General features: G+C 35.5%; 6 protein-coding genes and 1 long non-coding RNA gene across 9 annotated transcripts; 5 read left to right on the plus strand and 2 right to left on the minus strand.

Moving 5' to 3' along the window:
• Positions 1-10,469: 10,469 nt before the first annotated feature.
• Positions 10,470-13,372, minus strand: LOC147566049 (uncharacterized). 2 transcript variants are annotated; one of them, XR_015237388.1, is made up of 4 exons: positions 12,290-13,372; positions 11,947-12,213; positions 10,894-11,370; positions 10,470-10,728 (listed from the first exon to the last, which is right to left on the minus strand). It is a non-coding gene; the product is annotated as an uncharacterized LOC147566049 (long non-coding RNA). The 2 variants fall into 2 exon arrangements; XR_015237387.1 differs by having other exon boundaries at positions 10,472-10,728; positions 11,947-13,372.
• Positions 13,373-15,157: 1,785 nt separating this feature from the next.
• Positions 15,158-16,847, plus strand: LOC147566050 (cysteine protease XCP1-like). Its single transcript, XM_086652528.1, has 4 exons — positions 15,158-15,730; positions 15,837-16,072; positions 16,194-16,334; positions 16,442-16,847. Exons 1-4 carry the CDS (start codon positions 15,256-15,258, stop codon positions 16,655-16,657), a joined length of 1,068 nt encoding a protein of 355 aa, XP_086508654.1. The 5' UTR covers positions 15,158-15,255; the 3' UTR covers positions 16,658-16,847.
• A 1,033-nt stretch (positions 16,848-17,880) lies between these two features.
• Positions 17,881-23,352, plus strand: LOC147566051 (uncharacterized). Its single transcript, XM_086652529.1, has 16 exons — positions 17,881-18,046; positions 18,551-18,721; positions 19,050-19,133; positions 19,242-19,313; positions 19,405-19,476; positions 19,572-19,808; positions 20,438-20,548; positions 20,630-20,746; positions 21,043-21,132; positions 21,273-21,341; positions 21,494-21,600; positions 21,730-21,813; positions 21,937-22,033; positions 22,113-22,232; positions 22,431-22,615; positions 22,754-23,352. Exons 2-16 carry the CDS (start codon positions 18,608-18,610, stop codon positions 23,046-23,048), a joined length of 1,854 nt encoding a protein of 617 aa, XP_086508655.1. The 5' UTR covers positions 17,881-18,046; positions 18,551-18,607; the 3' UTR covers positions 23,049-23,352.
• A 3,267-nt stretch (positions 23,353-26,619) lies between these two features.
• On the plus strand, positions 26,620-30,944 carry WDR55 (transducin family protein / WD-40 repeat family protein). Its single transcript, XM_086652535.1, has 15 exons — positions 26,620-26,839; positions 26,935-26,967; positions 27,104-27,171; positions 27,271-27,358; positions 27,446-27,518; positions 27,693-27,799; positions 28,606-28,648; positions 28,756-28,812; positions 29,170-29,246; positions 29,417-29,465; positions 29,570-29,616; positions 29,770-29,843; positions 30,009-30,064; positions 30,425-30,551; positions 30,695-30,944. The coding sequence occupies exons 1-15, from the start codon at positions 26,745-26,747 to the stop codon at positions 30,754-30,756; spliced, it is 1,056 nt and encodes a 351-aa protein (XP_086508661.1). The 5' UTR covers positions 26,620-26,744; the 3' UTR covers positions 30,757-30,944.
• Positions 30,945-31,786: 842 nt separating this feature from the next.
• On the plus strand, positions 31,787-35,784 carry LOC147566053 (3-hydroxy-3-methylglutaryl-coenzyme A reductase-like). Of its 2 annotated transcripts, none has more exons than XM_086652536.1 (6): positions 31,787-31,980; positions 32,026-32,791; positions 32,893-33,034; positions 33,421-33,602; positions 34,227-34,573; positions 35,213-35,784. In XM_086652536.1, the coding sequence occupies exons 2-6, from the start codon at positions 32,410-32,412 to the stop codon at positions 35,456-35,458; spliced, it is 1,299 nt and encodes a 432-aa protein (XP_086508662.1). In that variant the 5' UTR covers positions 31,787-31,980; positions 32,026-32,409; the 3' UTR covers positions 35,459-35,784. The 2 variants fall into 2 exon arrangements, with proteins under 2 accessions (XP_086508662.1, XP_086508663.1); XM_086652537.1 differs by having other exon boundaries at positions 31,936-31,980; positions 32,022-32,791.
• A 19,910-nt stretch (positions 35,785-55,694) lies between these two features.
• On the plus strand, positions 55,695-57,462 carry LOC147566054 (AT-hook motif nuclear-localized protein 27-like). The gene is made up of 2 exons (XM_086652539.1): positions 55,695-55,924; positions 56,039-57,462. The coding sequence occupies exon 2, from the start codon at positions 56,164-56,166 to the stop codon at positions 57,055-57,057; it is 894 nt and encodes a 297-aa protein (XP_086508665.1). The 5' UTR covers positions 55,695-55,924; positions 56,039-56,163; the 3' UTR covers positions 57,058-57,462.
• Positions 57,463-61,398: 3,936 nt separating this feature from the next.
• On the minus strand, positions 61,399-63,849 carry LOC147566055 (thioredoxin reductase NTRB-like). Its single transcript, XM_086668148.1, has 2 exons — positions 62,529-63,849; positions 61,399-61,744 (listed from the first exon to the last, which is right to left on the minus strand). Exons 1-2 carry the CDS (start codon positions 63,637-63,639, stop codon positions 61,674-61,676), a joined length of 1,182 nt encoding a protein of 393 aa, XP_086524274.1. The 5' UTR covers positions 63,640-63,849; the 3' UTR covers positions 61,399-61,673.
• Between the last annotated feature and the right edge of the window lie 7,410 nt (positions 63,850-71,259).

Here is a 71,259-nt window from a genome sequence, read left to right on the forward strand (position 1 = left end):
TGAGAATCAAAAACATAATTAATTATAAATTAAAAGCCAAAAAGAAATTAAACCTTTTACTTATTCATCATTAGTTGGGATTTTTTTTTACTTGCAGGACTGTTATAATCATTATAACCATTTTAGGTGGTAAAAGAATACCTTACCTAAAGTGATTAGACTCTCTATCTCTCACCCTCTTTTGCCTAATAGATTTCGGGTAATTCTCTATTTAGACTGTCTAGAAAAGGATCAATTCATTTGACTTCAAATTCTTTTGAACTATTTAGACTACTGTCTACAAAGGTAATTCTCTATTCTTCTCAAAATATGCAAAGTAAAAATATTTCTAGAACTCTGTCTCTATTGTTTTGTTTTCAAGCATTTATTGTAAATTAGATGTAACATACCTAATATTTTAACAAAGAATAAAAAAACAAAATAAGTCCCTCATATTAGGAATTATAGAGCGGAAAATCTTATTGTTACATATATTCGGCTATTCTTTCCTCTGTTTTGCACTGATAAGTAGTTTGTTTCTATTACATAATTTAACTTTGACAGGTTATTTCCATATTTTCTTTATATCTTTAAAGTCTATAGAAAGAAAAACATAAAGAAAACCATTACAAATTTTAGTTGATTGATTTAATCACTGATCTTAATTTTCATTATGACAATGTACTAATCACATCCACTTTTAATAATTCATGTCTTTTCTAGGGGAGTCATATATATCTAACTTTATTGAAAGAGGATATAATGCTTAGAGCATCCCATGGGTTTATTAAAAAGAACACTAAAAAGAAATCTTCATCAATTTTTTTTTTCTAAAGTAATTAGTTTTTTTTGTTGTGAAGTTATTAGTTATAAAGGAAAATTCGAAAAACCTGACCAAACCATCATTGTCCATTTCTCTATATGGCATTTTATCATTTTTAAATTTTATTTTTAAATTAAAATCAGATTATATAATATAATAATAGATTTAGTTACATTGTTTTATTAGTTTACATATGTACTAATAAAAAACTAATATAAATTTAATTGGTACACGGTCGAATTTAAAAATAATTTTTAGGGTTATTTTCTTAGAGCCCCCTACCTTGTGATTAGTTTCTCGCGTAGCCTCCTACTTTATCAATAATTTTTAAGGTTATTTCCCTAGAGGCCCCCTGCTTTGTGTATGTCACTCTCTCCTCCATCTCATCACTTCTCTCTGTCAGGTCAACTCTCTCGCCACATCATCATCTTCTCTGATAGGGTTACCGACTAGTCAAACATTCTGGCCACCGGTTGGCGACCTTGAAGGTCTGTTCGAACAGATCTGGTGAACCAGATCTTCGCCGAAGGGTTTTTCTTCGTCGGAGTGTTTAGAGAGAGAAGAAAGATATATTTTTTTAAGTATGAAGGTCGCCGGCCGGTCGGCAGAATTTTTGACCGGCCGACGACCCTATTGGAGAAGATGATGATGTGGCAGAGAGAGGTGATGAGATGGAGGAGGGAGAGTAACAGACACTTAAGGATAACGAAAAAAGAGGCCTTCTCGACATTATTAATAAAGTAGGGGGCTACGCGGGAAGCTGGTCACAAAGTAGAGAGCCTAAGGAAAATAATCCTAATTTTTAAAAGAAATGAACAAACATTGAAATAAAAAGATGAAAAGGACTAAATAATAATTTAAAAAGAAAGGGACTCACCATCTCACCACTTTGGTGGGATGAACATTGACATGTCATATTCGGCGAGTCACTGTTCACGGGGCTGGAAATGTTTAGTGTTTTTCAGTCTCGTTGGAGCTGTCGGAACTGGAAAACACCAAAATTTAGTGTTTTGTAGTGTTGTTCTTCTAATTATGGAGTTCCAGACTTGCTCTCCGGAGTGGAGGACTCTGGCTCAATGGACGAATTGATGCTCTTAGATAATTGAATATACCACATGAATATTTGGTTTTTTTTTTTTGTTGAACAACATGAATATTTGGTTAGAGATTATTCATGTTTGCATGATATTAAAATAATAATTATTTCCAACAAAAAAAAATAATTACTTGAAGGATAAAAAGGAAATTTTGATTTTTTTTTTTCCACCAAGAGTACATTTGAGAAGAAAAAACTTTTTTTTTGTTATAGCGAAGGAATACCATGTACTAATGAATTTCTATTGATACAACAATCTTATAAGAAATACTAGTGGTTTTGAGTGGCGGGAATGAGTTTTGTAAGGATCCGGTGTGAAATATCGACAGGGTCTTGAGAAATAATATGAAAAAAGTTAAAACACATAGTGTACCAAAGTACAAAACAATTTGATCATAACATCTTAAACGTTGTCTTACAAAAAAATATTATACAAGAATTTGTGCAGGAACGTAATATTTGCGTGACTAATTTACTCTTATTTATTGGAAATCTTATAATGCAATTATGTTTCGAAAAGACGATTTTGTACTAGACTCAGGGGCGGACTTACCGTGCCCCCACAAACCCCAATTGAAAATATGTCCACAGTCTGAAATTAAAGAGGTCCAGTTAGTTCAAGATTAAAATGTCTGCTTCATAGGTCGGAGGTGGAACCTGCCCTCACTAATTGTTTGAGAAATTTTTTTGGGTCTTTTAAAGACGCCCTGTAAGTGTTAAAGGCGCTGCCAATTTGAAGGAAAATTTGTGAGAGAAGAAGTCGCCTAATACACTCATAAAGGGAGCCTTTAAAACTTCCCATTTATTTTTGCTAAATGTTGGCTCCTTTCTTTTGTCTTTTATTTCCTTTTGGCCCATATAGGTTTGATCAATTTCTCTTTTGACTCTTTCCTCTTAAATATAAATTTGAGTTTGACCTCTTTTTGCTAGGACTCCATCAGTTGAGCTATTTATTTTGTCCCCCTATTACTTTGTGCTCTCTTTATCATTTATGTTCATATTTTCGTGACGACATTTTTTCTAAAATCAATCTTCTTTCTGTTCTTCTATCTTTTCAGCTCCCGACGATGTCATCTCCTAATTTTTTTTTAAAAGACGTAAACTATGAGGATTCTTTTTCCATATAAAATGTCTCTCATTGTTTTTAGCTAAATCTAATTACTTATTTTTATGTAAATCAAATATGTAAAATACTAATTACATACACTGAAATGACAATTTAAACAACTACAAGTTAGACGTAAGTGAGTTGGTTGAGAGTGTAACATAATTATACAGGTCCGGCCTTGAGTTTGCTGAGGCCCGAAACGGACTTAGTAAATGTGGCCCCGATTTTTCTAGTCTAGAAGTATAATTTTTCGATACTCCTTGCGCTTTTCTTCGGAAAGTGTTTATCAGTTTGCCAAAAAAGAATATATCAATATGTAATGTTGCAAAGATTTTGAACATAATAAAGTTTGTGAAATCTCACACATATTATGCAAGATTTAACCACATGTTAAATTGTCAAGTTCAAAAAAAGTTACATGAATTTGCACAATGAGTTGATACCTCAAAAGTATATTAACTCAATCTTGAAAACCTTTGTAAAGGGCTTATCCTTGAGATTTTTCCGAGTATCTTCTTGAGTTCCCTAGAATAAGTGGGATGGAAAGGGAAGCATAGATGCTTGAAAATGAAGGTGGAGAAGTGAGGAAGTGAGCGTGAGAGTGCGATGAAGGATAGAGGTATGAACTATGAAGAGAGGTGGCGGTGAGAAAATGTGTTTGTGTCTGACTCATTGGTAGATGACCAAGATGCACTTCACGCTGACAATCAACTTTTAGATGCAAAGATGACTAGACTAGAGAGAAATGATGACAAAAATAATTTGGAAGAATGTAAATAGATTTGGGGTAAATTTAACTTGGAAACATAAACATGAGGACCAAATTTTATAGTTGACCACAATTAAGACCAAAATCTAAAGATGGTTATAACACTAAGGGCAATTTTTGAATTAAACATTTCTAATATCAAAGTGGCTTGCAGGTGACCCACAAATGAAATGGCGGGCACGTAAGAAAGTTTGGATTCAAAGGGGATTGGAATTGGACGTGATCCTTTCCATGTGTTTGTGACCTGGGTTAATTCATTTTCTTTATAGGCACCTTAGGGTAAGAAACCAAATGTGGCCTCTAAAATTGGGTGGCCCAGGGTCAGCGCCTTAGAATTATAAGTTATCAACGTAATTTGTCAATCACTAGGTATAACCCGTGCCTCCGGCACGGCTAAACTTGTTTGATACATTATTCAATTTGCAAGTACTAAGGTCTGACACACTCGTATGTTGCATTTGTTTATTTCTATACTACTCCACTTCTTATGAATAAAATCATTAATCATATTATGCAAAGAATAAAATAACAGTTTGAGTACTTTCATTAAGAAAATCCAATACAAACTCCTTAGTAATTGACAATTGAGAAAGTATAAATGTTAACAAAATACAAACAGAACAACAAATTCCTCCGACTCCTTTGGACTGACCTTGGAGTTTGGATACGATGGTTGTCCAGTTGAATAAATAATAATCCTAGAAATAAATCATGTACTTGTGGAAAGTAAGAGAAACGAAGATGGCAACAAATAACTCTAGTTCAATAATGGGCGAACAGTTTCTGCTATAAAAGAGGGTAAAAAGTAAACGAAGATTCACCGAGATACTACGAAATAATATAAATTTTAGGAAAATTTAACATCATATGCCCAAATGTTGCAACAACCAGCATTAACACCGGTGTTTTTTTTATACATTTAACGGGTTTATTTAAAAAGCAGATAATGGATGCGGAGAAACCAATTGTGGTTATCAACGATGGATTGCTATTTAAAGGTGATATGAATAAGGATAAGCAAATTTAACAACATATGCCACAAACATTATTAGTTAATTAACATTAAGATCATCCATCAAATAATATCATCTAATGAACTGCACAAAGGGACTAACGAAATTAAACTGAAAAATAAAATAAATAAGAAACAAAATTGCAAAACTATAGTTGCACTACTAAATAAAGCCTACCTATCTGCCTCATCAGATAGAATCCACGACAACTTTCTGTGCACAAATGATGTTCCTATAAGATAGACAAATATCAAAAGGAAACCTGATTTTGAGTAAGATCCATAATTCCCAAAACTGACAAATAAACAAATATGTACGGTCCCAACAAACTATAACCACGAAAAACTTACAAACTATCAATACTTCGGATTCTTTTCAGCAGTTATGACTTTGGTCATGTTATCTCCGAACGAATCTGACACCCTTTTATCAAGAACTCTAAATGTATCTTCGAGTGAACTGAGATGAGTTGAACCCAACATACAATATCTCTTTCATCACTGTACTCGAGATCAGTTGGACCTCTGCCTATTGTCATTTGTATAGTACAATATCTTTGGTTCATAATCTTCGTCGAGTACAATATTCATACATTTGTTTAACCTCCCTTTTTTTCGTTTGATCGGTTCTCAACACCTAACCGGGAACGGGTGCAATAACTTCTCAATGGTTTCATAAATGTGAGCGTAACTCTCGCGTGGTAGAAGCACCAACGCTATTGAAAAGAGTTTTTTACCTGCAAATACCTAATACAATGTCATCTTCTCAAGAGGTTGAACATCAACTTTAATTATTTAAAGTTTTAATCTTAAAAGTTTTAATATTTAAAGTTTTAATATTTAAAGTTCTTATTTTAAAAGTTTTAATACTTAAAGTTTTAATCTTAAAAGTTTTAAAATTTAAAGTTTTAAAATTTAAAGTTTTAATCTTAAAAGTTTTAATATTTAAATTTTTAATATTTAAAGTTTTAATCTTAAAGTTTTAATATTAAAATTTATAATCTTAAAAGTATGTAACATGTACTAAAATATTTAAGACAACTTACTCTTCTTTCTTATACATATAATTTAATTCATGTACAATAAATAATGATACTGAAATAATTTATTTCTAACTATCTTGTAACGAAAATGTTTTACTATCTAAATCACTTTTAAATATATAAGATATTCTAACACGGAAATAATTTGTTCTAACTATCTTATTACTACACCGCTTTGTTGGTGATTAGAAATTCCATATAGGGGGTTACCCTGCTTCCATCTTCTTCTATGTAACAACAACTTCTTTATCTCCAATGGAAGTATGATGGGAGAAGACGTCCACATATCTCCGCCCACATATCTCCACCCACATATCTCCACCCGGACCACCCACATGGCTCAGATCTTGTGATGAGAAAGAAAAAACTTGACGCCTTGGAAAGGTAACCCTGTTAGGGTTTTGCTTGATAAAAAGCTTTTTCTAAAACTCCAAAAAAGAACTGAACGAGGGAATGCATGTTTCTTTTGTTTTTCAAGGAAGAATTTGGTTAATATTTAAAGTTTTAATTTTAAAGTTTTAATATTAAATTTTTAATATTTAAAGTTTTAATATTTAAAATTTTAATTTCAAAGTTTTAATATTAAATTTTTTAATCTTAAAAGTATGTAACATTCGTTTTAATATTTAAAGTTTTTAAGTAAATGTACGTTTTGTTTTAATTATTTAAAGTTTTAATCTCTCACTAAAACTCTCCCACTCTCTCTCACTAAAACTCTGACATGTCTCTCTCTCTCACAATATTCATCAATCCCTACTTTTCTTTATAGAAAAAAAAGCACTTTTGGGGATCTCACAGTAGAAGGTTTTTATCTCTAGCTGGTTTAAGAGTTGGTGAAAGAATAACCCCTAGAGTTTTAATAAGTAACATGTACTAAAATATTTAAGACAACTTACTCTTCTTTCTCATACATATAATTTAATTCATGTACAATAAATAATGATACAGAAATAATTTGTTTCTAACTACTTTGTAACGAAAATGTTTTACTATCTAAATCACTTTTAAATACTAATTATAAGATATTCTAACACGGAAATAATTTGTTTCTAACTATTTTATTACTACACCGCCGTGATGCTATGCCCGACACATCTCTCGGGCGTGATGCTATGCCCGACACATCTCCCGGCTGGCTGATGTGTCGGTCATAGATTTAGAGAGAGAAAGTTAGAAATTTTCTCTCTCTGGATCTACGGCCGACACATCAGTTGGCCGCGATTCAGCCGGGAGATGTGTCGAGCATAGCATCTTTTTCCATATACTACTGTAGTTAATTAGTACTAATGTCAGCAGCAATTTAATACATCTCTCCTCTTTCAGTCTTACTTCTTGACCCAAAAAACAACAAACCCTCTGGCGAAAACATTATGATATGATGGAGAATCATATCACTTGGGATGTTCACTCGGGTGAAAAATAAACCTTTGGAAGGATAATTGGATCCCAGGTATAACTCAACAGATGCAAAATACGAATAACTCCACCCTAACAGAGGTGTCTCAACTCATTAGAAATAATAGATGGGATATTTCTATCCTCAACCAGACTTCCAATGAATCCACTTGTAATCTCATCAAAGTTATCCCTGTTCAAAATGACGGTTCAGATAAAATGAAATGGAATCTCACCCCCTATCGGGTGACCACTCAGTTCGGTCTATGTATCAGCATCTTAGTTCTAGCTCCCAACCCAATCCTCCCCAAGATCTCAACTGGAAGTTCATTTGGTTCATACCCACAATCTCGCGTATTCAGATGTTCATATGAAAAATTTGTTCTAACGCTCTCTCGGTTAGGAATCAGATAGGTAAATATATAGGGAATATATTTAATTGTCCAAACTGTAATGAAATAGAAACTGTTGAACATGCACTGTTACACTGTCCTCTTGCTAAAAATATATGGTTCTACTTTAATATCATATCGAGTAATATCACATCCTTATCTGAGTGGATTCTATCGTGGCAAAACCAGTATCAAATTAGTTGTACTGCTGATAACATTCATTTTGTCACTATACTAGGGTATAGGCGCCCGTGCCTTAGGGCACAGACAGTTCTATCGATCACATTCAACGAAATCATTGAAGAAATCAAGTTGAACATCAACTTATCATGACCATATTCCTTGAACATTAAGAAAGAGCATATAAGTTGAAATTTAGTAAAAGTAAATGTGGTACATGAATCATGATTCAAGTGTAGGTTAATTAAGAAAATGAAAAACAAACACAATTTATTTTTTCTTGCTTCACTTTTTTAATATCCAATTAAGAGCGGGTGGTTGTTTCTTTTTGTAACACTTCTAAACTTGCATTTGCCGTAGAAGCAACAAACAACAAACAAATATGGAGATAAAAAGACATATTGAGATCATAGTACTAAAATGAATAACTTCTCATTTTCTTTTCCCAACTTCTTCAGGACTTCAACAACATTGAATAATCAAAACAATAACTTTTCTTATATGTCATCCCGGTGGAAGACCAACAAAAAAGAGATAAAAAAGAGATTAACAATACCAAAATGAATCTATTTGTCTTTCTATTAGAAATATAATATAATTTGGTGAAAAAACACAAATTGCATACATACAAAGCTAACACAAAAGTATGAAACAAAAAGATAGGTGTATTCTGAACTTCTCTGCTACTATCGCAAAATAATTAGAGTAACCAGGTCCATAAATAAGAAGTAACAAAATAAAGACCATAAAGGTAAACTGACATAGAGAAACATATCATTTTACTGTTCTTCTTCCTCTATCACTCCACTCAATTGTGGTCCTCGTATCATCAACTTCAACTTCCCTTCTGTGACATATGGTTCACTACATGAAACATGAATGTGTACGAAAACATAAGTCTATAAGCCCGAAAATATGAAAGTACAATAATTTTTTAGCCATGACGGGTTATAAAAATTAAAGTCATTTCTAATTTTTTTTTTTAGTAGTTCTCTTCCTCCTAATTGCGCAAGGAACCACATGATTCTTGGACAATCTCTAAAATTTCAACCTTTACAAACAAATAAGATCATCAAACATAGACTATAGAAAGCTACTCCGGAAACCTTAACCCTAAAATCACTTCTAATTTTTAAGAATTTCATGATAACAAACAACATCTAAACGAACCTTAACATTCTCCGTGACAAAATGATAACAACACAACTAAAATAGAACTTGTTAAACTACTCAAGAAATTTATTGAATTGACATAATATTATTGAATTTCAAGAAGATTTAGGTTGTCGTTTCTTTCCTTATGTTAAAGTCATCGTAGCACTAATTTATATGATAATTTATTCTAAACTTAATAATGTATCAATCGTGCTCGGATTAGATGATTTAGGTTGTAACATAATTTCATTTAAACTTTAAATTCACCAATGAAATCACTTAATAATATTACATGAACGATAATTTAGGACAATGAATTGACATAATTTAGGGTTGGTTATTACTTTAACATGACTTTGACAATAAGACACAATGAAATCTCTACTTTATCATACTAATGATCATATTTACTAAGTTTAGTATAAATTCAATAATGTTGTTTAGGATATATTATTTGTTTTAAGGAATTTCATCAAACAGTTGGGCTGCAACCTAAATTATCTCTACCATTCTCAAATATACTCATCAATTTACACATCAAAATGGTTAGAATCAAAGCAATTATTGAGTACCCACTATAAATCTGAGAATCCCAAAGGAATCCTTGAGAGAAAAAGTGAAGAGTTAAGCTAAAACCCTAAAGTCAACTCCTTATTGTCGACTTGAAACAACATTGTCACCATAAATACTTACGATTTGAGAGAGAAATTGAGGTTAAAGATAGAAACTTCTTATTGTCGATTAAGAGAAAGAAAAAGTTGATCAGTGGAGGAAGAAATAAGAGTTTTGGGATATTTCTTTTGGGTTGATCTAATCTGGACGGTCGATTACTTTCAACAGTCCAGATTAGAGGGACGCCTAGGGACGGAAGTGAAAACTCTGAAATGTTTTAGACTTACAGTAAAATTGTCAAAGAGTACCAGTTTTACTGGACGTGCCTTTTGGAAGGTCGGCTAAAAGATCAAATTTTTTAAAAAAAGATTATATTGTAAAATTGGTTAAAAATCATTTTTTTAATGAAAGATTATATTGTAAATTTTGGGAAGGGTGTCTAAACAATATCGATAATTAAATAAGGGGGTTTGTCCCAGTCAGCTTTTCCCTTCTGTTTTATTATATAGACTAGATTATGACCCGTGCCTCCGGCACGGTTGAATTCCTAAAGCACTTAAGGAGATCACAATTTTTAGAATCAACACATTTTACATCTTGTACTGTTTTGTCCTATTTTTGTTCTCATATCATGAAATGACTGGTTACATAGAGTCCTAGATGCTCTTGTTTTTTCTTTTTGTTGAAATTCCTAGATGTTTTTTTTTTTTGTTGAAGTTCCTAGATGTTCTTGTTAGGGAAAAAAACTAAAATTGTGATATTTTATTTTAATTAACAATTCTGGTCAAGAAAAATGAAACTCCAAGTATCACAAACAAAGTAATATCTCATTGACCAGAAGGACCACTATTTAGCAAATGAGTTACTCACGGGGGGCTAACCCATTTAAAGAGTTGAATAATGTACATAAGAACCTAAATACATAAAACGTATCATTCCCTCACCAAAAAAAACAAATACAAAGTTTAGAACCGACCTCCATTGACCCATGGTACTCGTATATGAAAGTTCGGAAATTTTTAAAATGTTTGAGCTTCAAGATACACAATAAAGATTAAAAAAACCAAGTCTGCATACATTGTGAACTTGCGTAGCATGTAGATCTTCGTACTATGCTTTAAAATTGGTTGCACCCATTATATGTCCAATAATCAGCAAAAATACCTGAACAATGTCAATAAGTTTAGGGAAAACAAACTTCAGTATCCAATCATCACAAAACAAGTAAAGCATAAGCAAAAAAATTAGGACTTCATCAAATTTGAAGAAATCTGGAGATGATTAAGAAGTTATATTTCATCAAATTAAAACGATGAGAGTGCAACTAACCTCTAGCACATCACACAAATGACTGAATATACATTTTAAACACAGCCCCGACTTAGGATACATAGAACTGTTTTCATCCGAAAGTGGCTGAAGTCCAAAACCAATATACCGCTTATAAGCACTCGCCTTTCTTGCTAGTACATATCTAATGGCAACACAAAATCTTCTTTCTATATTTTTAGATGAAGTTTTCTCAAGATCGAGGACAACTTTATAACTCCCCCACACTAATATTCTAATACGCGGAGCAAGGAGTACTTGATTCTGCGCCCCTGCGGTAAAGAATACCTCAATATCCAAGATTCATCTTGACCCAGATTTGCTGCATAACATGAATAAAATGCTCAAGCAAGGTTACACAACCCCTTCCCCACGAGAAAATTGGTATTCTAGTCCAAGAATTAAACTTTCATCTGTGACGTTCAATCAAATTTTCTCACCAATTTCCGATTACTTGAAGCAATACTTACTTTATTCCTGGCAAAGATATCAATTGGAACCTCACAGACTTATCAACAGTTATGAAATTTATTTAATTTCAATTGCTAAAAACAGAAATTCATGACTGAAATATTTAAGAGAAACATTTTGATATTCAGATAGACAAAGAGAGGTGCTTCAAAAGCATTGCCGAAAGTACACTTGGCGCTGTTTGAGCAATAATGATGTCTATTTGCATAAGTGGCCTACAGGATCTTGGGAGCCATTTGTTCTAATAAATATACATTAATGGGAACCCAAGTTCTTTTCTCACAGAGTGTTTCTTCTTCTCGAGTCAAAACAAACAAATTAGAGAAACCAATTGTTTGCTCATCACAGAAAATGGGCCAAAGAAGTTTCGATACAACTAAGGTCTGAAAGGATGTAGTTACAGCAGGAATGTCTTAACAAAACCGAGTTTCAATATTATCTACCATTGAATCTGACACTGACCTACTGCAGCTACATTAGTTCCCGTTAAATAGCCAAACCTATATAAATTTTCACAGCTCCAGCATACTTTTAAAGAAATGTTACAGTACTCCTAAAAATTGATGTAGAGTAAATATTTACCTTCTTCTGCACAGTCTTGTCTTTGAGAAATTGTAAGTAAATTTTTCTTCATAACCTGAAGAATTGATGCCCCAAAGAGGCAAAATCAAATCATCTAACTCTATGAAATCACTTTTTAGTAGATCATCCATTAGAAGCCCCCATTAGATTATTAAACATGCACATCATTCACCATCAAATACTTGCTGGTTTATAGCAACATCATCTGCTTGATGAGTCGTCTCGACCATTATATCTTTGTCAGCAATAACGTCGAACCAAACAACCCTTACTCATGGAACCACAACAGTAGTGTTAAACAAAATCAAACAATTTAGATTAGGAAAAGAAGAGTGACAAATACCTCACAACAATTAATCTCCTGAAATTAATAGCAAATGTTTGCTCATCGCCTTGATTGAAATCTCCCATTGAAGAAATTTGTCCCAAATAGAGAGAGCGGGAAATGTAACACTATCTTTTTTAAGAAGATTGTAACGAAATGAGTGAAATTTAAGCGTCCAAGGAATTGGGGAATTGAAGAAAGTTACAGAAGGAATTGAAGAATCCTTTTCTGATGGAGAGAGGAAAATATGGATGATAGCATAATTGGTATGATTTGAAGACCAAGATTTAATGTGACCCAAATCGATGGTCAGATTTGTATGGTTTATATGTTTCATCCTACGCGTAATGAGAGTTAAAATATTGGAAGAAGTCCTAAAGAAAATACAAGCCACTTGTTTAGCCAAAATTTTCTTCATTTGGACATACCAGTTATAGTATTAATACTTAAATTTGAGACAGAGACATTTCATCAAACACTTTCTGTGAATCTCCATCATTTAAATACTTAATTTTCAGACAGAGACATTTCATCAAACACTTATCAGCATATGAACTCTACTTTGAGCAAAACCACTAAAATCAACCAAACCTCAAATTGGGTATTTGTTTCTTTTCTATTCTGTGTATTTTGGAACCCCTATTAATGGTAACGATAAATTTTCGAGCATGGGTAATCAACCAAAGAAAGAACCCAAATGATACTTGAAGAAAAAACAAAAAACCCTAAACATTTCATGTAACAGGAAGCACATACATATTTCAGTATATACCAAATGATCATTTCAGTAAATTACTTAAAGAAAGAAGGAATGAGTTCTCCAAAAAATAGAAACACAATCATATTGGAGAAGAATTACTTGAGAAGAAGAAAATGCTAACCTTTCCGAACGAAAGAACCAAAATGATACTTGAAGAAATGAGTCCTCCACACTTCCACCTCAGGCTTAGTATTACCGAACCAATGAAGCAAAAGTTTTCTAAACATGAGAAGTCGTTGTTTTTATGGAGCGAAAGGAGATGTGTCAGTTCAGCAGATGTGTCCGTTGAGCAGATATGTCCACTCAATCGAGATGTGTCCGTTGAGCAAAAGGAAGGCAGTTATAGGCGTCCGACTACGAGGACCCACCTAATTATATACTGATCCAAAGGTCTGTACCAAGGCTGAGGTGGGACGGACTGATGTATCTATCTAGAGGTTTGTCTCAGTCAGCACCCATCCACCTAAAAAGTTGATATTTGTTTTTTTTCTTTATTGGTTATTATAACTAAAAAGTGTCATACAAAGAAGTTTTTCTGGGCATGCCATTGACTAGACTGCTACAGTGGACAATCACGATGATTTAATTGAAAATTCAGTAATATGAGTTTTGAGAAATATTCTTATAACAAAATAACTACGAGATTACAATAGATATGACAAAAAAAAAAAATTAGTTTTTGCAGATATACATATAAAAAATAAAGAAAATATATTTCGGGTAAAAAATAATAAATTTATGAGTTATCGAAAAGATTTGCATGGACAACAATTTTCTCTATAAACTCTTCCAGTGACTAAAACTGCTTTTGAACACCAACTAAAATCGTTTAGGATAATGTGGAATGACTTTATCAAATTTTAGATTTATTAAATTAGTCAAAACTCAAATTTCGCGATGAAGCTGATACTGATAGGTATATCGCCCATCCCTTGATTTTTTTTTTTTTCTTACGAGGGATGTCTGTACATGGTAGGCTCAATAGTCTTGATTTAAAAGACCTGCCAAAGAATGACCCAAGTTAATCAAGTAACGAGACTAAATAGTCACCTTAGAAACTTGCCTAAAAAGCTAAAAGTATATATTGGGCTCTCGCCCAAACAGCTTGGAGTTTCCATAGATATCTTGTAAGACGTGATACAAAATAATGGTTGGTTAAGGTCGCCATTTGAAGTTTGAACTAATTTGTAATATGCTGAAAGCAAGTCTCAACAAACTGCCAACACAACTGGTAGCCCAGTTGGTAAGTGCATTTACTCCACAATACGAAGGTCGTTTCGATCTCATGAAAGTGCAAATCTTTAGACCAGTAATAATTCGACAATTATCGTGATCAATGTATCAATGCCTTTGTGATGACCATTGTAGTCAATCTTAAAAAAAAGACTTCCTCCTAACTTGAACGCATCAATTTGATTTTGTTATACACTTTCACCCGTATGAATAGTTTCTTAGGGTTACTAACAAGAGACCTCCACAATAAGGGGGACCGGTGCTGTCGCACTTGTGAACTCCCTCTCCCCTGGTTTTTTTTGGATTGAGTGAAAGAAATCATTAGTGAGAACATTTTTCAGAGAGAAAAAGATAAACTACTTTCTATGTTAGTCATTACAAAACATTTATACATCATCACAATGGTGATAAGCACGTGCAATAACCAGTTAACCACCTAAGTTAAACTAATAATTAAAGTGGCCTATAACCCAACAACATAGAAACGATTGGTGTGTATTTACGAATTGTTAGTCACAATTGAGTGTTCTATTGGAGATGTTGACTAACTTTCGAGTACGAATAATAAGATTGTTATGTTGAGATCTCATGAGAACACCAAACTAACAAGTAGACCTCATGATTAGACAGTATAGGACATTGGTTGTAGAGGTCTGGTGTTAATATATAGTTTGATTATGAAACTGTATTTTATTAGGTTATATCTCAGTGCACACACAGACACACTCATTTTCACACTATAACATGCTTGAAGGCAAAGATTCTAATTAAATCAAGACTTTAAGACTAGTTTTCTAATTCTAAGAAACAAAATAACATTTCAAACATACTTCACTTTAAAGTAACAATGTCACAGACTAGTACATAAACTATATATAACTACATATACAAGTGTATGACCTAAACTATAAATAGGTACCCATATCACCTCTAATTTTCATTCATCTCATCAAATCTTAACCATTTTGAATCAAGAAAAACTAATCCAAGTATGGTAACTTCTTCATTCTCAAAGCTCTCATTCCTTCTCCTCCTCTTCTCTTCATCACTACTTGTATCTTTTAGCCTTGCCCGTGAATTCTCAATCGTGGGTTACGCATCCGAAGATCTCAAATCTATCGAAAGACTAATCGATCTTTTCGAATCATGGATGTCAAAACATGGCAAGATTTACAAAACTATTGAAGAGAAACTTGAGAGGTTTGAAGTATTTAGAGAGAACTTAAAACATATAGATGAAACTAATAAGAAGGTATCTAGCTATTGGCTTGGACTAAACCAATTTGCAGATATGAGTCATGAAGAATTCAAGCAGAACTATCTTGGGCTCAAAGTTGAGAGAAATAGAGATTCTTCGTCTTCTTCTGATAAGGATTTAAGCTATGAAGATATCGTCGATTTGCCAAAGTCTGTTGATTGGAGAAAGAAAGGTGCTGTTAGTCATGTCAAGGATCAAGGACAATGTGGTAAGTATATACTCAAAATCTACAAATTTCTCGGCATATTCGTATAAGATATTCTTTTACATGTATAAATGAGTGTGGTGACAAATAATATACATAAAATTTGCAGGAAGTTGTTGGGCATTTTCAACCGTAGCAGCAGTAGAGGGAATTAATCAAATTGTTACAGGAAATCTAACTTCATTGTCAGAACAAGAACTTATTGATTGTAATACTGGTTCGAACAATGGTTGTAATGGAGGTCTAATGGATTATGCATTTCAATACATCATGTCTAATGGTGGCCTTCATAAAGAGGATGACTACCCATATCTCATGGAGGAAGGCACTTGTGAGCAGAAGAAGGTAGTTTCCAATCACTTCACTTAGATCGGCTTGGGCATAGTTTCAGAGTACATGATGGGCCTTGTGGCGATAAACCCGACTGTGTCTTACTAATGTTGCTGGCTTTTGATTCTTTTTTCAGGGTGACATGGAGGTGGTAACAATTGATGGTTACAAAGACGTGCCTCAGAACAACGAGCAAAGCTTGTTGAAGGCACTCTCACAACAACCTCTTAGTGTTGCCATCGAGGCTTCGGGTAGAGACTTTCAGTTTTACAGTGGGGTAAGCTAACAAATAGTTCTGAAACAAATATTAACATGGAACAATTCAATGAGGTCTATTTCTAATAGACTATCGACTAATTGGTTTTTATGCTTGAAATTTTGCAGGGGGTTTTCGATGGGCATTGTGGGACCGAATTAGATCACGGAGTAACAGCCGTTGGATATGGATCGACAAAGGGCTCAGATTACATCATAGTGAAGAACTCATGGGGACCAAAATGGGGAGAAAAGGGATTCATAAGGATGAAAAGAAACACTGGAAAACCAGCTGGACTTTGTGGCATTAACCAAATGGCTTCTTATCCTACTAAAAAGAAGTGATTCTAACTTCTCTTGAACTACTAGTACTGGATGATCCAAAAAGTTATGTACTCTCATTTTCTTTTTCTTGTTGAATAAATGTAAGGTTAAACAAATATTTGGCTCACTGTAACGAATTCCGGTAAAGTGAGATAGAAGAAATGAAAGTTTAAGTTGTGTTTTATAATTAATGGAACTTAGCGTTCTTGAATACTTTTTTTATGAACTAAGAGTCTAACAACATGGGGTTTACGGAATATGAATTCGATTGAGTTACACACATCTCCAAATGGTGAATAAAAAATTGTCGACAGTATAGAGGAGGTTAGATTGGTATAAAACTAAAAACTGACATTTATCAGCGTCTGAATGATCTCTATTCATATTGTTCAAACATTTGTTGCCATCTAAAACGAAAATAACGGGAAATTGGATACTAAAAATGACAAATATTTACATCCAATAATTATTTTAGATGTATTCTGGTCAAATGAGAAGTAACGTAACTGTTTGTTGATTGTGTCTGATACTCCAAAGGTGTTAATATCAATTACAGAAAATTTAGGGGGTAAACTCTATTAACTATATATCAGAGTCCTGAGTGCTAGAGCCTTGTACATATTCACTGGAACAAAATCATCACCACCTCTTCAATAGAAACCCTACAAAACCCTAAATAAACTTCATTTCGTCTTCCTGTCTCTTCTCATTCGCTCTTACATTCCAGCCGATGGCTTCGAAGGTTTGGATTAACACCTAGAAAAGTCCTCATCCTTTCTTATGGAGTAATTATTTCTTCGACTATTTTTCTTTTTTGTTTTAGTTAATCCTTTACCATAATATTCGTTTTATATATAACTAGTTATTGATTCTAAGGGGTTTTACCCTATGTTGCCAAAGGCGTGGCTCACGCGCGCCTAGGCGCGCGTATCGACCGGTTCACAGGAGTCGCCTTTTTTTTTGGAGGTGAATTCTCCTTGTTTCCTTGGGCGGTGGCGAGGCGAGCGCCTTAAATCGTCTAGGGAATCGAGAAGCGGTCCAACTGGAAGAGGGTGTCTACAGAGAAAATTTGTAATTGTTTAGGCGCGCGTATTGACCGGTTCACAAAGGAGTCGCCTTTTTTTGGAGGCTAATTCTCCTTGTTTCCATGGGCGATGGCGAGGCGAGGCGAGGCGAGCGCCTTAAATCGTCTAGGGAATCGAGAAGCGGTCCAACTGGAAGAGGGTGTCTACAGAGAAAATTTGTAATTGTTTAGGCCCAAAAAGTCCAAGCCCACTCAACATAAATCATTTTCTCTCTCTTCTTCCCTTAAAACCCTAAATCGACCAAATCATCTTTTTCTTCATATTTTTGACCGAGAAGAAACACTCTTCTTCTTCCTCAGCAGTCATCTTCCTCTTCAGCTCAACTGTATGTCTACTTCTTCTCTCCAATTCTTCTTCAATTTATTCTTCTTCTTCTTCTTAACTAAGTAACTATTTTCCAGCAACCATACATACTCTGTTTTTTCTTCTCGTTTGTTTATGAAATATGAATTGGTTTGCACTTATTTTTAGCAACCCTTGAATTGTTTATGAATGGATAGATGTGTTTACTTGATTGTAGGTTATAACTCGTTACAGATTATGAGTTTCGTCGCCATGGAGAGTCAAACAAAGGCAGCAGCCTGCTGCCTTTGTATGAGGCGCTTGCCTTGGCGAGGCGACAGGGTCTGTCTCCTCGCCTCAAACAACATAGGTCTTACCCACCGCGGGAATCATTGTTTTTTCTTTTTTTGTCAAATTTAGTAGATTTGATCTTGAAAGGTTCTTACTTGCTTGGATTGAATTGGATCATTGAGTTCTATGTTACTGATTTATTAGTGAATTATGAGACTTCTAACTGGTTGATTTTTAATGGTAATTTTTCATGTAGGTGAGAAGGATATTTCAGTTTGAGCTGAGGGTCTAACTAGTTGAAATTAGAACCAGTATGGGAATGGAACTAGCAAATGATATGGATGATAATCTTGAAATGTCTGAGGTTGATTTGAGTGATTCTGAATTGGTATCTCATATTCGTGATGCCCTAAGAGCTGTTTATGAGGTAAGAATCATGTTCATATTATTAGAATAGTCAGTAGATGTTAGATAACTTTATGATTCTGTTTGGCTAGATATGGGTACCTTAGGTATGAAATGAAGTGTAATAGGAACCAATACTGCCCCGTTTGGGGCCGGCGAAGACAGCGTTGTAAAGATGAATGTTTGATTTTCTCCGTTTCAATTGTCAATCTTCTTTGGCAAAGAGAGTGAATTTTCGTGTTTGAATCAAAAATTTTAATGGTTGTTAATAAATTTAACCTTATTATTGTGGTGTTCTATTTGCACTACATTTTACAGAGACTAAAATCTTTGTGAATTCTGTGAATTAGGGTGATACAGAAAGTTATGACCAGCTGGTAATGGTTATTGGCCGTAATGACCGCCTTTCTGCTGACGATGTAGCAATGCTTGTGGTACACTTTCAACTTTATATGTTACTGTAACTATGACCGTGCTTCAACTTATGTAATTTAATCATATTTTCTATATCATTAATTTTCACGTTTGTGTTTGTCCTGCAGACGAGCTTGAAGGCATTGGCTGGTGTAGTTGCCTATATTGATAGTTCTCACCACATGGCTCTTGTTTCATCTGTAAGTTTGTGAGCAATTTATCCTGTTTCATGAACATATAACATGGTAGCATTTGCTTCGGAAATTGTTCTCATTAACAGGTGATCTTCAGATTTTCAGGATGAGTATGTGGAACTACACCCCAGATGTCATGGACGCATTGGTGAACCTAATAATACGTTTGGTATTAACTTTTGATGGCAACATTCTCATGTTCTATTTTTGTTTGATTAGTTGAGTTGTTTGGATTGACCATGACTGCTTTTCTGTATCATGTAGGCTGCTTCAAATTCAAAACTCGTCGACTCGTCTTTGGAAATGCTCATTAGTAATTTCATTCCTCCCGTATCCTTCCTACCTCTGTTGAATCAGCCTCGTGGCATCACAAGAAAGGAACAAGTGCTTGATCGGGTGCATGCAGCACTGAAAAGTATAGCCGAGTTAGTGCCTCTCACACCCTTGAGGTTATCGCCAATAATACTTCAAATGATGCCTCACATTAAGCAAAAAGAAGCTGTGAGTTTTTGTATCTATCAGTCTTTTTATGGGTTTTTTTGTCTGCCCATCTTGTTCATTTCTGTCTGCAAAGACTTGCACACTTACTTAGGAGTGATATAGGAGTTGCTGTCTAGAGGCACATGCAAACATGGCATAAATTTCAAGTAGATAACTTTCCCTTTCTCATCATTCAATGTTTTTAACAAGGAGTATGCAAGTCGACTCAATTTTATGATTGCAAGCCACCAGTTCGTACTTGGCCTTTACATTTTACTTGACTAGTTTGCAGATTGATTCTTTATATTCAGTATTCTTATTATCATTAGGATTCGTGGTTTTGATTGTTATGATAATTATTATACAGTTGGTTAGACTAGTTGGTATATGTGAGAGAGGAGTGTCAAGTCCTAATTTTCAAAAAAAAAAGTGTCAAGTCCTGACTCCTGATCATATATTATTTATTGACTCTGTAAGTGTAAATGTTAGTGTAAGATACAAAAAGTACTCAATTTGAACTTTTTAATTGGGATTAGTGTAAAGATTTAGTCCAAGTTATATCACTATTCAAAGCATGTAGCAAAATAGTACAAATGCTTCTCTATATTCATTGATGAAAACTATATCGAGGATCTTCTTTTCTGTTTTAGGCGAACGTGATATACGTGGAGAACATGTTAAAGCTTGAGAGCAGTCCACTTGGAGAATTCGTTGGAAGCACAATGCTACTAGCAGTGATGGATAGGCTTATACAATTAGATGTAAGTACTTTGTTATATCATTATACAAGATAAATGATGAATCCTTATAGTTATTTGAAAACTCACTTTTACATCTTCCAGGTTGAGATATCATGGGATGATATATTGCAGCAGACCTCTACGAAGGGAATTTTTGAGATGGAACTAGAAGATGTGGAAGAATTTGATGACTACACAGAGAGAGATGGTAGTGCTGAGGTACATTTTATCTTCACTTTGAATCGTTGAGTAATTGATTCTGATAAGCTGGCATTAATGCATCATGCTCGAGTACAGTATTTGCCACTTGGTAATTTGGTACTCATGAGTTTTGTGAGGGTTAAGGAGTATGTTAGGTTGTCTTTTTACCTAGGTGTTAACTGGAAGAATGGATGGGGAAGTTAATCTTTTAGTGTACTCTTCCCAAATATTATGTGCTTTATACGGTTAGTTCTTTGAGATTGTAACTTTTTAATTATAAACTAAAGACAAACTGGTGTCGTTATCGTGGGTAGGGAAATGTTGTTGCTCAGAAATTGGATAGCTTGATGGTACTCTTATGCGAGCATCTTAAATCATGTGCCGATAGTGGTCGTCTGATGAAGGTATGTGTTCCTTTCATTTCTTAAACGTATTGAACTAGCATAGACACCTGAGAAAAACCTTACTTTTTTCACCACTATATTCAGCATGTGGCATTAATTATGCTTTACTTCTCTGATCCCTCTTTTTCTCCTACGATTAGGTGTTTGAGACGCTTTTCCAATCCTTCCGGGTGTCTGTTTTAAATTCCTACAAGTCCAAGTTTGCCCAGGTAACTCTTTTCTATTTTTGTGTTTGCTTCGGTTTAATGTTGATGCATCTTTTTAATTTTTGTTTTTGCGATGTTTGATATGTTTGGCATAAGAACATCATACTGTTTGTTCATCTTCTTTAATTGTAAATGCGTTCTCTTCGTCATCGCAGTTTGTGGTCTTCTATGCCTGCTCCTTGAATCCCGAATATTGTGGCGTAGGATTTGCAATTAAGCTTGCCGATATATTTCTTATTACGTCCAGCCCACCAATTGATAGGTAAACCCATGAAGGTTTTTAATTTGATTGTTAATTTAATTGACTTATTTCCTAATTGTCAAAGTCCGGAGTATATTAAATAGTTACTTGTGCAAATAACTAAGTTTCATTCATGTTTCCTTGTCACAGAATGAGTGCGGTTTCTTATCTAGCTAGTTATTTGTCTCGAGCAAAATTCTTGGAGACTTCTGTCATTGCTACCACATTGAAAAGGTTATTTCTCTTGCTTAATTTTAAGCCTCAAGATCTATTGTTACTTTTATGTAATGTTGGAATAAACTGAATTTCCTGAATTCTTTCCTTTTTCCTGTGTTTCTTTTATGTCCTCTCCCTTAGACTGGTAGATTGGTGTCTTGAGTACTGTCAATTACGTGATGGTGAAGAGAGAACAATAAATCCTCAGGCCCATAGGATATTTTATTCTGCGTGCCAGGTAAATTGTTACGCTCTATTATCAAGAGTGATATATTTTATTCTGTGTGCCAGGAAGATTTTCATATTTGATGTAACAGGCCATAATGTACGTTCTCTGCTTCCGTATGAAAGCAATGTTGGAAGTTCCTCAACTTAAATCTCAAATTCTCCAATTTTCCCTCCAGAAAATCTTCCAGCACTCTCTCGATCCATTGAAGGTGAAACCCCAATATCTTGATTAGTTTTGTACCATATTCTGTCAGATAAAAATTTACTAAGAAGAAATTCGAATGTTGTCATTATAATTGATGTTATTCGTTACGTTTTCATGGTATTCGTGCTCTTAATATCGCAAGTGTTCTTCTTTTTGCAAATCTTGATGCATACCGTTGTTACCTTTTCTTTATGCATAACAGGTTTGTTTGCCTTCCATTGTGGACGAATTCCTGAGGCAGGCTGAAGCTGCTTCTCTATTTTCTGCGGCAGACCATTTCATTTTCAACAATTTGCTCGAAACAGACTTGTCAAAGGCCTACGGTGGAATTGAGAGACTCGATATGTTCTTCCCCTTTGACCCACTTATGTTGAAAAAATCTGACAGGTTCACTTTGTTACCCGAACACCCAACTTCGAAGAACTTCCTATTCTTAAATCTTGTCTATATTCTGTTCTTTTCCATGAACATAATGTAGGATTATATTGTGTGCTCAATTTGATCATGTCTTTGCTGTCATTGTAGATATATTCGACCAAACTTTATTTACTGGGCAATGGTGAGAACAACTTATGATAACGACAGCAGCGATGAAGATGGAGATGAGCAATTTGAGAATGGGTCTGACAATGGATTTTCAGATGACGATACCATGGGAAGGAGCTATAATGATAATATTGATATTGACGAATTTGAGAACTCGTTGAACAAAATGTCCATTACACCAAAATTTTCTTTGAAATATATGGATGCGAGTAATTTCAAAATGCCAAGAATGCCAGCAAGAATCAGACCTTCAACAAGTCCAGAATCACTTTGATAAGTTTATCATAATTTATTTATTTTTACTTTTCTGGTCAGATATAGAAGTGTGAAAAAACTTTTCATTTCTCCTATGAAAAAAGAAAGAAGAAAAGAAAAGTAAAATTTCATCCAGTTTTGGAGCAAGTAATGGCATCAAATCCTTGAAAGGTTTTGAGCTGTTGTTGTATTAGTGTGTTGTAATTGCTTTGTTTTTGGCGAAGTAACTATTATTTGCACAACTCCCATAACTTGTAAAAATGGTGGATTCTTATTAGTTTATAGTTCTTTTTTTTTTTTGAACTAGTTTATAGTTCTTATTATATCCTTTTCCTCAAGCTGAGGTGCAAATATGTACCTGGAAAATTGATAATTCTGGTTTTCTCCTGTGGGTATGGAAACTTGAGATCCCAAGTTGCTTATATGGTGCCTTCTCAAAGCGTTCACATAATGAGTAATTTATTTGTTTAATTTGAGAACTTTAGTGTTCTTAGTTTTCTAATCAATTTAGACCAAAAAAATAAGACTTCTTAAATTGAGACATTTTTTGATAGTTCAAAATTTATGCCTTGGGTGTAAAACAAAAAGATTCGTTTAAAATTGAAATCAAGCAAAACAATTACATCTCATATTACCATTATTTTAGATTTAAGATTTATCTATAATAAATCATGCAAAACATTAGTGTTTATTATTGTTTAACTGTTCTAAATGGTTGATTCAAGTAGATTTTAATTCCATTTGAGTTCGTTTTCACCCTACATCTGTGTTCTTTCATTATCATCTCACATGTCTAATCGACAAACTCCTCTTGCCATTCCCATAACATGGGAAAAGGCACCCCTCCGGGGCGAGATAAAAGAGAGATGCAACCAAGCATAGACGAGGGAGAAAGAACAGAGGTTTATTAACACCATGTTATTCGTTAAGGTATTTTTACTAGAGCTTCAAAGTCCGGATCTTCAAAGATCTCAAAAGTTCTGAACCATTCTTATTAAACATGAAGGGTCAGGATCTTTCAGGTGGTAAACCATTTTATGTTTCTGGACATTAAAAATCCTAGTTCATTAAGTTGTGGACCATTCTTATTAAAAATTTGAAGTTCTAGATTTTTTTTTGTTAGAAATGTAAAAATCTATTTTTCTAAATACAAGACAAGATAAAAAAAATTATTTTCTTTATTCTCTCTCACTCCTAAAAAATGAGACGAGATAGAAAAATATCAAATCTTGTTTATCTCTCTCATTATTCTTACGCAAACGCGAGATGCTATAGAAAAAAATGAAATATTCTTTGCGTTTTGTCAATAAAACGTGATAATAATTACTAAAATTCAACGATAGAAAAAAGACAAATGTTTGACATAACTATAAGACTCTGTCGTTCCACATCCTTTCAACAATACTATCTCTCCAATCACCAGCTTGTTGTCTTTGTTATTCTTGAGTTTGGATATCTTCATCATAATCTTCACTCGGGGTACACTCATTGGTTTCATCTTCATCTGGAGCAAATTCGTCTAAACTGCATTCTCTTCGAATAAAGTTGTGGAATCCTGCACATGCTAAAACTAATTGCGCTTGTAATTTAAATGGAAAGGAAGGAGCAGTTTTGAAAAGTTTGAATTTCGCTTTAAATATACCGAATATTCTTTCCATCGCGGTTCTTACAGAAGAATGATGATTATTAAGTAATTCTACTTTAGTTTCTGGACATCGAGTACTCCCAAACTCTCTTAAATGATACCGAACTCCTCGATATGGTGTCAAAAATTGCAGACGATTAGGATATCCAACATCTGCCAAATAAAATTTACCTACAACAGAAAATATTTAGATGTCAAATATACCTTCATATATCATCAAAATATATTAAAATGAATTTTGATAAGAAAAACATTTATCTTACCACGCGGCACTTTAAATCCACCGTTTTCGTCTAAAGCATCTTTTAGTACTCTTGCATCATTTGCTGATCCTTCTCATCCACTACAAACATATATAAATTGCAGATCAAAGGTGCATGCCGCTAAAATATTTTGTGATATAATTCCTTTTCTATTACGATATGCAATTGAATTTTTTATTGGTACCATAGCCGGAATATATGTACCATCAATCGCTCCCAGACAATCCTATGTTTCAAACATAACATTAGTTATAAAGTTAAATTAAAAGTAAAATATAAAATTTAATGTCTAGTTCATAAATCTCTTCACCTTCTTCCTGGTTCTTTTTTGTTAATTAAGAGATAATCTCGACCGAAAAATTAGAAAAAGCGGTTTGGTCTAGCCATTAAAGAAATTTTCATCAGCAGAAATAGTTCTTGAAGCCTCCAGAACTTTTGAAACAAAAGTAATTCAAAATCATCATCAAGATTGTCATCGTCGTTTTTGTTGTTTGAGCTTTGATATGGAAGATTTGTTTTATATGTTCAAATACCTTCATGATCAGTAAAATTAAGTTTTTGAAATCCAAATTCTTATCTTTGATAGCTAAATTCATCACTTCCATTAACAACGATTTCTACAAATCTAAGTGATGAATAAGAGTTAATTCCTATCTAGCCCCCTACTTTGTGACCAGCTTCCTTCATGACCCCCTATTTTCTGTAAATTTAAATTTAGCCCCTTATTTTCATGTAAATGTCATCAGTACCCCTCAAATTAATATATTTTTAAAATAAATTTAATTAGTAAATATCTCTCTCCACCTCACATCCCTCTCCACCACACATGTCTCTCCACCTCACCTCTTTCTACTCCGACGAAGGTCGTCGAGCGGAAAATTTTCCGAACGACGACCTTCAACATAAAAAAAAAGAATTTAAACTCTCCTTTTTATCTCTCTAAAAAAAATCCTCCCTTTTCTCTTTAAATATTCCGACGAAGGGGGTTCCCCTCCGTCGGAAAAACCAGACCTTGAAGGTCTGGTTTCGAAGTGAAACCAGACCGGGATCTGGTTTAAACAACCAGATCTCGGTTAGGTTTTTCCGACGATGGGGGAACCCCCTTCGCCAGAATATTTAGAGAGAGAAGGGAGGATTTTTTTTTTTAGAGAAAGAAAGAGGAGAGTTTAAAATTTTTTTTATGTTGAAGGTCGCCGCCGACCGGAAAATAGGAGTCAAATTTGAATTTACTGAAAGTAGGGGCCCATAAAGGAAGCTGGTCACAAAGTAAGGGGCCAAATAGGAATTAACTCGATGAATAACTACTAAAGTTATAGCAATGTTTGGAAATAGATGATATCTCTTGCATCTTCAATTTTCTCTCTCTAAAGCCCACTTTCTCTCCTTAAAATGTTATAGAGGAGAAGATGAAGAAGGGAAAGTGAACGGAAAGGTTTAAATTCTTTTTTTAAAATTTTGGAAATGACAAAAAGAAAATCTGAAAATAATTTAGAAAGATTTAATGTGGCATCTTGAAAAGTCGTGCAAAGGGTAATTTTGGATAATTTTTTTGACTTTAAGGGTAAAGTGACGGTAGCGGCGAAAAGGAGGCATCTGGGTATTTCGATAAACCAGGGGGCTATTCGGGAAGCTGGTTATAAACTAGGGGACCATTTTGGAAATAAAGAGAACAAAAAAATTGCCTGCTTGAGAGTACCTGTAGGCTGTAGAGTAGAATTGGGCGCTTATAAACCCTAAATTCGTCTTCAATAATCTCCCTCCTTTTTTTTTTTGCTACTCGGCTAGGGTTTTAGAACAAAAAGTTCTAATGGAGGTACTTTTGGGGAAACTTCCTTTTGATCTTGCTTTTCACCCTTCTGAACCTCTTGTTTCTGTTGGCCTTATTACTGGACACCTTCACCTGTAAGTTTTCAATCACCATTTTCTTCTTCTCCTTTTTGTAAATTCTTCTTTTCAATTTGAAATTTCAATAACCATTGCGAATTGATATGAAACAGATATCGATATGCTGTTGATACGCAACCTCAAAGGTACCACCTTTTTCTCCTAACTTCCATTGATTTACTTCTAATTGAAAAGTTTGTCTAATTAGCCTTAGATTTTGATATTCCAAGTTTGATTTGTTAACTCTATTTATGTAACTGGGTTTATATTTATATGATATAGGTTGTTAGAAATCAATGCCCACAATGGAGAATCCTGTAGAGCAACTCGATTCATCAACGAGGGTCGTGGTAATGCCATTTTGACGTGTTCTCCCAATTGTTATGTTAATCCTTTTGATAAACCTCGGAGCTTCTTTAACTAAAGAATTTTATCTTTTTTGTTGATAGCAATTTTGACGGGTTCTCCCGATTGTTCAATTCTTGCTACCGATGTGGAGACGGGGAATAGCATTGTTCGTTTTAATGATGCTCACGAGTAAGTTTTCATCCACACTTGGTGTTATTAATTGTGTATTCATGTTATTTAAAAGTCGGAACGAATATATCGGTGGGTGTAATGTAGGGCTGCTGTGAATCGGTTGGTCAATTTGACAGAAACAACAATTGCTTCAGGAGATGATGATGGCTGTATTAAGGTCTCTTGCCTCAATTTCCCTCCGTTTTATTATCAAATTTCAACACTTTTTATACGAATCAATCATAAAGAACAAATGCCAATTCTGTTTTCTGGAATGCAAAATTTGAGCAGGAGCTTGAGTTATGCCAATCTTTATATTTTGAGTTTTGACAGTGTTCACATACTTTTATAGGTCTGGGATACACGCCAACAATCTTGCTGCAACACCTTCACTGGTCCTGAAGAGTATATTACAGATATGACTTTTGCTGCTGATGATATGAAACTCTTGGCGACAAGGTACATCATGCTTATTCGCCTAATAATTATTTGGTGTTTGTTATATCGAAATTTAGTACTCTGTTTAATAGGGGAATCAGAAGAGAATGAAAATAATCCTTGTTGTTAATCCAATAGTTTAGAAATAATATGTATACTTAAATAAGTAACGTGAATATTTTAGGGCCGTGGTTTAATGAGCTCTAGCTCATACAATGAAGTATTAGCTTGAGCTCGTTGGTGTTCACCCTCGTTAATATTGACAGACATACTTTTTTGTGGAGGCATGTTCTTTTAGGTGAAATTGTAATGACAATTTATTTAATTACCTAGGTAGCACATTGCTTATTGTTTTTCTAGTCTTTCTATCCAGCTCTATATTATTCAACTTGAATAGATCCTAAGGAAATACAACGGTTTTGAGGTCAAGCTCATACTTTACCATAATCAGGAAAAATTTGTAGTTCACTACTTTTTTGTCTCTTAAATAGCTCCTGAAGTTCTGAATTAATGGGCTAGGAGCCCAGGAGTTACTGCTTTTTTGTTCAACATTCTTGCTTTTCTTGGGAGGATGTTCTTTTAGGTTCACGTCGCATTTGAAAATTGAAAACGAATCAATTTTGTATCAAAAAGATAAAAGAAAATGATGGATAAATAGAATTAAATCTTACTATTGATAATAGTAAGAACAAAAATAAAGAACAACACTTGGTCCAGAAAAGTTACCTTATTTTCTTTTGCTTTTAATTATGATGATTTTTTTCTGTCTCCATCCTTTTCAAATGCTTGAGATACAACTCTAATATGTGTTCTTTTTCTTTGTTAAGTGGAGATGGGACTCTTTCTGTTTGCAGTCTCCGAAGAAATAAGGCAAGTTTGTTGTTGCTTTGAGGCAATTCAGACAGGATCATCTCTCTTTCTTCTTATTCATTTTTGGCAGAATTCAAATTCTCATTCGATTTGTTCTGTTATGATAGGTCTTAAGTCGGTCTGAGTTTTCTGAAGATGAACCACTGTCTTGTGTCATAATGAAGGTAACTTCTACCTCTACACTTTCAAGCGTTAATTCCTATCCATTTATGCTGCTTATGTTATATGTAGTGTAATATGAGACACGTTATGTTTGGAGTCAGTTGTGGTTGTACAACAACATCGGCTTGGCGTTTCCCCACCCACCATGAAACACTAATCTTCTTTGACAATGTCAACTCAAATAGGCGCACAAGAGATGTTGACCCTGAAGTTACTAATATCTTGACTAAAGTAGCAAGTAGCCCAAACTTTCTTGAAAATATTGCAAGGTTTAGGAGAGAGATGTCAGATTAAGATTACTTCCTTTAATCCATTCTACATCCAATCTATCTCCATTAACTAGTTTTCTTGTGAATCAGAACGGTAGAAAGGTTGTCTGTGGAACACAGAGTGGAGTCTTACTATTATACTCTTGGGGGCATTTTAAAGATTGTAGGTATGTTGATGTTACTGTTAATAGTTGGAAAATATCTCAGGTTATTTATGTATTAATGGGAATGACAATAATGCTAGGTTTTGTCTGTTTCTTGCACATCATTACAAGAATCTTCTTAAGTTGTTGTATTTTATTTTTTATAACATTTTCTTTGCTTGAACAATCTCCAGTGACCGTTTTACTGGTCTTCAATCGAACTCCGTTGATGCGTTACTCAAGGTGGATAACTTCATGCACTAATTTATTTCTGTGGGTTTAGAATCCAATATTTATGATAGAGTTTTAGACCGAAATATAGCTAATATTTGTATTCATTATACCAGCTTGACGAAGATAGAGTTATTACTGGGTCAGAAAATGGTCTCATCAGGTAAAAAATGAATACTTTTGCTAGGTCAAAATTTTAGATTACCCGTATATACTACAAGCAGGAAGATATTGTGGTTCAAACAAAAAACATGGTTCTATCTAAATTGTACTAATCAGTCTCCTTTTCTCTAATGTCATTCTAATAAATGTACAGCTTGGTAGGGATTTTACCCAACAGAGTCATTCAGCCAATTGCTGAACATTCAGAATATCCCGTTGAGCGCCTTGGTATGTGTTGAGTTCCATTTTTTCGTCTATTATTTATTTTACCCCGCCTTGAGAAATGACTGATTTTTGTGCTATATAAAGTCTAAACATTTGTCCAACTATATCAGTATTAGTCGTGTTTCAAAACAAGCGTTACTAATGCTAACCTTTTGTTTACTTTTATAGCATTTTCTCATGATAGAAAATATCTGGGCAGTATTTCCCATGATCAAACATTGAAGGTACGATATCTTTAATATTTAAAACCTCTGGAACTTAGACATTTGTATTGCACTTCATGAGGGTATTCAACACGTCATCCTTTACATCCCTTAATTTAGATTTTAAAATTTTTAGAAGTGCCAAATTTAAACGATACCGTACAAGAATTAAGTGACTGTTTCTTCTGAAGGTATAATCTAATGCAGAATGAACCCTTTATGGACATGCTTCGGCTGTCACAGATCTCTTTTTAGTCGCTTTTACACTTTTTTTTGGTGCAAACTACTCCTCTATGTGTGTATATTGAAAAGATTGTATGAAATTGGCAATTTAGACAGCTTCAAGAATGGTTAGTCAATTATCATGTCTTTTCTGTGTAGTTATGGGATTTGGATGAGCTATTGGATGGTGTTGGAAACGTCACAAATAATCGAGCGGCGGCAGCAGCAAACAGTGATGATACTGATGAGGAAATGGATTTGGATGACATGAAACCCCCATCTTCAGGTGTGTTAAATTCTTCTCTTTTTTTCAAGGAAATACCTACACACTTCTATCCCTGCTGTATCAAGCCTGTCACCTATTAGCCTTGTCCATTGGTCTTATATCCGATACATTAAAGTTATGTATCTCTATGCCTATTTTTGTAGGAACCCAAAGGAGAGGACAGACGAACAACCACGCTTCAAGCAATTTCTTTGCGGACTTATAAGTTAGAAAAGAATTATAGTGCCATCTCGATTTTGTTACGATTTTAATCTAAATACATACCGCGGGTATATAATATTATTTAGTATTCAACTACTTTGAAATTGTTATCTGTTGGCGTGAACTGTGACTTGGTTATATATAGTGAGTTTGTTTCTTGGTGAACGCTCAGTATAAGCTTTAGTTTCATAATTATCTTTTTTAAAAGTATGATCTAAAAGGTGGCTGATTTGTGGATTCATTTGAGTCTGACTATTCAGATTCAGATAGTGAAGAAACACCACCGACCACTCTTTTACGGCAAGAGATGTATAGAACAAAGACTTACAATTCCTATACTCTGCCTCAACGGAAGAAGAGAAATCTGCACCATTCATTTTAGACATTCTGGGGAAGACATGAACATTGACTTTCGGCTATCTTTGTTTAGAACATTACTAGGATAGCCTGCAACAAAATGGTGTGGAGGTGGTGGTGGCAGTTTCTCTCTCTCTCTCTCTCTCTCTCTCTCTCTCTCTCTCTCTCTCTCTCTCTCTCTCTCTCTCTCTCTCAGAGGAAAACCACTCAGTTGTCATGGAATCGTCTCTACAGGTGGGATCGTGCAAGTGAGCGGTACCAAGCCACCAATAGAGACAAAAACTACTTGTCTCCATAGAATGGTCTCTACAGGTGTGATCGTACAAGTGAACTTTACCAAGCCACGGATAGAGATGAAAACTACTCGTCTCAATGGAATGGTCTCAATGGGTGGGATCATACAAGTGAGCGGTGCCAAGCCACCGATAGATACGAAAACTACTCGTCTCAATGAAATGGTCTCTATGGGTGAGATCATACAAGTCAGCGGTAACAAGCCACCGATAGAGACGACTCGTTGTCTCCATCGGCCGCTTTGTACCAATGGAGCTAGGGCTTGGTTAAAGCTTCTTCCCCGACCATGAACCTTTACCATGTGGTGTAGAGAGAAAGTTAGAGAGAAATTTCCAACAAAAAAAGAGAGATTGATTTTTTCGGTCTAAATTGGGGAATAAGGTGGTGTATGTATAACCCTTAAATTGAGCAAATCGAATGAAAATTGAGTGTGCTTGTCTTTCATCTTGCTTAGGTTTGCATTCGCGGTGCCCATAGTACTTCCCACACCGATCCACATTTGAAGTAGTAGTAATATGGAGTATTCTTTTTTGCTTTCTCTCTCTCTATAATTTATAATTTAATCGGTGAGGACTAAGTAAGGAGTGAGTCTCCTCAACAAAAAAAAAAAAAAAAAAGTAAGGAGTGAGTTTTAAATGGTAGCAGTAACAATGGAGGTTCATTTGTCGGCAACTAACCAGCAATTGTTTGTGATACAGTAGTCACTTTCTCTCTCTAAAATTTGGTAGAAGAATAACAGAACCCACAAACAACTTCATAAAATCACTCCGATTATTTCGTAATTTGCATCTTTCATTCATTTTTACCTTCTCTACTCTTTCGGCATTCATTTCGTTCAGTCATTCATCACCCGATCTTCATGAGACTATCATGAACCATGGGTTGTTGATGAAAATCAAATTAAACCTAAAAAAAAACTCAAACTTTGATCATATTTCCTCACGTCTCTGTGTTACTAGTGGAGGTGGTGGTGGTGATCCATGTTCACAACCTAAAAAAAAAAAAGATGATTATTGATCCAGTTATTATTATGGGTAATTGTTGTGATGAAACTGATGAAGAAATCATCGAATCGGTTGTGAATGGGAAAACCCCATCTTATTCTCTTGAATCTAAACTTGGGGATTGTAAAAGAGCTGCTTTAATTCGTCGTGAAGCTTTACAAAGAATAACAGGGAAATCACTTGATGGGTTACCATTAGATGGGTTTGATTATGAATCAATTTTAGGTCAATGTTGTGAAATGCCTGTTGGGTTTATTCAAATTCCTGTTGGTATTGCTGGTCCTTTATTGGTTAATGGTGTTGAATATTCTCTTCCCATGGCTACAACTGAGGGTTGTTTGGTTGCTAGTACTAACAGAGGTTGTAAAGCTATCTATGCTTCAGGTAATTAATTAATTAATTAATCATCTCTCTCTCTCTCTATCTATATAGATTTCTCTCTCTAGGTTGAACAACAATCAATAAAGTGTTAATCTTTCTTTCAGGGGGAGCCACTAGTATTTTGTTGAGAGATGGAATGACAAGAGCACCAGTTGTGAGATTTGGAACTGTCAAAAGAGCTGCAGAATTGAAGTTCTTCATGGAAGATCCAGAGAATTTTGATACTTTAGCTGTTGTTTTCAACAAGTAACTTTTTTGTTCTATATTATCTCAATTTCATTGATTATCGATTGTTTTTAATGAAACCCTTTAATGGGTTTCTATATGTTTTTATCAAGTTTACATTTTTAACCATAAAACTTAATGAGATCTTTTAATGATTAGGCGAAAACTTTGATTAGTTTTATTTGGTTTATGACCTGATTGTATAAATGCTTGTTTGTGACGTATTCTTCATTTTTGTTGTTTTTGAGAACACATTTTCGATCAAAGTTGAAGAACAAAGTGGTAATTTGTCGTTTTGATTATGACTTTTATCTCTTAGGAATCTTTAAGTATTTCACGAAAAATCACACCTTAAAAACAACTGCTAAGAATCTTACTTTGGACTGAATTCTTGGTTGATGATACAGATCAAGCAGATTTGCGCGGCTCCAAAACGTTCAATGTGCCATTGCTGGAAAGAATCTCTATATGAGATTTAGATGCAGTACTGGTGATGCTATGGGTATGAATATGGTGTCTAAAGGTGTACAAAACGTTCTCGATTATCTCCAAAGTGATTTCCCGGACATGGAAGTTATTGGTATTTCTGGTTAGATACTAAACCCAATCAATCTCATATGGTAAAAAAAAAACATTTTTAGCATGCTTTCAATTGTACGGAATCACTTTTAAGAGTAACGGATTCGTTTCACTTTGGGTGGGTTTGATATTGCCGGATAGTATTTTAATGTATTTCCTAGTTTTCTCTTTCACTCCTTTTCCTCTATCACCTTTAGAATAAAGAAGCTCAAAACGACATCCTCATTGTCAAAATAGCTGCTTAGGAAAAAGTGTTTTCTTATATTCAGTATTGTACAACTTTGACATGAACAAGTTAGATAATTACACGAATTATAGGCGTCGTAACCCTATGGTATAGCGTCTTAGGAGGCGCAACATGGTTTTGTTCAAGTGGAATTTTATAGAGGAAGTCCACATATCTGTACTTATTTCTTAGGAGCTATGCGGTTGTAGGACTGAGATTAAGTCAGGAAAATGACTCTTAGAACGTCAACATGTCACCTAATGATGCTCGCAGTGCTTTTCTGTGTAATACATCTCAATACAATATTCTTGTTCAAGTAATTAATAAACCTATGATCTATGTATCTATATAGACATCAAAATTTGCATGAGTGTATGCTGATCACTTGATTTATCTGTCAATTTGCAGGAAACTTCTGCTCAGACAAGAAACCAGCAGCAGTTAACTGGATTGAAGGGAGAGGAAAGTCAGTTGTTTGTGAGGCAATTATCAAAGACGAGGTAGTGGCGAAGGTACTCAAAACAACTGTTTCTTCACTGGTAGAACTAAACATGCTGAAGAATCTTACTGGGTCAGCTATTGCCGGTGCTCTTGGTGGATTCAATGCTCATGCTAGCAATATTGTTTCTGCTGTTTTCTTGGCTACAGGCCAAGACCCAGCACAGAATGTTGAGAGTTCTCATTGTATAACCATGATGGAAGCTGTTAATGATGGAAAAGATCTTCATATCTCTGTGACCATGCCTTCCATTGAGGTAACTCCTACTTACTTGGGAATCAGTACAAGAATCAATATCTGATGCTTGTACCATGTCTCATATACAGAAATTACTTCAAACACCTCGAAACGGGGATTAGGCCATTTAGAATTATTTATCTTTGATGGTGGTCTTTTTCAAGTTCAGATCCGAAATTAGGTCGAGTGTTAGAGTGTTTGTTTTTATCTGACTCGTGCTTTTGATTTTTTTGAATGGCTAACTCGGGCTGATTTTGGTCCTATTTGATTCAGACATAAAATAACTCCAAAACTAAGAGTCGATTTTCTAAAATAGCTTACTATGACTCCCTTGACCAAAACAAGTAAGACTCAGCGACTCAGATTCAGATAATGTAAAAAAGACACCACCTGAGTTAATTGATATTTTTTCAGTTACAAATTTTACCAACCCATTGTTAAATTACATAGACAACTGACATAATTATGGTTTTATGGACCTAAGACAACTTCATGCAAGTAGACAAGATGCATCTGCAGAATTCCACATTTATACCCCGTACCATATCCAAATTTTTACTTGAATACGAAGAAAATAAATCAATAAAAAGAACATCATTTTATGGATATTATTTCAATTTTTGATAGTTTTTCATTTTGTTTTTGTCTCTTCATTCAGGTGGGTACCGTTGGAGGTGGAACTCAACTTGCCTCACAATCAGCTTGTTTGAACCTTCTTGGCGTGAAGGGGGCAAACAAAGAATCACCAGGATCAAATTCAAGGCTTTTAGCTACCATTATAGCTGGTGCAGTACTTGCTGGTGAACTCTCTCTCATGTCAGCTATAGCAGCAGGACAACTTGTCAAAAGCCATATGAAATACAACAGATCAAGCAAAGATATCTCCCAACTTACTTCTTCCTAGGGAGAGATCTTAGAGCCACTCAAGAAGCACAGAGAAAACTCCCAAGAAATGGGAACTTCAAAGAAAAAAAAAAGATCCTCAAAGAAAGATGCAACTAAATTTGAAGATGGGTATGTGAGAAAATGAAGATCAGTAACATTTTCTTTTGAGTTCCCAATCAGGACATTGTTTAGTTCCCATTTCTGATCACTTCTCTCATTTTAATTTGCTTTTAGTATTTAGGAGAGAAGAGGTAAAAGGAAAACGAAGAGTTTATACATGTTAATGGCTTTGTTGTTTCACTTTGTACATGAGAAGATAATCCAAGAAAGAAAATTCCAATTTCAGCTGTGCTAGTTGATTTATTTTCTGAGAAAAATGCTATGGGGTAGTATAGTTTTTGTTGGGGGCATGAATACTTAGTTTTTCTTTCTCTTGGCTTATCTCTTCAAAGCCATAACAGAGTTCGATGCACCCAAGGAGCTCATGCCGACCTCCTATGTTAGGGTTCAAATAGTATGATTGGTAGATTCACTTCCCTGATGGTTTTGACGAGAGCTATGTATTTTTGGTAATTTGTTAACTCATTGAATTGGTAGATTCACAACCACCACCGTACTTACACCACCACCATCACATTTCAGCCACCACCGTGCTTCAACTATCATACCACCAAACCTTAACCACAGTCACCATCACGCTTCAACCGCCATCATATTTACAAAATCATTACCACGTCAATCGCTACTATACATCCACCACTAATTGCAGTCTACCATGGGTTTGGAAGTGCAAAAGTTAGGGAAAATCCGGTCCAAGATCCACCCATAAAGATCTATAGGTTTTTAGTCATTTGTCCAAAATACCTAAAATACTTTTAGTCAAAAGATTTTATGCATATGATATTCTGTATAATGCATTTGATAGTTTGTATATTGCATCTGGTAATTTTACAATGCATTTTTAAATGTGTAATCCATTTTAGTCAGTTAGTTTAGGTTCTTAGCATCTGAAAAATTAGGTTAGAACTATGCATAAACGACTTTGTATGAATCTTAGATGTAATGCATTTCTAACACAGGAAAGTTGGGCTGTACTATTAATAAATCAATTAGATTGGTACAGAAAGAAAAGGTAGTAGTTACTAAGAAGGAAGAGTTGAAGGAAAATATTCGCCTTGTGGAGAAGGAATCATTATCAGTTCTTAGCAAGACCAGGGAAAAAAACCTTAATTGTGTGAATTTTAGTGCGGCCGAGACGACAAAGGGGCTGGAGAAGAATATGTTCGGGATGGAGACGAAGTATTCTGCTGAAGTAAAAGCAACGCCCACCGTCCGGAAAGTTCCATTAAAGTCAATGAAAAAGTTAGCAAGAGGGGGTAATAACACAGTGAGTACAAAATTTAATTATGTCGGGAGTAAAAGAAATCGCGACATGAGTCTCATGGAGGTAGATTGGTCAGATAAAGATGGAAAGAAAAGTAAACTTGCTAGTGATGTTACTACTAATTCTGATTGGGTTAAGGCGGCCAGCCCTCTAAGGCCGCTCGATAAATGATTATACAAAGTTGGAATTGTCGGGGTGTGGGGAATGACCCGACTATTCTGTCCTTGAATTCATTCCTCCGGGCGCTTAAACCTTCCATTGTTTTTTTGTCCGAAACGAAGTTGTCACAAAATTCTACGGATGTATGGATACAAAAGGTGGTGTATAAGAATTCGTTTACTGTTCCTGCTATTGGGGTAAGTGGTGGTTTATGGTTGTTATGGGATGATGATGTGCGTATTGATATTATTTCTCATTCTATTAATCATATACATGTGCGTATTAACGAAGTAGGAAATTCTCAAAAGTGGAGTTTATTAGCGGTGTATGGCCCTCCATGTACCAATGACAGATCTGAGTTCTGGGATTACATGAGGAGATTTAGCACACAGGTGGGGGAGCCTTGGTGTGCAATTGGTGACTTTAATGCTATTTCAACGGCATCAGAGAAATGGGGTGGTTCAGGATTCAACCAGAAGGCTGCTAGCCTATTTCGGAATATGATTAATGATTGCAATTTGCTAGATATTGGGTATTCTGGTCCGGCCTACACTTGGGCGAACGGACGAAGGTTTCAGGACCATATTCGTGAAAGACTAGATCGAGCAATGGCTTGTACAGATTGGCGGATTAGATTCCCGAATGCTCATGTGAAACATCTCCCTAGGTTCAACAGTGATCATGCACCTATCATTTTGAATACAGAGATGGGGAAATCTAGAGGGAGATTGCCGTTCAGATTCGAAGCTCATTGGACGGTACACGAGGACTTTATTCAGGTTATGGAAAACAGTTGGAACCAAACTCATGGGGTTTTCACAGAAAAACTCCCACAAATTGCGAAGAAGTTGAAAGCTTGGAGTAGATCAAATGTGGGACAATTATTTGCTCAAATTAAGGCTGTCGAGGAAGAGCTCTTATGCATTCAAAATCAACACCCTTCTGAAGATGTTATTCAAAAAGAAAAGGGTGCTTATGATCGCTTGGTCAGTTTACGAAAAATGGAGGAGGTTTTTTGGACCCAAAGAGCTAAAAAACATTGGGTGACTGATATTGATAAAAACACGAAATTCTTTCATCTGTCAGTTCTCAATAGACGGAGGAAAAATAACATATGTGCTGTAAGATTAGATGACCAGTCTTGGTCAGCTGATCCAAAAATTATTTGTAACATTTTTGTAGATCATTTTTTCAGGGCCTCACGAGCTGAAGCAACTGTGGATCTCCCGGCAGCCGTGGCATTGACTGATAGGCCCTTGACAGAAGCCGAGAATGACATGCTATCTGCTCCTCCGTCGAAAGATGAAATCTGGCATATATTGAAAGGCATGAAGGCGTGTAAAGCACCAGGCCCGGACGGATTCTCGGCAATCTTTTATAAAAAATGTTGGAATGTTATAGGTGATGCTGTTACCTCCCAAATTCAATCAATCTTTAAGTCGGGTCAATTACCAAGTAACCTGAATCATACCTATATTGCTTTGATCCCAAAGGTTCACAATCCAGAAACTCCGGTGGATTATAGACCAATATCCCTTTGTAATGTACTGTATAGAGTCATTACAAAGATATTGACTTGCAGATTTCGACCCCTACTAGAAAATCTAATTTCAGTAGTCCAAAATGCTTTCGTACCTGGTAGACAAATATCAGATAACATTATTGTGGCACAGGAAATTTTTCACTCTATGGCTAAGACCTCAGCTGCAGATGGTTACTTTGCACTAAAGGTAGATATGGCAAAGGCATATGATCGGGTAGATTGGAAATTTTTACATGCTGTTCTAACCCGATATGGTATTCTAACGAAATCATTACTTCTTATTATGAATTGTGTGACGACAGCATCTTTCTCTATTTTACTGAATGGAATACCTAAAGGTTTCTTCTATAGTGAGCGGGGGTTAAGACAAGGATGTCCGTAAGCCCTTACTTATTTATATTATGTTCAGAAACACTCACCAAATTAGTGGTTCAGGCAGAAACTGACGGTATATATAGTGGGCTGAAATTGAATCGATACGCTCCAAGTGTAAGTCATTTGATGTTCGCTGATGATTTATTCTTTTTTGGCAAGGCATCGGAAACGAATGTTACACAGTTAAAGCAAATATTGGATTCTTATGCGTCTTATTCGGGGCAGCTTATAAATTATCATAAATCATCTGTGAAACTTAGCAGGAACTGTGAGTCTACTAGAAAGGAGATGGTGACCAATGGGTTAGGAGTTCAGGAAATGAAGAATGATGATAAGTATTTAGGAAATTTTCTTCTCAAACCAAAACACAAGATCAAATCATATGATTTTATCGTGGACAAAATTGAAAAGAAATTAACGGGTTGGAAAAGGAAGACACTCTCACACGCGGGAAGAACGGTCCTTCTCAAAAGTGAGTTGTCCTCCATACCTATTTATTTTCTATCTACTAATATTGTTCCGAAAGGGGTGATCGAGAATATTGAGAAACATCAAAGAAATTTTTGGTGGGGGCATGATACAGAATCTGTGAAAATGCATTATCTTAGTTGGAGGAAGTTACAAGCCAGTCAGAAAAACGGAGGACTAGGAATCCGTAATATGGGCTTGGTGAACAAAGCAATGGTCGGCAAATTGGTGTGGAGATTCATCACAGAACCAAATGCTTTATGGGTTCGACTATTGAGAGCCAAATATCTTAAAAGCTCTGATTTTTGGTTACATAAATCCAAAACTCCTTGTACACAAACTTGGAAAGGTATGTTATCAATGAGAGAGTTCATTAAGGAAGGGTTCTGTTTTGCGGTAGGAGATGGTGCGAATATCCGTATTTGGGAAGATCCCTGGGTTCCCACCTTGAGGGGTTTCAAGCCAGGAAAAAGAGTGGAGGAACAAGATATACCAAATCTGTTTCGAGTTAAGGACTTGATTAATTCATCCGGAGAGTGGAAGAAGGAAGTAATAGATGATGTGTTCGATGAAATCTCAGCGAGAGCTATACTTCAAATCCAGCTGAGTACACGAAGTAGGATTGACAAAGCCATATGGGTGCATACAACAAAAGGTACTTTCTCGACGAAATCACTTTACAAAACAATTGAGAAAGCTATCCCCTCATCAGCCGAAACTTGTGAGTTATCTTCAACTTTCTCCTGGCACTCTTTTTGGAAAAAATTATGTGTGTTGCCTAGAGTCAAATTCTTCATTTGGCGGTTACTACATCAAGCTCTTCCCACAAAAGACCGGGATCTTAGGTTCGATGTTGTGGTTTCGAAGCTCTGTCCTTTTTGTAATCAAGAGGAGGAGACTATAGATCATTTATTCAGATCTTGTAGAGTGGCAAGAGAGGTCTGGAATTGTTCATTATTGTCTCTGCGATTAGAAGAGGCCTCTTGCATCCAAGAGGTGTTACTAACCTGGTTTAAAGAAGAAATAGATGAGTACAAAGTGAAACTGAGAATTTACACTATGTGGTGTTTATGGAAAGCTCGAAATAAACGAGTATTCGATGGGGTGTTACCTTGTGTTTTTACTATAGTTCAACAAGCTATGAAAATGGGAGATGACGACAAGTTGTTGGTCTTTGAAGAGGCTCCTGTGAAAGAACCGAGGCTACTATCTAATTCGGCACGTTGGTCCCCTCCCCGAGAAGGTAGGATTAAAATTAACTTTGACGCAGCAGTGAAAGACGGCAGGGCTGCAATCGCGGCGGTAGCTAGAGATTGCAAAGGATTGTTTTTAGCTGCTATGACAGAAGCTATAGTGGTGTCTGATGTGCTAGTGGCTGAGACAATGGCAGCTAAATTGGCAATCATTTTAGCCAAGAATTGGAACTACAGGAATGTTAATTTGGAGGGGGATTCGATACAGGTCATCTCGGCATGTAAACGAATGGAAGAACAACCCCCATGGCGCATTGAGCATATCATTTTAGATATATGGTTAGAGGTTCAGAACTTCGATGATATTGAATTCGGGCATTGTGGCCGGACGAAAAACACTATTGCACATTTACTTGCAAAATTTGCGTTTTCAAATAATGTAACTCATAGTTGGGAGTCTTCGGACATCCCATCTTGCATTGTAAGTGAATTGGCGACGGATTTAGCCAATATTTCATTTGAATAAAATTAGGCTTCTGCCTTTCATCAAAAAAAAAAAAGATGTAATGCATTTCTAATTCCATGTTTGTATATTGTATCCGGTAGTTTGTATAATACATTTTCAAGTGTGTAATTCCTACTATTCAATGACTTTAGGGTCTAAGCATTTGAAAAATTAGGTTAAAAACTATTAGAAATGCTGAGTACATAAATGAATTTGTATCAATCTTACATGTAATGCATTTCTAATTCAATGTTTATATATTGATCTAGTAGTTTGTACAATGCATATTTTAGTGTGTAATCCATACTAGTTAGTCACTTTATGTTATAAGCATTTGAAAATTAGGTTATGAACTATGAGAAATGTTGAATACATAAATGAAATGTATTTCTCATTCAATGTTTGTAAATTGCATCTACTAGTTTGTACAATATTTTTAAGTATGTAATCCATTTTAGTTAGTGACTTTAGGTTCTTAGCATTTGAAAAGTTAGGTTATGAACAATACATAAATGACTTTGTACGAATCTTAGATGTAATGCATTTCTAATTCAGTATTTGTACTATTGCGTCTGGTAGTTTGTACATTGAATTTTTAGGTTTGTAACCATTTTAGTTAATCACTTTAGGTTCTTATTGCCTGAAAAATTGGGTTATGCACTATTCGAAAGGTTGAATGCATAAATAACTTTGTATGGGATTTGGGTCATACACTTTTCGAAATATTGAACATATAATCTATATGTATATATAGAGGGGTAAAGTTGGAAGAAGGAAAAAAGTTTTTGCGTAGAGATGGAATTTGCTGTATTGGGATCTTCATATGGACTAGATGTAGGTTTATAATTTTATTTCTGGACTTTTGATAAATTTTCAAAGATGGGGGACTTATTAACACTATTAGGGCCTTGTTTTTGGACCTCTAGATCATTTTTTCTTGCCAAAACACCTTACTAATCCACAAATTCTAACCCTAATTAGACATAGGTCCTAAAAGAGTATCTCTAAAATTCCGTCACAACAATATGAAGCATCAGCGAAATTCCTATTTCATTAAGATAACTCAGCAGGTATTGTTCTCATTAGCAGTTACAATAAAAAAATGGAAATCTAGTTTGAGTCATGTATTCCATATCTGAATGTAAAAAAATGGTCAAAATTTCATATAAAGTTTTTGTTTTGAAAAAAAAGATCGTTTAATATTTGTTATTCTTCATCTCCCTAGATATTACAGCAATTTGCAAGAGGTTTGCAACACCATGCAAAGAGATTTGCAACGTCTTGTAAAAGCTTTGCGAAAATTATTGAATTTTTAACCAAAGAAAATAATTTTTTTGAATTTCATTTTAGGAAAAACACAAACTTTAAATTTTTAATAAAAACACAATAATTATCTTTTTAACTCCAAAAAATTTAAAATGGGTATAAGACCCAATTTCCTAAAAAAGAATCAAAAGTAGGGTACATGCTAAAACCCTTGGTTCGGATAGTGGTCCACATGTAGAACACTCATTAACCACACATTATGACTTAATTAGTTAAATAATTAGAGTTAATGTAAAATAAAGATATGTCTACCCACTTTATCTTTGTAAATGGATATTAAAAAGTGGGTTCTTAAAAACATATATAATGGAGAATAAAGACACTAGTTATTTAATCACTTTTACTTTTCTATCCAGTTATAAATTAATAAACAAGATAACATAATCACCTTTGATTAGTTGTAATGTTTGAAATGCTAATGTGAAGTCATGAACTCATCATGTAAGTATATTATAATTTTTATTTAAACAATTATGTAGTTAAAAAAACAGTATTTGATTTTCAATATCATTCATGATTCATACTATACTACTTAAAAAAAAGCTATACATGATTTTGAATTCAAAGTCTATCCAGCAATCCTTAACAAAAAAAAAAGTCTATCCACCAATGCCATATTTACATAATTTTTTTCGATTTCTTTTCTCTTGCTTTTGTGTGTTGGAGCATTCTAGGAAAGAGAAGAATAACAAACCAAAATGACTAACAATAACAATTAAATATAGCCGACTAGAAGCATGCAATAAACCTTTTTCAATATGTAATACAAACTAATGGAGGTAAACAAATTTCATTATTTTTCTTAACTAAAATATTTAGTTAATTCAACTTGATTTGCTTAATCTATCATTCCATATAAAAATTAGGTTTTCACCTCAAGACATCCCACATTTTTTTTGAACTGAAGTACATTAAACCCAATAAGAATACAAAGTTGTCCATGAAAAGGAAGGAAGTAAAGATACAAGACTACTATGTAACAGAGTTAACAATAAGGGTCAAACACAGACCAACAAATTTTATGGAAGATTAAACCATGAAGCAGTTAAATTGTGGGCAAGTTGATTCTGAAGACGTGGACAGTAGGTGATTTCCGCGCGTCGGTGAGAGATAGCCACACAAAGCTCATTAATAGCCTCCAAAGTCTCTAGGGGATTAAAGGATCCACGGATGTAAGTAAATTGACCATAACCCTAGAGTCTGTTTGTAGTATAAATTCCTCCACCTCCAGATGAGTCGCCGACTCTAACCCTAAAAAAATCCCAAGCATTTCGCTTTCGAGAGCAGTTACCGGTGAGATGAGTTTGGTTTTTGTCCGATAATGTTGCCGAAGTTATTCCTTTCAACTGTAACACAAGAACCACCAGTAGATCTAAAAGATCCATCACAGTTTATCTTTATTCTGTCCACAGGAGGTGGATGTCATTGTTGTTCCTGCACGAAAATGTTAGAATCATTAGGAGTAAAGTTAGGGATCACAAACCTCAAAGAATCCCGAGTTCTTCGCCAACATCCAGCTATGTCTATGGGAGATTGATTGAAAGTTAAATCATTCCTCATCTTCCACCAGTTCCAAAGAAGATAAGTAGCTACTAACCATGTATGGTTACTATATTTATCATCTAGAAGCATAGATCTCAAAGTTCCAACTAGATCTGTAGTTAAATGTCGAAGATCATGAATATTAGTATAACTAATCAAGTCTTTGAAACCTTTGCAGCTGTTGAACAAATGGTCCCTGGTTTCGATCTCCTGTCTATCACACATGATACAAAGATTAGGTATGTTGGGAACCCTACTACTGATGTTAGTTCGATTTGGTAAACCATCATGAATGAGCTTCCATATAAAAACTTGTATGTTAGGATCCATGTCTTTCTTTTTCCAGAACTTCTTCCATGGGAAGTTATATGCTTGATCCGACAATATAGGAATTGACTTGATCTATTGATAATAGGACTTTGTTGAGAATTTGCCACTCTCTACACATGTCCAAATAAGCTTGTCATTTTGTGGATGTTGTGGAAGCATAATATAGTCTGTACTGTGGAAACATCAAAGTATGTGTTTAAGATCTCTGTATCCCACTGATTTGCTGTTGAATCACTCTTTATAAGATCTGCTACCCAATGAATGTTTGTTGGAAGTTCTTGTATAAATTGCAGTTGATGTCTTTGGAAATCAGGAATCCATGGGTCTTGCTTAATTTTGATGCTAGTACCATTTCCAATTATCCAAGGACAATTTCTGTGTATTGTTTCCTTTGTATGGGTTAAAGCTTTCCAAAAATTTGAAGTGGATGTGGGACTAGCAGAAGTCCAAAAATCACCACCCATAATATATTTTGCCTTAACTAACTTAACCCATGTACTGTTTGGATTAGTAAGTAACTTCCATGTCATTTTAGCTATAAGAGCTTCATTAACATCCTTCAAAGATCTGATGCCTAGTCCACCAAGTTTTTTTGGACTACAAAGAATATCCCACCTAATGAAGTGTAATTTCCTCTCATCAATATCATGACCCCACCAAAAGTTCCTCTCTACTTTTTCTAGCTTCTGAATAACTGTCCGAGGTAGAATTTGGAAACTAAATGGATATGTACAGAAAGAAGATAAAATTGTTTTGATGAGTACCGTTCTTCCTGCCTGAGTTATATATTTCAGTTTCCAATTTGATAGAGATTTAGTGAATTTATCTTCTAGCCATTGATGACTTTTGATTCTGTTGCTCGGCTTGAGGATGAAAGACCCAAGGTATTTCGATTCATCATTCATAAGAGGAGCTTGGAGGGTGTAAGCATTCCTTATGGTGCCAAGACATCCCACATTATAATTTAAGATTTCAGTTATTTGCATCTAGGGTGAGAAAAATGTAGTCAAACTGTCAAATTGATCGAACTAAGCCAAACCGACTAAACCGAATATTTTCAGCCTAAATAATACCTCCTCGATTTAGTTTAATCTATGTACACATAAATATTATGACTTTCAGAAAATTTTTTATATTTCTAAAGTAATTAATATTTTAAATTGATTAGACTGACTAACTGAGCCAAACCAAACTAGAAGACTAGACTAGATTGATCAGTCGAGACCTTAACTGGTGCGCTGTGGTTAAGCCAAAATTATAGGCAACTGCCTGATCCTCGCCCCTAATGCACACATAGGACATGTCCACCATTCTTTGGTGCAGTGATTGGACACCCCTCTTAAATCCATGAAGTCGTGGGATCGAGTTTCGGTGGAAGCAGTTTGCCATCAAGATTTATTTCATGTAGTTCAGGTAATAAATAAAGTTAATAATGTAATAAATTGGTAGAGTGCAAGGCCTCTTTCATGTTGTTAGGTTTTAAGTCTCTTTCATTAATGATTTAACTTAAGCGGTTATCATGCTGATCACATCTTCTTGGTGTATCAATGCTTTGTAACGACTAACATAGATCGTAGTCGATTTCTCAAAAAAGAAAATGTACATGTAGGACTCAGGTTATGTTCACCCATGAACGATAAGGGTGGACAAAATAGAGAGTTAGGTGGTGAACTAGTTTAGTACTAGTAAAGATAAGGAGATAAGGTTAAGAGGAGAGCAAGTACCGATGCCGACCTCCTTCCTCTCCCGACATAATCCCATCTGACATATACACACTCTCTCCCCCCATTCCACACCCACTTTGACTTGTAGACCAACTCTTCCCTATTCCCTCGACATATTTCAAGCATTTGCACGTGCACCCCAACCCCATTCTTCTATACACCCCAATCTCATATTCCCATCTTAACCCCCAAACATTTCTTTATTGTTTCATCCATACTCCATGTGGAACCCATGCATAAATTCATATGTACCTAGGTCTCTAAGGAATACGATTTTATAATTGTGAACATTATGGAATTTTTAGTCTACAACTTTAAAAATTATTCTATAATGGAAGGACTAAGAGTTGTAAAATTTTATGGAGTGTTGGTATCATATTGTCTTTATAACGAGAACAATTTGACAAAAATTTTATTGACATAACAAAGAGAGGTGAATACCCCTGACTAATGGACACCCATCATATGGTTGGCTAAGGAAGAAAGACGGAGAGGAAGCTTACGGCTGATTTGATTTTAGTACTTTTTGTATGGACCCTTTTATATTTGTGTTTATCCTACGTATCTTGTAACCTTAATGTAGGCCCTATCAATATAACTTGTTTATAATCAATAAATTACTTTTTTTTTGTTGAAAGAATCAATAAATTACTTGTTTGATCCTAATTACTTGAATCTTGTTCTTAATAATTCTAGTTGTACGACGCTTTCACATGGTATCACTAGTATAATGATTATTTTCAGGACTTACAATCTGCAAAAAGAATTTTGGTCTTGTTCTTCTTTATAGCATTTTTCTCATACTTCATATAAATAAGTTACTCGATGTTTGATACTGTCGCTTTGAACATTTTTGTTTAGGTCATTTTCGTTTTGTTTCTAAACATTACAAGTTTTATTCTTTTCAACCAGATAACTGTATTGTTTACCCTGACCCCTGTGTTACAATAACCTAAGTTGTCTTTTCAAAAATAGTTCTCTAGTCAGTACCTTTTTTTCCAATAGTACGTCTTGACATTTGTGGAGCCTCCCGATCCCATCTTTATCAAATAAACAATATTTCCTCACTTTAGTGGATGATTTCTCTCATTATACTTAGACATTCTTAATGCAATCCAAGTCTAAACGAAAACTTAACTAGAATTTCTTTAATTTCACGATTACACAATATCCAAAAACCATTCAGTTTATTTTTTCAGACCCGAGGCTTCCTAACTCTTGTCCCATTAAAACAATATTTAAAGGCTTATAATCCCGGTTTCCTTCACATGAGATTATTCACCAACGTATTTGTGTTTACACCCCTGAACCAAATAAGTTTATTGAACATAAGCATCGTCACTTGCTTGACATGGCTCAGGGTTTGTGTTTTCAATCTAATTTTCCTCTCTCTTTTTGGGGAAAATGTCTTTAAACGACTATTTTTCTTATTAGCAAGATGTTATTTCGCTTCTTTCAAATAAATTTGCTCACGAGATTTTGTATATGTAACCAACGAATTATTAACACCTCTGGGTGGTTGGTTGTCTCTGCTTTGCCCGTAATCTTCATACTTTGAACAAATTCGACAAAAGGACAAAATTGGACATTTTTGTTGGATATCTTTCTCGAAAGAAGGGTTACAAAATTTATGACCTTGAGAGTAAAATTCTCAATGATTCACGTCATGTTCATTTCTTTGAAGACACTTTCCCATATTCTTTTGTCTTTATTCGTTCTTCAAATCGTCTACTTATACGCCTTTCAATTTTGAATCTTAATTGTATGACCCTATCGAGTATTCTCCTCCGGTTGCAACTCTTTCTCGACCAAATGAATACTCTTCACCTTCTTCGGTGCACTTTTTGGTCGTCTTTGATTCTAATCCATTCGCACCTACGGTGTCATCTTCGTTTGATCGGTACATGCGGATACCATTCATCTTCTTAAACTTTAGATGATACTATTATCACCCATTTTTGATCCACAATCGCCCAAGGATTCGATTGCCACACTACCGATTCCCTCTCGCCCTATTCGCCAATGGAATCCGCCTGTCTGTTTGGTTGACCATATACTTTCAAGTTCTGGATCTTCTTCATTCCAATTCCATATCTGTTGGTCAATTACATACCCTTCGTGAATTTTATCTTTCTCATTAGGGTTTGTCACTTCTTTTACGAGGCCAAGACTTATAAAATGGCTTATGTCCCCCTGCCTAGTGTAACGTCACGACCAAGGAAATTTTTGTTCTTCAAGCCAACAACTCTTGGACTCTAACTTCTCTGCTTCTTGGCAAGAAACTCATTGGCCGGAGATGAATTTATAAGATCAAATATCTGTTGATGGTTCTGTCGAACATCATAAAACACGTCTTGTTGTACTCAGGTCGAAGGCGTTGACTACCACGACACTTTTGCCCCTATGGCGAAATTGGCCACCATTAATGTTCTTTTATTTGTCACTTGTTTCCATCAAAGAGCGGTCCTTACATAAGTTGGATGTCAGGAATATTTTCCTTCAACGTGACTTAGATGAAGAGGTCTATCTGACCATTCCCCTCGGTTTTAGTAAAATTGGTGTTTATCTAGTTTGTCGTTTAAACAAATAATATGTGGTTTGAAATCGACTTCCCGATAATGGTTTTCCAAAATTTCTTCTGATTTTTAGGTTCAAGACTTCGCGATCTCTGTCTGACCATTATCTTTCTAGTTATTTTTGTTATTCTCTTTCTTTTTTACATCCCTGTCTATGTTTCCTAACGATTATAACACGAAAAATGTGTCTCTGTCCGACCAATATCCCGACTAATGTAGAGAGAGAAAATGTTCTATTTTTTTTCTCTAAATTATGTCCAACCACATACCCCGACTATAATATTGATCGGGTAGAGCATCACAGTTGTTATAACATTATCATGTGACAACTAACATCTTTTAGCCAGACAAAAATTATTTGTGAGTTAGTATTTACAGCCGTGATGTTATGCCCGACCAATATCCCAGCTGAATCCCGACCGAGGTACTTGGCCGATTCAGATCTAGTGAGAGAAAGTGTTTGACTTTCTCTCACTATATCATGCCCGTCCAAGTACCCCGCCCGGGATTCGACCGGGATATTGGCCGGGCATAGTTCCTAGTATTTAACTATTCTTCCTCCTTTACTTTTAATGACAGTGAACCGGTGGGGCTCAGTTAGAGTCTCACCCAAGTAACAATCTTGTGGAATATCCTTTGAGATATTCTTACATTTCTTGTATATCAAGTCTTTCCTTTATGTATATCCCTTATTATGTATAGTTTCCGTTTAATTGTAAACCCTAGTAGTATAAATATAATACAAGGGATTGGTATACAACCATCCTGTTTTACGGTATCTGTAGTGGTCAAAAATCGTGTTAGGCCCACTTCGTGTAAAGGTCGCCTAGACCGAGCCTACTTCGAACAAATATCACTTGGGCCCGACCCACTTGCCTACTAGTTGGACACTCTCCAACGTGGAATTCGGCCAACTAAAGGTCTAAACGGCTCTAAGCCCTTGTGAACGTCCATCTAGACGAACAATAACCCATCAAAAGCAACAATACTCCAAGCACTCCTTGGTCGCCCTCAACCGAGTTTGCCGGTTACCGAGTCAACCTCAACTCCGGAGACCTCGCCACGTATTCATTTGACGAAGTACCTCTAAAACCCCACGTCGCCTTAAGTACCGTTAGGCGATCTCAGACTATGAAGAGCCTAAAGTCGAGGCGGCGTAATCGTACGATCGAGTTACTCCAGGTGACAGATCGACGGCCGAGAACGAGTCTCCCTTAGGGTTTGGGGTCACCCTCGACCCCAATTATCTCGGATCTAACAGACTCCACGAGTCCATCAGTCGCCTATAAATAGAAAGAGACTCAGACTCCAAAGGCATGGAATACCGACTAGAAAACTACAGAACATTCTTCTCTCTCTCTCTCACATATTTAGTATCTTCTGATCAGTGCTCTAGACGGCGAGATTACATCTTCAAGCTCCATCACCCTCGAAGTCCTTCTCAAGTTCTTGTTACATCCCACTTCTTCCTTATCCAGAATCTCCGATCGAGACGACCTCTCGACCTGCTCCAGGAGATCAATCCGACCAACTATCCCGTAGAGTCGAAGCTCCGGCCACTCTACGAGTCTAGCCACCCTCCGACGATACAACACGGTGACACCCTCAGCATTCAATCGTTTAAATACTTATCTTTTATAGTTTGCTGACTTGACCGTCGGAGTGCCCTTGGCAAGACACCATCCCGGTGTCCCCAAGACTTCACGGTTTTACTTGTTTTTGTCTGTCTACAGGTCCAACCGGAACTTCGTCCATCTCGAGGTCTAAAGCCCAAGTTGTCGGTGGCCCACCGATCGACGATCTACTAATTGTGTGATTTCCTACCGTCCACAGTATCTATTGAATTGTTTCATGGTATTAGAGCCGTAAACTATTTTACATAAAGTATTGTGGTTTTTTTTTCCGATCTCTAATATCGGTTGTCTTCTCCGATCGCTAATATCGGTTGTTTGTCTGGTTTCAAGTACTTATCTTGTACTTGTTGTTTGGTATTTGGTATTATTTTTATCGGTGTTCGTATCACTTGTCTATTATTTCTCAGTATGACTACTCCTGTTGAATCGATTATGTCGACTGGTTCCTCTTCATCTCCTACACCCACTATGGTATCCTTCCCGCAAATCAGTTCCATGATCAGTCTTAAGTTGTCATCTGACAACTATCTCCTATGGAAACCACAATTACTATCCCTATTAGAAAGTCAGCAATTGCTGCCCTATATTGACAGCTCGGTTATTCCCCCCTCTCCAACTATTCAGACAACTGACGGGTCTCTTGCTATCAACCCTATATATGAATCTTGGAGAAAAACGGATCGACTTGTGTACTCGATTCTTTACAGCTCGTTAACTCCGGAAGCCATGACTGAAATCATGGGCATTACAAATGCAGTTGAGGTCTGGTCTCACTTGGCTCAGACTTATGCCAATCCTAGTGTTACTCGTTCTCTGCAGCTTCAAGAAGAAATTCAGAATCTACGAAAAGGTACCGCCTCTATTACTGACTTCTCTCGCACTTTCGTACACATCTTGAATCGCTTGCAGCTATCGGAGAACCTTTATCAGACCCGAAGAAGGTTTTTCTATTTTCTCAAAGGGTTGGGACCTGACTATGCCTCTCTTGCTGAATCTATACTATCTAAGAGTCGTCTCCCGACATTCAAGGAACTTCTACCTATGCTCCAGTCACAGGAAGCACTTCGGACATCGTTTCGATCCTCTCAACCAATCATTGAAGGTGCGTATGACTCCCAAACATCTCGGACTTCTAACCGCTCTCAAAATCCTTAACAACAGTCTACATATCGGTCTCAATCTCCAAATCGTGATCGACGACAACAACCAAAGTTTCGACCCCCTTTAACTCTTGATAGAAGGGACTCGGGTTCAGCCAAACCCGTAGGTCCTCCGTATCTCTGCCAATGGTATGGACGTAACGGTCATACTGTCGACCGATGTTATGATTTGATTGGTCGCTCACAACGAGACTCCTCTCGCCCTGCTACTGTTGCTCGTCGTCCCTCTTCTAGTGAAGCCCATGTGGCTGAGCACACGGCCTCGGAAGATGTTACAGCAGCTCTAACTGCACTTCAAGTTACCGATCCCCGAGACCCAGCCTGGTATGCGGACAATGGTGCTTCTAACCACATGTCTTCTTCTTCTGGTATGTTCACTCGTATTACTCCTTATACTGGTCAGAGTCATGTCAAAATTGGTGATGGTTCTCCTCTCTCTATCTCTCACGAAGGGACTCTCACTCTTACCACTTCCCATGGAACCATTACTTTACCTAATGCTCTTCTTGTTCCGTCGCTCAATAAAAATTTATTGTCCATTAGTCGTTTAACTGATGAATTGGACTGTTTCATTCTCTTCTCTAAGACTGGTTTTGTGTTATTTCAGGCGAACGGAAGGACACTGGGAACCGACAGTAGATGCGGCAATCTTTACGTATTAGACTCTTCACACCACTCCTCCTTATTCAATTCAACCTCCATCTCTCTCAAGGCACCTCCAGAAGTTTGGCTTTCACGTTTAGGGCATATCTCTTCTCGCATTTTAGAACTTTTAGAGAAACAATGTTTAATTCAGTTTTCGTCTAAGTCTAGTCCGATGATTTGTACTCCTTGTCAAATGAGTAAAAGTCATCGTCTTCAGTTTAATTTAAATGAAAAACGTGCAGATTCACCTCTTGAACTTATTCATATTGATGTATGGGGCCCCACACCAGTTCTGTCTTCTCATGGTTTTAAATATTACTCCATCCGTCCCAAATTAAGAGTCCACTATTCCTTTTTTAGATGTCCCAAATTAAGAGTCCCATTCCTAATATATCATATAAAATCCTTTACTTTTCCATGAATACCCTTACTTAAATATTGCAATATGTAGTGTATTAATTAAGACATTTGACACTTTCCAATACAAAAATTGGGTTTTCCAATAAACAAATCCATTCTTTTTTATTAATCTAGTTACTTTTAATTATTATGGTCAAATTTGATTGACTCACCAACTAAAAATAAATAAGGGTAAATCTGGAAAAAGAAAAAGTATGAAAATAAGTTGGATTACCAATATGGGACTCTTAATTTGGGACGGAGGGAGTACATTATTTTTGTTGATGACTTCAGTAGATTTTGTTGGTTCTACCCTCTTCGTTTAAAATCTGATTTTTTATCTGTCTTCATTAGTTTCAAATCGTTAGTTGAAAATCAGTTTGCTACTACTATTAAAACTCTTCAACTCGATGGAGGAACTGAGTTTTTAAGCTCTAACTTTTTGACCCTTTTAAATAAATGTGGTATTGTTCGACGTTTGTCTTGTCCCTACACTCCGGCTCAAAATGCTAGAGTTGAGCGAAAGCATCGACATATCACAGAAACTGGTCTCAGTCTCCTCTTTCATAGTAAACTTCCGTCCTCCTTTTGGATGGATGCCTTTCAGACTGCTGTTTTTCTCATTAACCGCATGCCTACGCCGGTTCTCCAGGATGCCTCTCCGTTCTCCACTCTATTCGGTAAGTCTCCCTCTTATTCAATGCTACGTACTTTTGGTTGTCTTTGTTTTCCTTACCTACGTCCTTATGCTTCTAACAAATTGTCGCCTCGTAGTCTTCCATGTGTTTTTATAGGTTATAGCCCTCACCACAAGGGTTTCAAATGTCTTGATCGCTCTACGGGGCGTGTCTATATCTCCCGTCATGTAGTATTTGATGAGTCTGTTTTCCCGTTTCACACTGGTAATGTTTCCTCCACCTCCACAGACCTCTTAAGCTTTACTGATTTACCAGATTTGGACTCACAACCAGATCCGACTCCACCATCTGCCTCAGTTGAGACGACATCACCGTCTCAGACAGTTCACCTTGACTCGTTTGTCCCTCTACCCAACTTGGCCAGGTTTGAGAGTCCCAATTTAGCTCCACTACCCTTAGCTGCTGGTAATTTAGGGTTGGATTCAGATACTAACCCGATCACTCCACAACCAGAATACGTTCCTCAGGGGCGTGGACCAGACCTGCCCTCTCCTCGGACACCTGGTCCGTTGTTTCCATTGTCTGTATCTTCCCCGGTTCAGTCCGGATGTGGTTCGAATTTTACTGCCTCGTCTACCAGGTCTGGCTCGGTCTCGGTGCCTTCATCTGTGCCACCCACTGCTGAGTCATCTTCGCAGGCTCTGTCCTCACCATCTCATGGCCCACGGGGATATCGTGATGTGCAACAGTTGCTGGACGAAACGTCTCCTATGGTGGATCAGTCTTATCTTGCTTCACAGGTATTATGTCGTTACCCCATTCCTCCTCGAGATTCTACTATTTTTGGTGATGTTGGTTCTTGTTTCTTTGCTGCACTCTCGGCTATTAAGGATCCACGAGGTTATCGTTTGGCTTCTTCCTCTCCTCATTGGCAATTGGCCATGGAAGAGGAGATGGCAGCTCTTCGTAGACAGGACACTTGGACACTTGTGCCTCCCGCCCCCTCTATGAATGTGGTTGGTTGTAAATGGATTTATCGGACGAAACTGAAATCTGACGGGACTATTGATTGATATAAGGCTCGCTTGGTGGCTCAGGGTTTTACCCAAAAACCGGGACTTGACTTTGATGAAACTTTTAGCCCTGTTGTCAAACCCACTACCATTCGTATCATTCTTTCACTAGCAGTTTCCAATAGTTGGCCTATGTTTCAGTTGGATGTGAAGAATGCGTGTCTTCATGGGGAATTGCAGGAGGAGGTCTATATGGCTCAACCGCCTGGTTTTACTGACCCATCCTACCCGGAATATGTCTGTCGCCTTAAGAAAGCTCTATATGGCCTCAAGCAGGCGCCCCGTGCTTGGTATGATCGTTTTAGCACTTATCTCACTCGTCTTGGTTTTAAGACAAGCAAGTCTGATACATCTTTGTTTATTCTATCTACCGCTGCTGGATTTGTTTACTTACTTTTGTACGTCGACGATATTATACTTACTGGTGGAAATTCTTCTGCCATCTCCGATATTATATCCTCTCTAAACTCAGAATTTGATATGAAGAATTTGGGCTCTTTGCATTACTTTTTGGGTATTGAGGCAACTCCGAATGAGAAGGGTCTTTTACTTACACAGTCTAAGTATGCGTTGGATATTCTTAAGTTTCTCAACATGGATGGAGTCAAACCGTCACCGACTCCTTTGTCTTCCGGCTGCCATCTTATTGCAAGTGGGGCTCCCTTCAGTGATCCCACCTTATACCGTAAGATTGTTGGTTCTCTTCAGTATATCACGTTAACCAGACCAGATCTTGCATTCTCCGTTAACATGGCATGTCAGTTTATGCATGCCCCGACTCAGGATCACTTTCAGGCGGTGAAACGAATTCTTCGCTATCTCAAGGGCACTATTCATCTTGGTTTACAAATTTATAAGGATTCTTCTAGTACTTCTCTTTAGGCGTACTCTGATGCTGATTGGGCTGGGTGTCCTGACACTCGTCGCTCCACTACAGGTTTTTCTATTTTTCTGGGCTCAAATTTAATTGCTTGGAGTGACGAGAAGCAGCCTACAATCTCTCGCTCGAGCTCTGAAGCTGAATATCGAGTTGTTGCTGCTACGGCTGCTGACTTGACGTGGATAGGTTTTGTTCTCATGGAACTTGGTATCTCAGTAACTTCACCTGCTCGAATTTTCTGTGACAACAAAAGTACGATTCAAATGACTGCAAATCCGGTGTTTCATGGCAAATCTAAGCACATTGCTTTGGATTACCACTTCGTTAGAGAAAAGGTGGCGGATGGTTCTCTTCTTATCAAGTTTGTTCCGTCATAGGATCAGTTGGACGACATTCTCACCAAAAGTCTTTCTCATTGGCGTTTCCTGGATCTTTGTCCCAAATTGAATCTCCGGTCCAGTCCGGCGTTCAATTTGCGGGAGGGTAATGACAGTGAACCGGTGGGACTCGGTTAGAGTCTCACCCAAGTAACAATCTTGGGAATATCCTTTGAGATAGTCTTACATTTCTTGTATATCAAGTCTTTCCTTTATGTATATCCCTTATTATGTATAGTTTCCGTTTAATTGTAAACCCTAGTAGTATAAATATAATACAAGGGATTGGTATACAACCATCCTGTTTTACGGTATCTATTGAATTGTTTCAACTTTCTTTTCTTTTTCACTTCAATACCTTTTGCCAAGAGCTTCCACTATAATAACTTCTTCAGCTTTTGGACAGTCTCTCTCTCTCTCACTCTCTCTTTCTCTGTATCAGGAAGCCGCCTTCAACCGTCATTTCTTTCTCAGAGCTAGGGCTCCTTAATGGACTGTCAAAAAGAAGCCATCTTAAAAAGTGTGCTTCTTTCTCGACAGAAGAATCACTTCTAGTAAGAATCTGCTTCCCTTATTGCTGTCATATAGATAGATTTAAGTAACTATGTATTTTATCTTTGACCCAAAAAAAAGTCTTCATGATTATTGGTTACTCTTTAATTCTTCAGAGAATTGAAAGAGCTAGCTAGATACTCCATTATAAACCCTTATTTTGTTAGATTAGCTAGCTCTTGAGGTGGGATTTCTATCATTCAAGACCAAGAACAAGAACCCATAGATCATCAATGTGTTAATGGCAGGTTCAGGATCAAACCAAGGTTCTCACTATGTCCACCACCTCTTCAGACCAGCAGCTGAATCTCATCACCACCACCTCCACCACCAACAGCAACAACAAAATCAAACAACCCAAAACCCATTTTCCAAAGAATCATCTTCACCTGAAGAAGATGAAGAAAAGCAACATGACCTAGCTGTAACTGTAACAACAAGCTCTGGTGGTGGAACCCCTAACTCCAGTGGTGGTCGACGACCTAGAGGACGACCTGCCGGTTCCAAAAACAAACCTAAACCACCCATAATTGTCACTAGGGATAGCCCTAACTCTCTTCATTCTCATGTTCTTGAAGTTGCTCCTGGTTCTGATATCATAGAAAGTATATCAAATTACGCGAGACGAAGGGGTAGAGGTGTTTGTGTTCTAAGCGGTGGAGGAACTGTCGTGAATGTAACCTTACGACAGCCAACAACACCCGCCGGAAGTGTTGTTACACTACATGGAAGGTTTGAGATACTTCAACTTACTGGCACTGTTCTTCCTCCTCCAGCACCACCAGGTTCAGGTGGATTAACTATATTTTTGGCTGGTGGACAAGGGCAAGTTGTGGGAGGAAGTGTAGTACCACCACTAGTGGCTGCAGGGCCAGTAGTCTTGATGGCAGCTTCATTTGCGAACGCAGTTTTCGATCGGTTACCGTTGGAGGAGGAAGATGAGGAATCGCCAGTGCCGCAGGTTAACCCAACCGCGTCTCAGTCATCCGATATTACTGGTGGTGGTGGTGCTGCTGGTGGTGGTAGTGGTGGAGCTTCTACATATAATTTGGGAGTAAATTATCAGTTTCCACCTGGTGGTGATGGTTTGGGATGGAGTGGTGGTTCTGCTACTAGGCCTCCTTTTGGATCATGAATGGGGAGTTTGTTCTTGAAATGTTTTCAATGATCAGTTGATGTTTGATTTTAGTCTTCCAGCTAATAGGACTTGTTTTGAGTGATTGTTGTATAGAGAGAAGAAATGGATCTTCAGAGCTGTTTCAGGAAGGAGAGAAGATGATGATGATGATTTTGAAGTGGAGGAGGAGTACTAGCTGTTATTACTATATGAATATCATCATGTGTTCTTTCTACAACAAGATCCCCATCTTAAACCCTAATGTATATGAACAGAAGCAATAGATTTACAGACTTTTCTCAAGGTTAGTAACTTTTCAAATTCATGTAAGAATCACAGATTCTCTTCTTCTTTTTTTTATGGGTAACTTCCACATTTCTAGGGTTTGGTTTAATTTCCATTAATTTGAGTCTGGTTTCAGTATGATGATATTTTCCTTGTTAATTAGGGTTTGACATTCTTACAACTAGCTAAGCAACCTAGCTAATTGAAGAATTTTCTGTTAATGAACCAAACCTAGCAGTTCATCACTGATGTAGTGAAATCAGAAAACCCTAGGTCTTAAGAAGAGATAAATCTAATTTTATGTCCCAAACCATCAACCTTTTATCTTCACAAAACAATTTATTTTACGCCCTAATATTCGAATTCGGGTCGATGAAAAAGTTGTACATGTTACTGCTCAATCAAAACCTGGCCACTCTCCCAGGTAAATCCTGGCTGGGTGATTTTGCCGGGAGAGATGAGAAAGTCTTCCGACCATGTCACCCGGCCGGAATTGACTGGCCACAGTGGCCGGAGACAGGGTCATATTTCTTTTTGATAATGGTGGGAGTTGAAAGCATTTGTTGGCTTGTTGCACTTCCTCTCTCCAAAACTTAGAAAATCTCAGATATGTTGACCAAGCCAGGCGTTACAGTTCTAATGTCAGTTACTTAGCTAAGTTTAAAAAACTGTTGAGGTGAATTAAAACCCAACTTGCAAAATTTTGACATCTTTTAGTATAAATTTTGTTGCCTTTAATTAGGGGGAAAAGAATTGGTGAATTAAGGTCCCAAAGAGTTCCTAGTTTATGCCAAAAAAAGATGTGAAAACCTCACTTCCCAAGAAGTTTGAAAAACATTGTTGGAATTTTGTAATAATAATCTTGAAACTAGAAATTTTTTTAGACCAGAATGCTGGTTTTCTTGTTTGGAAAATTGGGATTGTCTTTGTCCTTTTTTCAGTCTTTCTTTCTTTTTTTTTCATTTGCATGTCTTTGAAGTTAGGGCTTCTACTAACCCATGTCTTAATGATGTTTAAACCCCAAAACTTGGCTTAGAAATGTTCAAGTGTTAATATTTGCTAAGTAAATTAGTGAAGCCTATTAACTACTAGTTATTTCTTGTTTCGTGAAATACTGACCTCTAGATAGGTTTTTCTTTAACAAAAATGATAGTTTGTCCGACGAAGTCTTAAGGGTTGGCGAAATCCGCCGCCCACTTAAGTTTCGACCGGATTTTCACCCACTTTTTGGGCATACTGTCACTTATTTTTAATCATATAAAACTAAACAATGAGACACTCTTTTCAAGATTAGAAAGGTATAAGTTGCACTTTTTTCACATGTACAAGGTTGCTTAAGAAAATATTAGATGAATATACAAAGAGTAATTACAAATACAAGAGCATAAAGTATATCTAGGGTTGCTAAAAGCATAAGTTGATGTTTTTATTAACAATTTCCTCCATCAATATGCCTTGTGAAACTAATAAAGAAGCATTAAAAAGTAGAGGAGAAAAAAGTATTATAATATTTGTTTATTATTCTACAAAAAGTGAGTAATATTATCTAGTTTAATAATTCAATTGGAAACTAAAATACTAAATCAGCCCAAGCTCATTGTACCTTGTCTAAGGGAGTTCTTCCAAATGTTAGAAATTAATATATCTAAATTTGACTCGTCTTTATCTATTTTATTAGAATCTCACTTGAGTATTATGACGGGTAAAAAAATGTCACATCAATTCCTACATCACGTCTTAGGAACACGAAATAAAATACACATATTTGGCGAGGAAAAAAGACCATAGTGATGACAACTAGGACATTTGCCACTAATTTTAGATATTAATTGATCATTAATAAATTTGATACGACATTATGGACTTAAAGTCACCAAACACTAGGGGGGGTAGTGGTTGGGGATTTTGAGGGACATGGCAATGTCCCTCAAAATCTGTGTTATTGGTTGGGGACATTTGGAGAGCTTTTGGAGAGAAAATGTCTCTCAAAATATGGAAGACACTTGTGGACATGTCATTAAGAAAGATAAAAATAATTATTATTATCAAATTAGATTAAATAATTTATAATAAATAATATATAAAAATATTAATTATTATAATACTTTATTATAGTAATAATGATATTATTACCATTACTATATTATACTATTATTATATTATTATAATATTATCTTATTATTATCTTATTATTATATTATTATACTATATTATTATTATTTTATTATATGTTACTATATTATTGTATTATTATTATATTATATTATTACTATATTATATTATTATTATATTATAGTAATAATGATATTATTATCATATTACTATATTATATTATTATTATCCTATTATTATTACATTATTTTCTAATATTACTATATTATTGTATTATTATTATTATTATTATTATATTATTATATTATTGTATTATTATTATTATATTTTATAATATTATCTTATTATTATATTACTATGTTATATTATTATTATCTTATTATATGTCTACCAATTGTTGATCAATGTCCACAGATATCTACGAATGTCTACGAAAGCCGAAAAATATATTTTTGAAATAGTGGTACAAATATATTATTTCATATGATTAAACGATAATGATAAAATTAAATAAATAAATGGTTACCAATTGTCATCCATGATGAGATAATAATAATAATAATAATAATAATATTAATATTAATAATAATAATAATAATAATAATAATAATAATAATAATAATAATAAAAAAGTAACAATAATAATATCCACTACACATTTTGTCCATGGATTCAATATGTTGAAATGTCTCTAAAACATTTTGTCTCCAAAACATTTTGTCTATAAACCAAATGTCTTGAAATGTCCATAACCATGAATCAAATGTCTTGAAATGTCTATAAAGACACTTTGTCTACAGATAAATGTCTCGAAATGTCTTAAAATGTCTACGAGACATTTTGTCCACGAATGTCCTTCTAAATCCCTATCCACTACCCCCCTAATTATGTAGAGAGATATAGGGAAGATTTTCATTACAATTCTATCTAAAAGTTAGACCCACATTGTTATCAAGAATGTCCTCGTCACTTATGTCCTTACTATAGCTTAAATAGGAACTATTAGGTTTTCTTTCCAAGTTGATCTTAAAAGTTGTGAATCTGTTCAAAATAGACTTGTCATATTTCTAGTAGAATTTACTTCATTTGGATTAGATTCATTTGTGACAGATACAATGTTTCGACAACAAAACCAACAATGAACTGACTCACGTGAAGACTTTTAAAGTAGATGTGATTGTTGACTGAGAATCATGAGATGTTTTCTTCATATTAATTAGGTTTAGATAATCACAGATATATCACTACTCTGACTCACTCAGATGTTACAAATTGGGGGCAAAACTCCTCTTTTCTTTCTTTCATTTACTTTTGGTAGCTAGGCACCCCCGTTTTACTATTAAGCCTCTCTCTCCCTCTTCACGCCCTACGGATTGGGGCAGTCCGAGGGCACTCAGACTGAACCTGATTAGTGGTGGGCTTGAAGAGCACTGACTTACTCTAGTCCGAGGCGCACACGGAGTGCCAAGAGAGGGATGGGCTACGAGCAAAAGGATGGGGCGCCTTTAGAGGCACTCATTTGTGTTTCCTCTACCTGTTTTTGTTCCCACACCGGCCAGAGCCCGCCAGGCTCAGCATTTTTTCCGGGCTTGTGCGGGCAATGGGCATAGGCAATTCCCCGCTCATGCCTGCCTAAAAGCTCTATTGTTCAAAATTTAAAACTGTCATGCTCGATGAAATTCTAGCCGTGTGCACCTTGCCTAATCCACCCCATTTCCCACTTATACGCGAGACAACGTAATAAGACACAAGGATCTAGTTTGCTAATTGTTATCTTGCTTACTCTGATAACCCAAAGCATGTAAATATCTACTTACATCTGTTAACAATTCTGTTTACATGTCACATTATGTAGTAGTAAACTTATAAGGACTGCTTATATCATGGATATTTCACAATAGAGACATACGAATCTAGAAATTATGATTACTTTGAATTTGTAAAGATATACAGAAGATCAGCTTCGACGAGAACATATTATTTCCTTTTATAGTTATGAAACACAAATTACATTCCTTTTCATGGTAGTACTATAGTAATGAAATAATGTACATTTTTTGAGGGAAACCCGTCCCTCGAATTTTTGTTTTGTAATGGCTATTTTTTCTTTAGTAATTAGTGTTTGATAGACACATACATTGTACAGAAAAAGAAATAGAGACTTACATGTCACATAACAGCCGTCTCATCTTATCTTAGGATCCATGTTAAGCTGAAGAGTGATATGGAGATAGTAATTAATCTCTCTTTCCGTCTTGCGATCCAATCTCCTGTAGATAGTGTTCCACTTCCAAGGCTGCCATACATCCTTCACCATAAAAGATTTCGAGTTAAAAGAGATTAAGACGACTTTTCGAGCTATAAATTACTTGTTAGCATAAACGACGCGTACATTGAGTCAGATTTTGAGCTTAAAACTAGCTCAAGTTTTGGTTCAATATACATTTTAGACCCTGACTCAAATGCCTATAAATATTTAAAAGATTTTATCTGTAGCCCAAAAGCAGCATGATTTTGAATGCTTCAAGTTTGCAAATGTCATTGCAAAATCACGAAACAATTCATCAACTTCTATGTCCAAATAATTGCATAACAGAATGAAGAAGACCCGTAATCTTATCCATCGATCCGAGAAAATCGAATATTAGGAAGATCATGTCTAAGCACAAACTCATGAGATGTCGGAACTCATGAAAGCTCATTTAAGTCAAGACACACTGTGAAGTATGAAATGCCTTTATTCGTTTGATTCGAACTCTAAAGTATGTGTGTTTTATGAATGATATGACAGAGATATAGAAGTATAGATCACTTGTTGCCCGTGTCAATGAAGTTAATTGTTCAAGATGTATCGTGAGACAATGTGCATTCAATGATAACAGTCGGTTCTCATTCAAGAAGAAGTTTCGGTCATTAGTTTAGTAAAAAAATGTGGTTTTCTTTGTTGTCTGTTCGAGCTTCCATTAGAAATTATGAGGACACATACGTTTCCATGAAAAACAATCACCATTTTGCAATATGAAATCATACAATTGCATACAAGAAACCGTATTTAGAGTTCAACGACCATATTTCAAAGAAATAACACTAACCTGTACCAGCAGCCGTAATAGCTTGTCTATATTTCTTATCCTGCACATCTCCAGCTGCAAAAACTCCTCGAACACTCGTCTTCGTCGTTCCTGGATTCGTCACGATATACCCTTCGGAATCAAGTTCCAATTGTCCATCCAAAAACTTAGTTGCAGGTTCATGCCCAATAGCGAAAAACAACCCACAAACCTTCAAATCAAAAACCTCCCCACTAACCAAATTTTTCACCTTTAACCCTCTCAAAGACCCACCATTATTATTCCCATGATCTCCATAAGCTTCTTCCACAACCGAATTCCATAAGACCTCAATCTTAGGATTACTCATTGCCCTGTTTTGCATAATCTTCGACGCCCTAAATGTATCTCTCCGGTGAATAATATAAACCCTAGACCCATATTTGGTCAAGTAATTTGCTTCCTCCATTGCCGAATCTCCTCCTCCTATCACAGCCAATGGCTTATCTCTGAAAATGGGTGCTGCCCCATCACAAACAGCACAAGCCGAAATCCCCCGATTCCAAAATCCACCATTTCCATTTCCTGATCCAGGAAACTTCAATTTCTTTGCCACAGCACCAGTTGCAACAATCACTGAATCCGCCTCAATTATCTTCGAATCAGAGAAGATTTTAAAAGGAGAATTAGTAAAATCAACTTTTGTAACAGTTTCTGTGATGATTTTGGTGCCAAAACGAAGGGATTGGTTTCTACATCTATCCATTAGGTCTAATCCAAGAATACCGTCTGGAAAACCAGGGAAATTTTCCACTTCTGTAGTAGTAGTAAGTTGACCACCAGGAGCAACGTCGTTAGCCATGAAACCTTCAAAGAGGATAGGTTTTAGGTCAGCTCTTGCGGCGTAAATGGCCGCAGTGTGAGCAGCCGGTCCGCTACCGATAATACAAACTAGGGTTTTTAGGGTTTGAAGGTTGTTGTTAATCATGGTGATTGGGGGAAGTTTGGATTGTGTAGGAGATTGAAATTGAGATCGAGGAGGAGAGATGGAGATGGTAGAGAAGATTCTTGCGAAAGATTTTGATCTTGCTTTCTTGAGAGATGATATGATTCTTGAATACCGGCTCTGAGTTCGGTTCAGATTCCGATTCATCTCTCTCTCTCTATGTTCAGAAAAATGGCGCGAAAATATCTTCGGAATTTGAAGAGATATTAGCTTCAATTAGTGACAGTAAAGACCGTAACAAAACCTTATTTATGTTGTCTTTTGAATGATGCAAGCTATGTAAATTCTTTCCGTCTCAAAACAAAAGATTCATATGTGAAAGAGATTGACAATAAGTTCTTAAAATTTACTATTCGTGCTTCTGTTAAAGACGTTCTAGCATAAATGTTGTATTATTGGCTAGTATATTGATCTACCGTGATAAACTAACTTGAGGGGTTTAAGAATAACTTACGTTTCAAGAGAGTATTAATGTAAACACTTTAAGGTAAGCTTTTTGTTCTTTTCTTAAAAGTCGATGAAAGTAGATGCATTATCTTCATTTTGAAAAAAAAAGTAACGAGAAATAAAGAGTTGATTACGGATAAATTCTATTCCTGTGAAATCCAAGTAATTTTTCCCGCATGAATTAGAAAGATTCATATCTGAAAGAGATTGACAATAAGTTCTTACGATTTATAATTTGTGCTATTGTTAGAGACGTTTTAGCAAAAATTTTGTATTATTAGCTAGTATATTAATCTATCCTGGTAGACTAACTTGAGGGGTTTAAGAATAACTTATGTTTCAAGAGAGTATTAATGTAAGCACTATAAGGTAAACTTTTTGTTCTTTTCTTGAAAGTCGATAAAAGGAGATACATTATCTCCACTTTGAAAAAAAAGTAACGACAAATAAAGAGTAGTTAGGATAAATACTATTCCTGTGGAATCCAAGTAATTCTTTCCGTCTGAATTAGAAAGATTCATATCTGAAAGAGATTGACAATAAATTTTTAAAATTTACTCTTTGTATTATTGTTAGAGACGTTCTAGCAAAAATGATTATTGGCTAGCATATTAATCTATCTGGTAGACTAACTTGAGGGGTTTAAGAATAACTTATGTTTCAAGAGAGTATTAATGTAAACACTATAAGGTAAGCTTTTTGTTCTTTTCTTGAAAGTCGATGAAAGGAGATACATTATCTCCATTTTGAAAAAAAAAGTAACGAAAAATAAAGAGTAGTTAGGATAAATACTATTCCTGTGGAATCCAAGTAATTCTTTCCGTATGAATTAGAAAGATTTATATCTGAAAGAGATTGACAATAAGTTCTTAAAATTCACTATTTGTGCTTCTGTAATAGACTTTCAAACAAAATTTTGTATTATTTGCTATCATATTGATCTATCATGATTGGCTAACTTGAGGGGTTTAAGAATAACTTATGTGCCAAGAGAATATTAATATAAACACTTTAAGGTAAGATGAGGTTGTCCTTTTGTCTTTTTTTCTTGAAAGTTGATGAAAGTAGATGCATTATCTCCATTTGGAAAAAACGTAACGACAAACAAAGAGTAAATTACTGATAAATTCTATTTCTGTGGAATCTAAATAATTCTTTCCATCTGAATTAGAAAGATTCATATCTGAAAGAAATTGACAATAAGTTATTAAAATTTAATATTTGTGTTTCTATTAGAAACGTTCTAGCAAAACATTTATATTATCGACTAATATATTGATCTACCATGATAGACTAACTAGACGGGTTTAAGAATAACTTATGTTTCAAGAGAGTATTAATGTAAACACTTAAAGGTAAGCTTTTTGTTCTTTTTTTTGAAAGTCGATGAAAGTAGATGCATTATCTCCATTTTAAAAAAATAACGACTAATAAAGAGGATATATTCTATTCATGTGGACTCCATGTAATTCTTCCCGTCTGAATTAGAAAGATTCACATCCGAAAGAGATTGACAATAAGTTCTTAAAATTTACTATTTGTGCTCACCGGTGAGGTTAGAAAATTTCTTCAGTGGGGGCACTTTTTCACTATAAAAAATATCCACACATCATAAGTAAATAAAACGTTATCTGTTATTCATATTTTCAGTTTATTGTATGAGTTACTTTCTAGATCTTCTCAATAAAAAAAAATATTTAGTAAAACCATAGTTGACCATATTTAAAAAGCGACAATTTTGAAAAAAATTCTTTCAATTAGCATATTGTTGTTTGATAGGAGAGAAATTTTGAAAATACCTTCCATTTTTCTTACGTACTCTCTTTAATTTGGTAATTTTGATTTGATTGCCTTTGGTTAGAGGGCAGTTTTGTTACAAATTTCGACTCAAGCCCAACGAATTCAACTTTAATATGTTAGAGTTTAAATCGGCGTATTTGAACCAAATTTTATTACAAAATTTGGCCTAAATCCACCGAATTTTAGTTGTATCCAGTGGAAAATTTTCGACCCCATTGAAATTGGTGGAATTGGGTCGATTTTTGTGATCAAATCGTCTTGAACCACTGATTCTGAGCCGAGAATCTTTTAACAAGAAAGGAGATTTGAACTACTTTTATAAGGGGTTGAGTTACTCCGTTATAAACGGTAGTTTACATATATACTATGTGATTTTACTCATAAAGGTCATTTGGTGGGTTTAATTTGAGATTTTTAGGGGAAGGTCAACATGGGGTTTGTGGGGCCCATGTCTCCCCCTCCCCCCACATGCCCCATGGTGGCCTCGCCACTGTTTATGCTTCCGTTAGAGACGTTCTAGTAAAAATTTTGTATTTATTGGCTAGTATATTCTGTTAAGTTTGTGGCCATCCAACTCAAAACCAATTGGCAATGAGTGGAGAGGACCTATTCTTTATATTCTTGGTTGCTAGTTACCCATTCTTCCATGTGGGACTATTCTCACACGCCCCCTCACGTGTGGCGTTTTTGAGCCTAACACGTGTGTTTTTTTTTCTTTACGGGTGACGTGGAGCACGTGTGGCTTTTAAGCCTATCACGTGTGGGCCTAACTCTGATACCATGTTAAGTTTGTGGCTATCCAACTCAAAACCAATTGGCAATGAGTGGAGAGGACCTATTCTTTATATTCTTGGTTGCTAGTTACCCATTCTTCCATGTGGGACTATTCTCACATATTCATCTATCGTGATAGACTAACTCGAGAGGTTTAAGAACAACTTTTGTTTCTAAAGAGTATTAATGTAAACACTTTAAAGTAAGACGAAGTTGTCTTTTTGTTCTTTTCTTCAAAGTTGATGAAAGTAGATGCATTATATCCGTTTTGAAAAAAAAAGTAACGACAAATAAAGAGTAGATTAGGAAAGGTCCTATCCATGTGAAATCCAAGTAATTCTTCCCATCCAAATTAGAAAGATTCATATCTGAAATAAATTGACAATAAATTATTAAAATTTACTATTTGTGCTTCTGTTAGAGACGTTCTAGCAAGAATTTTGTATTATTGGCTAGTATATTGATCTATCTTGATAGACTAACTAGAGGGGTTCAAGAATAACTTATGTTTCAAGAGAGTATTAATGTAAACACTTTAAGTTAAGTTTTTTTGTTCTTTTCTTGATAGTCGTGAAAGTAAATGCATTATCTCCGTTTTGAAAAAAATAATGACAGATAAAGAGTAGATTATGGATAAATTATATTCCTCTGGAATCCAAGTAGTTCTTCCTCTTAACAAAATCATTAACCATTCACCAAGTTGTTCTTTTGGTTCTCATACCAATTTTATACGTTATACTCGGATTCTTCTTTGATGTTAATGTAATGTAGAGACTTTGGCTAATAAATACATTTACATTGAATTAGACCAGGTTCTATATTCACGTAAAAACAAATCAATTTATGTTATCTATTAATGAAGTAAGTAAGAAAACAATGTTAAACTTATCTTTTTTTCTTGGTACTCTGAGATCTTATGTAAATTTTTAGAAATATATTATATTTGTTAAAACATTTAATGTGAACGGAACCCATGTTTGAATCGAAATTGGGATATTCATGCAACTTCTTCCCTTCCCAAGTCACCGAGGACAGAGCTAGAAACAAGTGGACTTGAGGTGGTTATGGACCCGACAATCGTTACAAAATGACAGAGCCCGAATCTGTCTTGGTTTCTCGGTCCGACCGGACAGACAGTTATATCCGCCATGTTGATGGTAGACTACTAGGATCGTGACGACGACACCATTAGAAGTAGAGGTGATGATGTTTTTTTGAATCTATTCTTGTTTGACGAACGAGTGAGTACATAAAATAGACGGAAACATATCCATTAAAACGACTACGAATAGCTGAAAATCGATCATGGAGTCTCAAGTCTTTGAAGGATCGTCATTGCTGGTTCTTGATTCGAATGTCCAATGGTTAATTTACGCGGCGTGTAAACCTCGTACCGTACTGGTGGCGTTAGAGAATAGAAAAACGAATGGCGGTGGTATTAGAATTTACGATCCACTTGCAACTAATTAAGTAGTTATAACATTCCCAAGAATGAAGCTTAATGCCCGCCCGCCTAAGTATTTGAGGGGCCCCAAGGGAGACAAAAATTTATAGCCTTATACAAGGCAAGCTGAAAAAAAAACCTCTAATAGTGTTCATAGAGGGGATTGAACCCCTGACCTCTTGCAAAGAAGTTAGGTTCTTACCTATCTATATAACAAATGACATAGATTTTGGTGTCATGTCATAACTTGCAATCATAAATCTCATCCGTCAATATCTATAGTTCAATTTTCACCATTGGATTTTCCCCCACTAATTTAACTACCTCTCAACATAAAACTCCCCACTTATTCTTAAAATAACTACCTACAATTTTCATCTTAAATTTGTGTTGGTCATGTTAACATTGAGGCAAAAATAATTTTATTTTGATTTTTAAGAGACGAATTTAGTAGGAATCTGATCGACACTTTTTTTTTTGTATGATTGTAATTTGTCTTCACCTACTAACATGATCGACAAATTATCCCGTGGCGAAGACACGGGCTATACCCTAGTTGAACTACAATTCCAATTATGTTACATATTTGTATCGTATATAATTGTTATTCAAAACTAACATGTACAATTCTAAATATGAGGCCCTTGTTATTTTGGGGACCAAAGCCACCGCTTTGGTGGCTTTGGGCCCGGGCCGCCGCTGCAGTCAATGGGAAAGGAATGTTTGGAAATCGTCTCATTCACGGAAATAAGTTTGTTTTTGCCTTAAGCGGTGGCTTTGGTCCCGGGCCGCCGCTGCAGTCAATGGGAAAGGAATGTTTGGAAATTGTCTCATTCACGGAAATAAGTTTGTTTTTGCCTTGTAAAACTATTTTCATTCCACGAAACTAGGAGGCATAATTATCTTTCACGAAAACATGTGTAATTAATACATTGGTTGGTGAATCAGGGTGATGAACGTCAAAACCAAGAGATGATTATGAAGCCATTGCCGTATTAGTCTCGGAATGGATATCACTGGAGTAGTCATATTCGAAGAGAACAAAAAAAAAAAAAATCAAACTAGCTATTATATGATTATACCATATGAAGCTGGAAATAAGTTCAATACTTTCTCAAAAGTTTATTTATAGATAATACACGGAAAATCTATTCACATGTAATCAAATAAAAACAAGACAAGTATTAGAATAATCAAGTAAATATAAACATTTTATATCGTCACTCTGGAGAAATTTTCACGATTGCAATCGCCTTGGATGCTATCAATCCATATTTTAGTCTTAATAAGTCATTTCAATTTACGTGAAAACTAATGAATATGATTGTATTGGAATAACACAGTTAACTATGGGAAAAAAAGGTAGAATCGGAATAAATAAGTAAACTTTAATTTATATTACAAAATTCATACATACATACTATAAATCTCTCTCAAAATGATTCTAAGTTTCAAACTAAATTTCTTCTTTTGGTCATATGTATGCAAGAAATCAAGTGATATCACCTCTAGTTCCGTTTGGGGATGTCAAATTTCTCAGCTTCTGCCAACCATATCTCCCAAGAGTGTGGATTATTGTTGATATTCCAATGGACATCAACAGTTATGCCAAATAGCAAATGTGTGGTATTTAGAGAATAACGTCGACCTTTTTATATCTAATTGGTAAACCAACCTTGTTAAAATTGGCAAAGATAATGTTGGATACTCTATGCGATGGGGTGTGGTTAACTACACCAAATAAGTGGAGTAATATCCATGGAATAAATGTGGGTAAAGATGTTCGAATATTCCACGGGAAAGATTGTTCGAATATTTAAGGGAGACAAGCTTCAGGACCGCGTAGGACATATTAGCTGATGCTAGGACGTTCCAAGAAATAGATTCGAGGAATGTTGTCTCTCTTATTCGTGATTGATCTTCAGAGCGACCAAACCGCATTACGGCAGCCAGCACCATCACTTTACTGGCACCACATCACAAACACTATACATCATTATCATACACCAAAAAACACACTAGAGATATCTTTTAATATTATTAACAATTAAAAGAGTAAATCTTCTCTTGTTTGTTATTTTCATTTACAAACAACAAATCAGATAAATAATTTAATATTTACAAATGTATCTAGAGATAATGTCTTTATGAATAAATGGAAATTATATGGCAGATAGAAATGTTTCTTAGAGTCGCTGCCATAAGAGGTCTTGTTCTAGTTTGAAATTTATGGAAGGTGTAAATTTGTCCCGCTCTCAAATTCCTACTATGAAAGTGATAGTGATGAAGTTTGATAAATACAATAAAATACTAACATGTTTTTGTGATTTCTTATAAATCTTATTGAATGTGCTTCACTACTCGATTGTTTGTGCCCCATAGCCTATGAGCCACAGACAATACTATACCCTAGTACATATATTATCCACCAAACGAATGAAAAGAAAATAATATTTGTGGAACTCAAGATCAACAACAAAGATCTCTCTAATAAATAAATCAAAAAAAAAAATAAAACGGACTAAAATCTTAAAATAATATTTACCTGAAGAAATATTTGTGAGTTGGAATAGGATCTGTGACCTCAAGTTTAGGATAACTTCATTTAGACGAACCTTCGTGAGCTCAAATCTAATGAGGACCATTATCTCGTTGAGAACTTTAATTCATATAACCAACCACAATCTCTGCAAAGTTAAAATAGATTAATATACTATTTATGAATCGATCCATATAACAATAGTGAAGATAGATGTATCGGTTAAATTAGGATCCTAATATTTGTGAGAAGGGGAAACTATTGTACCACAACCGCTTCTAAAAATGTAGTTTTATGAATGGATCCATTTATTGATAAAATCTAATATAAATTTCATATGTAAGGTTATTGAACAAATTAGGTAGGGAGTTAAAGTCCAAAAAGAAGATGGATCTTGGGAGTTTTTTGGTCAGGACAGGTTTGAACAATTTTTTATTAATTAATATTAAATGTAGATTTGATGGTGGAAATAAATTGATCTGATTCAAGACATGAAATTGATTTCAGTTGGATCTGAGAAAAAAATTTAAAATCGGTATGACTCAACATAGAATCAAATATAGGAATTTGGTTGTTATTCGAAATAAAACTTTAAAGATAACTCAAAAATGAATATGAAAATAGATTGAAACAAATCAAGATGACAACAAAAATAACAAACTAAAATATAAGGATTAATGAACTACAAAATATATCTCACAGAAAATAAAATTTTAAGCTGTACAAAAGATATGACAAGAGGAATGAATAAAACTATACATAA

Source organism: Eschscholzia californica, unplaced genomic scaffold (assembly GCF_041429995.1).
Source record: "Eschscholzia californica isolate CP2 unplaced genomic scaffold, dmEscCali1.0.p SCAF_1, whole genome shotgun sequence".
Taxonomy (NCBI): domain Eukaryota; kingdom Viridiplantae; phylum Streptophyta; class Magnoliopsida; order Ranunculales; family Papaveraceae; genus Eschscholzia; species Eschscholzia californica.

Excerpts from the sequence above, each read along its gene's own strand:
- LOC147566051 (XM_086652529.1), top strand. The coding sequence starts at position 18,608 with ATGGGAATGGAACTAGCAAATGATATGGATGATAATCTTGAAATGTCT. Across the intron at positions 19,809-20,437 it reads ACATTAAGCAAAAAGAAGCT|GCGAACGTGATATACGTGGA; the intron begins GTGAGTTTTTGT and ends TTTCTGTTTTAG. Across the intron at positions 22,233-22,430 it reads ACTCTCTCGATCCATTGAAG|GTTTGTTTGCCTTCCATTGT; the intron begins GTGAAACCCCAA and ends TATGCATAACAG.
- LOC147566055 (XM_086668148.1), bottom strand. The coding sequence starts at position 63,639 with ATGAATCGGAATCTGAACCGAACTCAGAGCCGGTATTCAAGAATCATA. Across the intron at positions 61,745-62,528 it reads TATTACGGCTGCTGGTACAG|GATGTATGGCAGCCTTGGAA; the intron begins GTTAGTGTTATT and ends TTTATGGTGAAG.
- LOC147566050 (XM_086652528.1), top strand. The coding sequence starts at position 15,256 with ATGGTAACTTCTTCATTCTCAAAGCTCTCATTCCTTCTCCTCCTCTTC. Across the intron at positions 15,731-15,836 it reads CAAGGATCAAGGACAATGTG|GAAGTTGTTGGGCATTTTCA; the intron begins GTAAGTATATAC and ends TAAAATTTGCAG. Across the intron at positions 16,073-16,193 it reads GCACTTGTGAGCAGAAGAAG|GGTGACATGGAGGTGGTAAC; the intron begins GTAGTTTCCAAT and ends TTCTTTTTTCAG.
- LOC147566053 (XM_086652536.1), top strand. The coding sequence starts at position 32,410 with ATGATTATTGATCCAGTTATTATTATGGGTAATTGTTGTGATGAAACT. Across the intron at positions 32,792-32,892 it reads TAAAGCTATCTATGCTTCAG|GGGGAGCCACTAGTATTTTG; the intron begins GTAATTAATTAA and ends TCTTTCTTTCAG. Across the intron at positions 34,574-35,212 it reads TGACCATGCCTTCCATTGAG|GTGGGTACCGTTGGAGGTGG; the intron begins GTAACTCCTACT and ends CTCTTCATTCAG.
- LOC147566054 (XM_086652539.1), top strand. The coding sequence starts at position 56,164 with ATGGCAGGTTCAGGATCAAACCAAGGTTCTCACTATGTCCACCACCTC.
- WDR55 (XM_086652535.1), top strand. The coding sequence starts at position 26,745 with ATGGAGGTACTTTTGGGGAAACTTCCTTTTGATCTTGCTTTTCACCCT. Across the intron at positions 29,617-29,769 it reads TCAGAAAATGGTCTCATCAG|CTTGGTAGGGATTTTACCCA; the intron begins GTAAAAAATGAA and ends ATAAATGTACAG. Across the intron at positions 30,552-30,694 it reads CATGAAACCCCCATCTTCAG|GAACCCAAAGGAGAGGACAG; the intron begins GTGTGTTAAATT and ends CTATTTTTGTAG.